Below are 71,410 nucleotides of genomic sequence, written 5' to 3' on the forward strand. Positions count from 1 at the left end.
GGTGCAGCGTCCGGTGCACCTTTTCCAGCAATTCTTCAACATACCTTCGCGCTACCTGTTCCCAATCAAGTCCCAACTTGAATAAGATCCAAATAAACACCAATTGGGACTGATGTGAGTGACCTCTCTCAAACCCTCATATTTTTCAAAATATTTTGCCTTAGGCTATAATTCTTTTTAAGAAAATAGGCAACAAGAGGGCAAATGGAACAAAATGACAAAACAACATTCATGCATATGTAATACTTGTAAGTGAATCTAGTTGCTTGTCAAGTTTGATCCAAGGTTAAGCTTCTTCACACGCTTTTCGGCGGTTATCTTAACCATGTTAGACAAGCCCTATATGCATTGCCACAAATTAAACATGTTGTATTTTATAATGAATGCAAGGGACAACACAAGCTCAATTTTTTGTGAAGTTACTAAAATCAAGTACATTGAGCTCGTTCCGCAATCTACAAAATGTAGCTTCATCTAGCGGTTTAGTGAAGATATCCGCTAATTGATCTTCGGATCTTACACCTTCTAGTGATATATCATTTTTAGCTACATGATCTCTTAGAAAGTGATGGCGGATATCTATATGCTTGGTGCGAGAGTGTTGAACCGGATTATTTGCAAGTTTTACCGCACTTTCATTGTCGCACAAAAGAGGTACTTTCTTTAGAACTACTCCATAGTCTAGTAAAGTTTGTTTCATGTATAATATTTGTGCACAACAAGCACCCGCGGCAATGTATTCCGCTTCGGCGGTGGACAAAGCCACACTATTTTGTTTCTTGGAGGACCAAGACACAAGTGATCTACCAAGCAAATGGCACCCTCCGGATGTGCTCTTTCTATCAACTTTGCATCCGGCGTAGTCCGAATCGGAATAGCCAAGTAATTCAAATAAAGCTCCTTTGGGATACCAAAGGCCAATGCTTGGTGTGTGCTTAAGATACCTAAGGATTCTTTTTACGGCAATTAAATGTGTTTCCTTAGGACTAGCTTGAAATCTAGCACACATACACACACTAAACATGATGTCGGGCCTAGATGCGGTTAAATATAACAAGCTACCAATCATAGAACGGTAGAGAGTTTGATCAACCGAGTTACCTCCCTCATCTAGGTCGAGATGTCCATTGGTAGGCATTGGGGTCTTGATTGGCTTACATTCATCCATCTTGAATCTCTTGAGAAGATCTTTTGTGTATTTCTCTTGAGAGATAAAGATGCCTTCTTTCATTTGCTTGACTTGAAAACCAAGAAAGAATGTAAGCTCACCAATCATTGACATCTCGAACTCCTTAGACATCAATTCACCAAATTCTTTGCATGAGTCTTCATTTGATGATCCAAAGATGATATCATCAACATATACTTGACAAATGAAGATATGCCCATCAAGCTTCTTGGTGAATAGTGTGGTGTCGACCTTCCCAATGGTGAAGCCCTTCTCAATAAGGAAATCCCGAAGGCGCTCATACCAAGCTCTTGGGGCTTGCTTAAGCCCATATAGTGCCTTGGACAACCTATAAACATGATTAGGATATCTAGGGTCTTCAAACCCGGGAGGTTGATCAACATAGACTAGTTCATTAATAAAGCCATTTAAGAATGCACTTTTCACATCCATTTGATATAGTTTCATTTCATGATGTGATGCATATGCAAGAAGGATACGGATGGCTTCTAATCTTGCAACCGGTGCAAAGGTTTCTCCAAAATCTAAACCTTCAACTTGAGAGAACCCTTTTGCCACTAGTCTTGCCTTGTTCCTCACAACAACACCTTGATCATCTTGCTTGTTGCGGAACACCCACTTTGTTCCAATGACTCTTGCATCTTTTGGTCGCTCTTCAAGATTCCAAACTTCATTGCGAGTGAAGTTGTTCAACTCTTCATGCATGGCATTGATCCAATCCGGATCTTTAAGAGCATCTTCTACCTTGGTAGGCTCATAGCAAGAGACAAAGGAGTGATGTGCAATAAATGAAGTAAGTTTTTGAGATCGAGTCATCACCCCCTTTGTTGGACTCCCTATGATGAGATCTTGTGGATGATCTTGTAGGAGAGGTGTATTTCTTCTATTGACCACTTGAGGAGGAGGTTGTGGAGCATCAACATCTTGTGCTTGTACCGCCATTTGTTCATGGGAGATATGAGTATCTTCATTTTCTACTCTCCCAACTTTTTCACCATCTTGTGGTACATTTGATGAAGAGGGTTGATTAATGACTTGTACATCATCTTCATCATCTTTTGGCTTGATGTCTCCCACCGGAATATTCTTCATAGCCTCCCTCAATGGTTCATCACCTACATCATCAAGATTCTCATGTGCTCCTTGGGAGCCGTTAGATTCATCAAATTCCACATCATATGTTTCTTCAACCAAGCCGGTGGCATGATTAAATACTCTATATGCTTTGGACTTTAATGAGTAACCAACAAGAAAACCTATATCACAACGCCTTTGAAACTTCCCTAGGTGTTGCCGCTTCTTGTAGATGTAGCACTTGCAACCAAACACCCTAAAGAAAGAGACGTCCGGCTTCTTCCCATTGAGCAACTCATATGGTGTCTTGACAAGGAACTTTTGAAGAAATAGGCGGTTGGATGCATAACATGCGGTGTTGATTGCTTCCGCCCATAGAGCTTCGGGAGTGTTGTACTCATCTAGCATTGTTCTTGCAAGAGTGATCAAAGTCCGGTTCTTCCTCTCAACTACACTATTTTGTTGAGGAGTATAGGTTGCGGAGACTTCATGTTTGATTCCAACTTCATCACAATAAGCTTCTATGTTTGTGTTGTCAAACTCTTTGCCATTGTCACTTCTTATCTTCTTGAGCTTCACTTCAAATTCATTTTGAGCTCTCTTGGCAAACTTCTTGAAACAAGATGCAACTTCGGATTTGTCATGAAGGAAGAACACCCATGTATATCTTGAATAGTCATCCACAATCACAAGACAATAGAGATTTCCTCCCAAACTCTTGTATGTTGTTGGTCCAAATAAATCCATGTGTAGGAGTTCTAGCACTCTTATGGTTGACATGAAAGCTTTGGTTGGATGAGTATTTGCAACTTGCTTGCCGGCTTGACATGCACTACAAAGCTTGTCCTTCTCAAACTTCACATCCTTCAACCCTCTCACCAAATCATTCTTCATAAGCTTCTTGAGTGAGCTCATCCCAACATGAGCAAGTCTTCTATGCCATAGCCACCCAAGTGTTGTTTTGGTGAATAGGCAAGTCTTCAAGTTTGCATCTTCGGAGGTGAAGTCAACTAGATATAAATTGTTGTATCTAAATCCATTAAATATCACTTGATTGTCATCTACCTTGGATACAACAACCTCCTTCTCGGTGAATAAGCATTGAAAGCCAAGATCACACAATTGCCCAACGGATAGCAAGTTGAAGCTCAATGGAGCAACATAGAGCACATTGGAGATGGAATGATCATTTGATATTGCCACTTTGCCCAATCCTTTTACCTTGCCCTTAGAATTATCTCCAAATGTTATTTTCTCTTGTCCATCTACCTCTTCATCTAGTGAGGTGAACATACGTGGATCACCGGTCATATGTTGAGTGCAACCACTATCAATAACCCAATGACTTCCACCGGTCTTGTAGTTCACCTACACACAAGAGATTCAAGCTTTAGGGATCCAAGCTTGTTGAGGGCCCTTCACCTTCTCAACAAGTGACTTAGCCACCCAAATTTTCTTAGGCCTACTCTTGTTGGGGGGACCTAAGAACATGACTTTCATCTTTCCACTCGAATCTTTTCTAAGCATGTAGTGAGCATTGAAAGCAAAGGGTCTAGCATGCTTGGGCAAGGGTTGTGGTGGTGGAGTTTGACACTCATGAGCAAAGTGGCCTTCTTGTCCACACTCAAAACATCTCTTTGGCTTTGGCTTTGGCTTTGATTGTTGGTGTTGAGCTTGAGCCTTCTTCTTCTCTACACTTGCCATGTATCCAATGCCACTTCTATCCATCTTCATGACGGTATTCATGAGTAGCTCACTTTGGAGATGCTTGCCTCTAGCAAACTTGCTCAATCCCACCTTGAGATGCTCTTTCTCCATCTTGAGCTTCTTGTTCTCTTCTTTGAGAATATCATTGTTCTTTTCCTCCTTGAGTTTCTTGATTTCTTCTTTTAGCTTCTCATTCTCAAGGATCACCTCTTTGTCATGATCAAGAGTTTCTAGCACAATGGTGTTGTGACTTTTTATTTCTTCAAGATCTTTCATGAGCTTCTCATTGTCACTCTTGAGCTTGACAAACTCATCATAGTCATTGCACTCAACCACTTGCTTGCCCTTGCTACTAGATCCATGCTCAATGCTTTCATCAATTAAATCATCACATGAGGTAGCTATATCAATCTTAACAACATGGTTAGTAGCATCATGTGGCTCATTTGGTAAGAATTCTTGTGCAATAATAAGGGTATCATAATTGATCTTTAGAGTTGTATATTCATCTTTTAGCTTATGGTGACTAGTGACAAGCTCATTGTGCACCCACTCAAGTTTATCATTTTTATCTTTAAGCTCTTTCTTAGAAGATTTGAGCTCCTTGAGTTTGGATGATATAGAATCATTTGTTTCTTTGAGCTCATCATTAGCCTTTTCTAATGTATCACACTTAGCTAAGAGTGAATCATTTTTAGCATCAAGTTTTTCATTTGTGGCTCTACTCTTTCTAATGATCTTAGTATATTTTTTTAGTATTTTGACAAGATCATCATATGTAGGTGAGTCATCATCATCGCTATCACTATCATCATCACTAGCATGTTCATCATCACTACTATCATCACTCTTAGTTACCTTGCGTTCACCTTTGGCCATAAGGCATAGGTGTGTAGAGGATGATGGCGATGGTGGCGGTGAAGATGCAAGATCAATAGCAATGGCGGCCACCTTTTCATCGTCACTCTCATCATCGGATGATCCACTTGATGAATCAATGTCCGTGAGCCAATCACCGACAATGTAGGCCTTGCCACTCTTCTTCTTCTTGTAGAAGTCCCTCTTTTTGCCATCTCTCTTCTTGTATGGCTTGTTCTTCTTTTCATCTTCATCACTTGAATCATCTTTCTTGCCCTTGTTCTTGAACTTGTCTTTCTTGGGCTTTGTGCATTGATGAGCTAGATGGCCAAGTTCGCCACAATTGTAGCAATCCATCTCGGAGATTGGCTTTCTTCTTGAGCTTGTGAAGAACTTCTTCTTCTTGCCATCAAACTTGATGCCACTCTTATTTAGCCTTTTTAGCATCTTGGTGGTCTTCTTCACCATGAGGGCAAGACTTTCTTCATCATCTTCATCACTTGAGCTCTCATACTCAAGTTTTGCTTTGCCCTTGTCTTGGCTAGCTTTGAATGCTAAGTCCTTCTCTTTCTTCTTTGTAGAGGATGAGCCATCTTGTGGTGTGATGTGCATGTACATCTCATGAGCATTGATCTTTCCCAAGATTTGTGTCGGTGTAGCGGTGGAAAGATCACCTTGATGTAGCACGGTCACAATGTGCCCATATTTATCAATGGGGAGGACACTCAAGATTTTTCTCACAACATCGGATGGTGACATTTGAGTAAGTCCAAGCCCATTGACTTCCTCTACAAGAACATTTAATCGAGAATACATCTCATTAGCACTTTCTTTGGGAAACATCTCAAAAGAATTTAGCTTTTTAATCACAAGATGATAGCGTTCCTCACGCTCACTCTTGGTTCCCTCATAGAGCGCACAAACGTCCGACCATAGAGCATGGGCGTCTTTGTGGTTCCTTACACGATTGAACACCTCTTTGCAAAGGCCTCTAAAAATGGTGTTGCGAGCCTTTGCATTCCATTTCTCATAATTTACTTCATCGCCTTGAAGTTGTGCGGCATTCCTAGGTGCGGGGAACCCTTGAGAGGCGGCTCTAAGAATTCCAACATCTAGAGCTTCTAAGTATGCCTCCATGCGGATTTTCCAATATGGAAAATCATCTCCCTCAAAGATAGGAGGAGGTCCATCCCCGTGAGACATCTTGCTCTAAGCGATTAAGCTTAAAAACGTGAGCACGAGGCTCTGATACCAATTGAAAGGATCAAGATGCCCAAGAGGGGGGGGGTGAATTGGGCTAATTCGAAATTCTCTTGCAAAAAACAAATCCTACGGATAGCTCAATTAACCCCTTGTGCCTAGAAAAGTGTTTCTATCAAACTAATGCACAACGAACTCACCACCTATGTTCCAACCTTACTCAAGCAAGCAATTCTATGGATGTAAAACAAGTATTGAATTGCTCAAAGTAAATACTCAAAGTAAGTGCTCAAAGTAAATAGGGAGAGAGAGGAACGCGGCGATGTTTTGCCGAGGTATCGAAGAGTCGCCACTCTCCACTAGTCCTCGTTGGAGCACCCGCGCAAGGGTGTAGCTCCCCCTTGATCCGCGCAAGGATCAAGTGCTCTTTACGGGTTGATTCTTCGACACTCCGTCGTGGCGAATCACCCAAAGCCGCTCACAACTTGAGTTGGGTCACCCACAAGCTCCGCCGGGTGAACACCAAACTCCCAATCACCACCAAGCTGTCTAGGTGATGGCGATCACCAAGAGTAACAAGCACGAACTCTCACTTGACCACGCGAAGCCTAATGAGAAGATGGATGCACACTTTGCTACTCTTGATTTGCTAGTGAGGCTACTCTCTTGGATTCTCAAATCACAAACACCTCACTAGGACCTTGCTCTTCTTGGCACTCACAAACGTGTTTCTCAGCTGTTGGAATGAGCAAAAGTTACTCTACTCACGAGTGGAGCTTCTATTTATAAGGCAGCCTGAAAAACTAACCGTTATGAGCTTCTGCGCGGTGACCGGACGCTCCGGTCGTGATGACCGGACGCTCCGGTCAGTTCAACCCGCGAACTAGTTTTCAAGTGATGACCGGACGCTGCCAGGGTCCGGTCAGTACCGACCGGACGCGTCCGGTCGCTCTTGGATGCTTACTGTAAACGACCGGACGCTGGATACACGGGGTCCGGTCACACTGACCGGACGCGTCCGGTCACTCTTTTCCAAGTCTGGACCCTTACTGGAGTCGACCGGACGCTAGCCCTCAGCGTCCGATCACACAACCTTCCAGCGTCCGGTCACAACAGACTTAACCACCTCAGTCAAACGAACTGACCGGACCCTGCGGCCAGCGTCCGGTCGCACCGGAGCCAGCGTCCGGTCAGTGTTTGACCCTCCATTCACTTCCAACTATCGAACATATGTGAATGAAGTTTGCTCCAAAGGATCTTAGGCATTCATAGGAGCTGCCTTGAGCTAGTTTCAACAAGTGTGCACCACACCTAACTCACTAGACTCAACTAAGTCAAGCTACCTGTTCATACCCCCCTTCATAGTATGGCCAAAGGAAAAACAAAGTCCTAAACTACTCTAAGTGTCTCTCCAACTCCAATTGACACTTAGAACTAGTTATCCTTAACCTTGTCGTGCATCCTTTGAAAACCGAAACGATATCCATCGTAGGGGCATGACAACCTCGATTGCCCAATCGATCTCTATTACAATGACCTAACTTAATTGCCTCTGCAAAACACACGTTAGTCATAGTAATCTTGTATTGACATTAATCACCGAAATCCAACTAGGGGCCTAGATGCTTTCAAAGAGGGGTGAAACTCGTATCGAAATGCGGTTATCAAAGTGCCACTAGATGCTCTAACTCATTGCATATGCATTTAGGATCTAGTGGAGTGCTAACACCTTTGAAAATATTTGTGAAAATATGCCAACACATGTGCACAAGGTGATATACTTGGTGGTGTTGGCACATCTACAAAGGAGGTGGTGTTTGCAGGGGTGAGATGGGTTTGGGTCCCTCTCTCCCTCCCACCTCGCAAGCTCGGCGAGATTCGGCGCTTTCAGAAAAATGGAATGCCTATTTTCTATTGCGCCGGATGCAAATTCTTATGGTTAGCACATTGGAGCAAGGGTGAAAAAGTTAGAAGTGAAAACGAGTTGATCGCAAAGATGCTGGCGTCGGTCAATTGACCAGACGCTGGGTCTAAAAACACCGGACGCTTGACTTGAGATGCATCAGACATTGGTTTCTGCGTCCGGTCAAACTGACATGGCGACACAGTGACTGGGGTTTTGCACCGGACGCTGGTCTGTGTCCGATCAAGGTGGACCGGACGCGTCCGATCGAAGAAAACCGGATTTGGACCCTTACTGTAAATGACCGGACGCTGGTGGTTCAGCATCCGGTTAGTTTTGTCAGAGCGTCTGGTCAGCAGACGACTATTGAAATCTGACAAACAGTATTTGAAGCAGAGGACACGCGATGTGAATCACGTGACCGGACGCTGAGGGCCAGCGTTCGGTCACCCCGCGCTGTGCCCTGTGAAGGGGTACAATGGCTCTATTTTGTGGGGGCTTCTATTTAAGCCCCATGGCCGGCTCAAGCTCACTCTCTTGACATTTTTCATTGATATAGCAACCTTGTGAGCTTAGCCAATGCCCTCCCACTCATTTCCATCATTGATTCATCATCTTAGTGAGATTGGGAGTGATCCAAGTGCATTGCTTGAGTGATTGCATCTAGAGGCACTTGATGTTCGTGTTTCGCTACGGATTTCGCTTGTTACTCTTGGTGATTGCCGCCACCTAGACGGCTTGGAGCAGCGAGGATCGTTGAGCGGAGGGTGGTGATTGTCTCCGGCTCTGATCGTGGTGATTGTGAGAGGTTCTTGACCTTTCCCCGGCGGAGCACCAAAAGGTACTCTAGTGGATTGCTCGTGGCTTATGTGATCCTCATCTTGTGTTGGTTGTGCGGCACCCTATTGAGGGTTTGGCGTGTGAAGCCAATTAGCGCGTGAACCTCCAAGTGAGTGAATCACCACAACGAGGACTAGCTTGCCGGCAAGCAAGTGAACCTCGGTAAAAATCATTGTGTTCATCATTGATACCGAGGTGATTGGTCATCATTGTTATTCATCTTCATGATTGATTGGTTCATTCATCTACACGGCGGTATAACCCTCTTGATCACTCTCTTTACTTTACCGCAAACTAGTTGACAAGCTCTTTAGTGTAGCTAGTTGTGAGAGCTTGTATGCTTGGTTGGTGTGACTCTTTAGTTAGCCTTTGAGAGCACACTAACATAGGGTAGTGTCATTGCTCTTGTGTGAATTGACACTATCTAAACTAGAATTGTGGTAGGTGGCTTGCATTCTGAGTAGGCTAGCGCAACACTTGCTTTGCCTCATAATTGTCTAACCATTTGGTTAAGTGTTGTTGTAGAAAATTTTATTAGGTTATTCACCCCCCTCTAGCCATTAGGACCTTTCAGCTGCTGCTCACCTCGCCAGCTGACGCGTTGCACCTTGGTCACCGGTCGTGCTCTGCCAGCGCCTTGCCCTACCCCGCTGTGGCCATTGTCGCACCGGGTCCCACGTTCGCATTGCCAGCGGCTACGCTCGGTACTGCGCCATTGATTTCCTTGGCTGCTTGTGCGCTGGACGTCCACCTGCACCACCATACCTCTGCGTCGCATCATTTTGCGTCAGTGTCGGGCGCTGACTGCAGCAATGGCGCCATACCATGTTTGTCGCATTGCTGTTGTGGCCATGCAGGCAGCCGTCTAGGGGTACGTCCCACCTGTCCCGTTGTCTATAGTGGTGATGTTGGCCCGAACATTGATGCCGTAGATGAGCCAAGCCAGGACCTCCCCTGTCTCTGCTGTCTCCTTGCCGCCATGATGATTTCTCCCAATTTGCCGTAGTGGTTGCACCACATTTCGATTGGCTTTGCTTGCAGCTCCGTTAGGCAGCCGATCGTCCAACCTACCCTACCGTGCTGCCGTTCTCACCTCACTATGCTCCAATTTTGAATTATCGTGCCACCGGGTCCATAAGGCCGAGCCGACGCCCTCCATTGGCAAGCCAGCCCCATAGTACACCTCGTGGCGATTCAGTGCACCCACAGTCTCGCCATGTCCTCCTGAGCATCCCACACCCCGTAGCCATAGCTTCGCAGCAGGCTAGCCCCACCGCCACGGTAGTGCCACCATCGGGCACCACCGCACCACCGCGAGCTCACGTGGCCAGCCTTGCTCAGACCGCATCCAACCAAACTGTCAGCGCCATGGTGTCGGTGAGTACTCCCTGGTGCTCACGCGCTCATGTGCTGGTCTCGCCTTCGCTGTTGCTCATGGGAACGCGGCCGCCTTTGCAGGTTAGGAGCCACCGCCGGGGAGGGAGTTCGTCACTGCGCCTCTGCTCGCCGTGTCACCTCTAGTAGCTTCGACTTGTCGTCAAGGTACCTATCGACCCCTTAGGTAGACCGTAGAGGTTCGGGTGTGGCCGGCGTAGTCGCCCAGTGCCCGCACCGTCGCGCGCCCTAGGGGGCTAGGGACTTTGCCGCGGTGAAGACATAGAAGTTGGAGGGTGCAGGTGTAAAACTACAGACTAGCGAAACAGTACCGTAGGTCTCGTAGCAAATACCGTGTACGTCGGGGGTGCCCGTGCATAATCGCCTTCGCGCGCAGGCCGTCCCCGTCGCGGGCCATTGGCCGGCTGGGCCGCGCCTCCGCATGGGCCACACGCTGGCCTACCATCACGCGCGGGCGGGGTGACGCGCTGGTCCGGGCCGCGCGTTGTGGGCCGGCGAAAGAGGTTTCGGTTTTCATTATTTCCTGGAATTAGAAATGCTTATTTATTTTTTCTGTTATGAATCCAACTTTGATAAATCGTATTAAATTGCATGGTTATCCAAAAATAGCGAAACTAAGTTTATTAGGTTCGCAAAAATGTCATCTACCTGTTAGTACAGTTAGTTCACCATTAGCTATTAGGATGGTAGGCTCATAAGATTTAAATCGAAAGCTTAGAATTATATCGATCAATAATTGCAAGAATTGTTGTGGCGAACCGACAATAGCTTTAGCTTCGAAATTGTTACAGTAGGGTCCTTAGACCTTTATGTACTTGCTGTAAAATTGGTAGCCGTAGAGCGAGTCGTTTAATGGCGTAGCTATTATCCTTGCTTTAGTGTATGTATCGTAAACTAGCATTAGGAGTAGGAATATCCGTAGTCACCGTAAGAATGTATGACACGTTCATACTTGTTAGTAGTGCTGGTACGTAGCTTAGACTTTAGTGGGTAGATATCACTTAGCAGTTTAATAGAGGTACTTTTGCATTGAGGATTTTTGTTGCCGTAGTGTTAATCATTGCATTGTCATTTCATGTAGATCACGAACAGGTAGACTTCGTACCTGTCGGTGAGCCAGAGTACGATGAGGTGATCGAGGAGTACGACGAGGAGCTCTTCACACAGGAGGGAGCCTAGGAGCCTATTGGTACTGACTTTGCTGACCCGACACCTACCCAAGGCAAGCCCCGGTGCATAACCCCTATTTTTAAATGATCACTGAATATATTTATATGATATGCATTTACGTTACAGGCATTTTATGGAAACTACATGCATAAATATATCCACTATGAGTCCTACTAGTATAGGTCGAGTAGCTGCTATGCTCAGGATGTCGGTAGCATGAGTAACCTGCCGTTACTCGTAAATAGATGATTAAACTATGATATCATGATGAAATAATGGAAAGGAAAATGGTGACCGGACAGGGATGTGGGTTTGGTACTGGTGGGTGTGAGGGGTTGTGTCCTGCGGCCAACAGGGCATAGCCTGGTTATACTTTTTCCCTATCTATGTCGATTAAGGACCGATCGTTGCATATGACTCTAGGCAAGTCACAGACTATTGTCCCGAGCACATACTTAGGTATGGGCGCAGAGAAGACTTGCTGCTCTCTTGTCATGGATCCGGCTCTTTCCGGACCGACTGATGGGAAGAGGAGGTGGTGGAGGTCCTTGCACCGCACTGAGTCCAGGACTCAGAGGCGGGGGCTTAGAGTCCAAGTTTGGACGGGGACTTGGACACCCGGGACAGGAGAGTGGTGGATTAGTCCTGCTTGTGCCTGGGGTACAAGCGGGGCATGTATCTTCGGGGCACCCAGTTGGACACATTGATCCACGAATCGCCGGGTTATCCGGTATGGCTTGTCTACGGTTTAGCACCGTAGTAAGAACTGTAAGTGGAAAAAGGAGAAGGAACAGTATCGATTGCTCAACTCTTACTTGAAAGTAGAACATGTGCTTATATAGATTGACTAGATGAAAACTTAATACGGCTGATGATAATAATGTATCAATAAGGACTCACTATTAGTATTGCTTTTTGCTAAAAGAGAACCAGCAAACCATAAAGCCTAGCATATTCCTTGGAGTCGGGAAAGTATTCCCATTGGTCGGATAAGTCTTATGAGTACATTGTGTACTCAGGGTTTATTTACCCTTGTTGCAGGTGATGCTTGAGGAGTACCTTGTGTGGAGGATTCTTCTGGTGGGCTTAGACGAAATTCTCGTTATCTTATCGCTAGATGTTATCTTTTAATATTCCGCTGTTTATCATTCCACACTCTGTATTTGGTATTGTAATAATGTACTTTATAAGAAACTCTAATGTATGAGATGGACTTGTGTTGTAACTCGTTTTCATTATTGGATCTTTGGGAAAAATGTGGATCTTTTGGGTTCTCCCTCGGGGTGTGCCCGACGGACATCGCTCGCTGTAGTTGCTTTCGGGGTGCTTAGTGTCTGGTGGAAGACAAGCGCCTCCGTAAGTATGCTATTCCGGGCGGTTCTACAACATAACATGTGTTTTGCAGAGGCAATTTGAGTTAGGTCATGGTAATGGCAATTGATTGGGCAATCATGGTTGTCACGCCCTTATTGATGAAAATCATTTCGGTTTTCAAAGGATGGACGATAAGTTAAGGATAGACTAGTTCTAAGTGTCGTTTGGTGTTGAAGAGACACTTAGAGTAGTTTATGACTTTGTTTTTCCTTTTGTCCGTACTATTAAGGGGGGTATGGACTAGTAGCTTGACCTAGGTGAGTTTAGTGGGTTAGGTGTGGTGCACACTTATCAAATCTAGCACTAGGTAGCTCAGGAGTAGCCCTAAGATCAATTGGAGTAAACTTCATTCACATGATTTCGAGTTGGAAGTGAATGGAGGGTCAAATGACTGACCGAACGCCGGTCTGGTTGTGACTGGACGCTGGAGGGTGAGTCCGGTTAGTTCATTTAATCAACTGAAGTCGTCTGGTTACGACCGAACGCTGAGTGAAAAGTGATCGGACGCTGGGTGCCTACGTCTAGTCAACTCCAGAGAGGGATTTTCTTGACCGGGCGCGTCCGGTCAGTGCTGACCGGACGCTGGTCAGGATCCAATAACTGACCGGACGCTGAACAGCGAAGTGACAGGACTCTAGGTGCCAGCGTTCGGTCAACATCAGTAAGGTTCCAGAGAGCGTTTTTCGTGACCAGACGCGTCCGATCAGTGTTGACCGGACGCAGGTCAGAGTTCGATCAGAACTTAACGGCTCTTTCTGACACAGTGACGGGGATAACTGACCGGAGCGTCCGGTCACCTTGACCGGAGCGTCCGGTCACCTCGCAGAGTGATGACTCAGCCTCCAAACGTTATGTTTTAAATGAGGGGATATAAGTACTTATTTCACTCATTCAAGGGAGGTCTCTTGCCCATTTATTCAGCTGAGAAACACTATTAAAAGTGCAAAGGAGAGCAAGAGCCTAGTGAGGTGATTGAGATTTGAGAATCTAAGATTAAGGTCCTCATTAGTGCAAGGACAGTAGCAAGTGTGCATCCACCCTTCTCATTAGGCTTGTCGTAGTCAAGTGAGAGTTTGTGCTTATTACTCTTGGTGATCGCTATCACCTAGACGGCTCGGTGGTGATTGATAGTTTGGTGATCAACCGACGGAGCTTGTGAATGACCCAACTCAAGTTGTGAGCGGTTGTGGGCGATTCGCCACGACGGAGTGTCGAAGAATCAGCCTATAGAGAGCACTTGATCCTTACGCAGATCAAGGGGGAGCTACACCCTTGCACGGGTGCTCTAACAAGGACTAGTGGGGAGTGACGACTCTTCGATACCTTGGTAAAACATCGACGCGTTCCTTTCCCTCTCTTTACTTTAAGCATTTATATTTGAGCAATTCATTTTATGTCTTTATATTTCTAGAATTGCCATGCTAGAGTAGGATTAGAACTTAGGGTGCAAAACTTTTGTGTGGTAGAACAATAGAATCACATTCTAGGCACAAGGGGTGAAGTGGGCTAAGTGTAGGACTTAATTATTACAAAAAATTTAGAATTAGTCCAATTCATCCGTCCTCTTAGGCATCTTGATCCTTTCAAGATGCACCGTGTACGTATTTCATAATTGCTGTGATTGGCAATCGAACAAAATCACGTCAATGTGACATATATACTCCCTCCACTCTAGATTGAAATATCTAAGTACGTAACAAAAACAATGTATGCAGATAAGCCAGAATAACTTACAATTTAACATCGAAGGAGTATATAATACTCGCCCCAGAGTGATATGTACCATCAAAATGTATTTTAATCGTTAATTTCTCTTACTATATATTGCCATTTACTAAACAGTTAATATGTCTTAAAGGCACTTTCAATACAAACCTGTGGCAAAAAAAAAACTTTCAATACAAACCTAAGGAGCAAGTTTTTTTTTTCTAAACTCATATATAATTTAAACAATCATTGGTCAAGATTTATAAATTTTGTTTTTTTTTTCTGTACAAAAAATGATGATGCTGAAGACAACGTAAAGTCTGAGTTTCTATTTCGAACGTGGTAAATTTTTCTATTCCTATGTTTTTTTTTTCTATAAAATTTGAACTGATTCTATGTATAATTCGTATAAAATTTCTGCGTTTCGAATATATATCCTGAGGTTTGATTTGCTTCTGGCAGGGTTACAACCATTCACAGCCCCAAACAACCCAAACCGATATCTGCTTCCCCACTTTTTGAGTTATTCTTGAAAGCACAAATATTCAAATTCATACAGTTTAGTCAGAAAAATCTGCTTGAAATATCTTCCTTATCGTCTCCATGCGCGCCTAGTCCCCTTCCCCCTCCCATCATCCCGAGGACCCAAAGCTCATGTCTACGATGGCAGTCACCTCCTCACCATTACCCTTCCTCTCCTCTTCTTCCTCCTTCACGTGCCATATCCGCCGAGCGGGCACCGCCACCACTACGGCAGCGTCATCTGCTTCCGAAGACTTCGACTACCCTCTTGCCGACCCCTCCGTTCGATGGCCCCACCTCCGCTTCCCGCAGCTCCCCGCGCCGCGCTTCCCCGCCACCGTCGCCGCGGCACCTCCGGTCCCCGCAAGACCACCCCAGGAAGCGGAGAACCCCGCGGCGACCTCCGCCTCCGCACCTTCACTCGTGGAGCCACTGGACGCGCGTGCTCATCGCGGGAGGGTGAAGAAGCTGAGCAAGCTCGCGCTGCGGCGAGCGCAGGACTGGCGCGCGCGCGTGGCCGGGCTCGCGGACGCCGTCCTCGCGCTGCCTACCGGGGCTCCCGTCGACGACGTGCTCGACGGTGCTCGGGCGACGCCAGACGAGGTCGCCTTCGTCGTGCGCGCCGTCGGGGAGAGCTCCTGGCGGCGCGCGCTGGATGCCTTCGAGTGGCTCGCCCGGAGCAGCGCCCCGGCTTCACGCGCCGTCGCAGTCGTTCTCGGCGTCCTCGGCCGCGCGCGCCAGGATTCGACCGCGGAGGAGGTCTTCCTCCGCTTCGCCGGAGAGGGCGCCAGTGTTCAGGTGTTCAACTCCATGATGGGCGTTTATGCGCGCTCTGGCCGATTCGATGACGCACGGCAGCTGCTTGACACAATGCACGACCGGGGGATCGATCCTGACCTCGTCAGCTTCAATACTCTAATCAATGCCAGGTCCAAGGCTGGGTGTTTGGCCGCCGGCGTCGCCCTTGACCTCCTATCTGAAGTCCGACAATCTGGGCTAAGGCCCGATGTTATCACTTATAACACGCTCATCAGTGCTTGCTCACAGAGTTCTAATCTGGAAGATGCTGTGACGGTGTTTGAGGAGATGATAGCTTCAGAGTGCCGACCGGATTTGTGGACATACAATGCAATGGTGTCGGTGCATGGCAGGTGTGGGAAGGCTGAGGAGGCTGAGCAGCTGTTTAGGGAGCTGGTGGAGAAGGGTTTTATGCCTGATGCGATCACTTACAATTCTCTTCTCTATGCTTTTGCAAAGGAAGGGAATGTTGACAAGGTGGAGCACACATGTGAGGAATTGGTTAAGGCTGGGTTCAAGAAGAATGAAATAACATACAACACCATGATTCATATGTATGGGAAAATGGGCAGGCTTGACTTAGCAGTGGGTCTGTATGATGAGATGAGGGCTGTGGGCTGTACTCCAGATGCTGTGACGTATACGGTCATGATTGATTCTTTGGGGAAGATGGATAGGATTGCTGAGGCGGGGAAGATGCTGGAGGACATGGCAGATGCGGGATTGAAGCCAACTTTAGTAGCTTTTAGTGCTCTGATTTGTGCATATGCCAAAGGTGGGAGGCGGGCTGACGCGGAGAAGACATTTGATTGCATGATTGCATCAGGTGTCAAACCTGATCGTTTAGCGTACTTGGTTATGCTGGATGTTTTTGCAAGGTCAGGTGAGACGAAAAAAATGTTGCGTCTGTATCGAACAATGATGAATGATAATTACAGACCAGATGATGACATGTACCGGGTCTTGCTTGTTGCACTTGCAAAGGAAGATAAGCATGAGGAGATTGAAGAAATTATCCAAGACATGGAATCACTTTGTCGAATGAATCTGGGAGTAATATCAACAATACTTATCAAGGCGAGGTGTGTTTCCCAGGGCGCTAAACTATTAAAAAAGGCATGTCTCCAGGGATACAAGCCTGATGCTAAGAGCTTATGGTCCATTATGAATGCATATGTAATGATAGAAAAGCATGAGGAAGGTCTCTCTTTGCTTGAATGCATCCGTGAGCATGTTTCCAGTTCCCAGGATTTGATATCAGAATGTTCCATCGTACTTCTATGCAGAAAACAGACGAGCATTTCTGCCTATGAACAGTACAGTCAAAGGTTAACGTTAAAATACCCTGGTCAAAACTGTAACTTGTATGAGTACTTGATTACATGCCTCGTGGAAGCTGAGTTATTTTCTGAAGCTTGTCAAGTGTTCTGCGACATGCAGTTTATTGGCTTAGAAGCTTCTAAAAATATTTACGAGAGTATAATTTCCACCTACTGTAAACTGGGATTCCCAGAAACAGCACATGGGTTGATGGATGATGCTTTGCAATCTGGTATTCCGTTAAACATTCTCTCTTGTAGGGTAATTATAATTGAAGCATATGGGAAGATAAAACTCTGGCAGCAAGCAGAAATCTTGGTGAAAGGGCTGAGGCAAGCATCAGGTATCGATAGAAGGATTTGGAATGCTTTGATACATGCATATGCAGAGAGTGGACTTTATGAGAAAGCAAGGGCAGTCTTTGATAATATGATTAAAACAGGTCCTCTGCCAACTGTTGATTCAGTTAATGGAATGATGAGGGCATTGATTGTTGATGGCAGATTGGATGAGTTGTATGTCGTTGTACAAGAGCTTCAAGATATGGACTTCAAGATCAGCAAAAGTACAGTGCTCCTTATGCTTGATGCTTTTGCAAAAGCTGGGGATGTATTCGAGGTAATGAAAATCTATAATGGAATGAAGGCTGCAGGATACTTGCCAAATATGCACCTCTACAGAAGTATGATTTCCTTGCTCTGCCATCACAACCGATTCAGGGATGTTGAGTTGATGATTGCAGAGATGGAGGGAGCAGGGTTCAAGCCAGATCTTGCCATACTTAATGCTCTTCTTAATATGTACACCGCCGCTGGGAACTTTGATAGGACAACACAAGTATATCAAAGTATTCTCGAAGCTGGCTTAGAGCCTGATGAAGATACATACAATACGTTGATAGTCATGTACTGTAAAAGCTTGAGGCCAGAAGAAGGTTTTACACTATTGAATGAAATGGGCAAACGAGGCCTGACACCAAAGTTGCAGTCCTACAAAAGCTTGCTTGCTGCATCTGCAAAAGCAGAGCTGAGGGAGCAAGCTGACCAGCTTTTTGAGGAAATGCGATCTAAGAGTTATCAATTGAATAGATCTATCTATCATATGATGATGAAAATTTACAGGAATGCTGGCAACCACTCCAAAGCTGAGAACTTGCTAGCAGTAATGAAAGAGGATGGCATAGAGCCAACAATTGCCACTATGCATATCCTCATGACTTCTTACGGGACTGCTGGGCAACCTCAAGAAGCTGAGAATGTACTGAAGAGCTTGAAATCTTCCAGTTTGGAAGTTAGCACATTACCATACAGTACTGTCTTTGATGCTTACCTGAAAAACGGTGACTATGATCTTGGAATCACAAAACTGCTGGAAATGAAAAGAGATGGTGTAGAACCAGATCATCAAGTTTGGACATGTTTCATTAGGGCAGCTAGTTTGTGTGAGCAAACTGCTGATGCTATTCTTCTTCTAAAGTCTCTACAGGATTGTGGATTTGACCTCCCCATTAGGTTAATACTTTACTTGATTATGTTAAAGAGATGGACATTTCACATGACATTTTTTTTTTCTTTGTTCATGTTTTGGTCTTTGGTTCTTGAATCTTTTGCAGGCTCCTGACTGAAAGGACACCATCACTGTTAAGTGAGATCGCCAATTATCTGGAAGAGCTTGAAGCATTAGAAGATTCTGCTGCTTTGAACTTTGTAAATGCAGTAGAAGATTTGTTGTGGGCATTTGAATGCCGAGCAACAGCTTCACGGATTTTCCAATTGGCAGTAGAGAGAAGCATATACCGCGATAATGTCTTTCGGTATCCATGGCAATCTCTATACCACAAAATTTCATTTGAAGTAGCGTACAATTTCTTGGGGTTGAAATATATGTATTTCATGTGCATATATAAAATTGCATCACCGGTTAGGCATTGCCTTTTCAAGTTACACATAGTAACTTTGGCTCAAACAATCAAAATATTTTTTGTAAAAACAAAGTGCTAAACTAATCACTGTTAAGGATGACTCTGTCAGTAGCACTATAAATATCTTTCGAATCTACATGACATGCCACATTCTGGTGATTTTTTTTTGAAGTAAATTCTGGTGATGTTTTAGAACTTTAATCTGATAGAAAGAGAGCCAATCAACAAATACCTATGTTCCTTAATTTGTTCTTCCTTCAGTTGCCTATGAAAGGCCATATGGTCCTAGGCTTCAGGTCAAGTCAAAGATCTATTTGTGTGTGATAAGAGTTAAGGTATTTGAGTAACAATATTTATCTATTTTTCTATTCATATCTGAAGATCATTATGACACACCATCTCGTCTTGGTGTTTTTTTCTTGTTGTAGTATGTTCTACTTCTGGTTATGATATCTGCAAAGTGTCAATATGGAATTAATCTACCATTTAACTTTTTATTGGTGAATGGCTCAGTGTGGCACAAAAGGACTGGGGCGCTGACTTCCGGAAGCTGTCTGCTGGGGCTGCACTTGTTGGTCTTACATTGTGGCTTGATCACATGCAAGTATGTGCTTAAATAATACCTTTTATATGATGTTGCATTCATAGACATACGAGTACTAAAGAAACATCTTTGCTTTGCTCTTCAACAAATAATTGTTTACCATCAGTTTTAGGCATAATGGGGTTGAAGTCATCGACTCTCGACCTGGGTACACGGGGTCATTTTCGACCCAGCCATGTAAAAACTGCTCACAAGTAGCGTACCACGTTCCTCGACCCCGTCAACCTGGGAACTTTGTGACTATGGTTTTAGGTTTATTGTCTTGTTCTCTGATATTTTGTCACAATTATTGACAGTAAAGTAACTGGAACACTGAGAATCTGACTACATGAATTTTCAGCTTTTGATTCAATGTTTTCACATCAGTTACATAGTAAGAAGAATGACGTGAATGAAGTTAAACTTAAAATGATGATGGACATATGCTATTTAAGAGGTCGTCTTCTTAATGCAAAGCCCGGGGGCTGTCTTACCCCCCGCAAGTCGAGTTTTTTTTGTTAGTTCCAATTACACTAGTACTGGTGATTTTCACCTTGCAATGATGTAATATTGCAAACTGCTGAAGGTAATAGGTCGGTAATTACTAGGAGATGTAGTGGGCAGTAGAGACTTTTCATTTGTTTGATAGTTTTCCATTTTGGTATACCTTTTCATTTTACGTGTCATTATAGGTTTTCTAGTCTATCAGCTTCTAACCCAAATATAATTGGTGACATCAGTTAATAACACCTAAAAAACTTTCTAAAGAATTTTGAAGAAAACATCTTTGAATGTTTGCAATAGGTTTATGAACTTATTGAGTTTTTCTTAGTCCTGCAATAGCCATTATTTTTTGTTTAAGTGGACTTGAGTTTCATTTTTTATTTAAATGACACCTGACCTACTCTGGTTTTAATTCAGGATGCTTCACTCCAAGGTTCACCAGAATCTCCCAAATCTGTTGTACTGGTCACAGGGGAGGGGGAATATAACATGGTATCCCTGCGTAAAACAATCAGAGCCTACCTTTTGGAAATGGGCTCCCCATTCTTGCCATGTAGAGCTCGGTCAGGTCGCTTTGTGGTAAAGGACTACTCTCTTAAGATGTGGCTGAAAGATTCTCCTTTCTGCATGGACCTTGAGTTAAAAGACGCTCCAGCACTTCCTAAATTAAACTCAATGAAGCTGATTGAAGGATATTTCATGAGAGCTGGTCTTGTATCAGCATTTAAAGATATACATGAGAGACTTGGGGAAGTATGGCCAAAAAAGTTTTCCAGGTTAGCTCTGTTGTCAGAAGAATGCAGGGACGAGGTTATGAAGGCTGATATACAAGGAAGGACAGAAAAACTGGAGAGAATGAAGAAGAAGGGTATTGTTACAGCAAGAAAATCTAAAACAAGAGCACGAAGAGAAAAATTTGTTAGGGAACAGGAACAAAACATGAAAGTAGTATTGGAGTAGTCGCGGCCTGTTATTATTTGCTTCAACATGGTATTTCCTCAAGCAGCACCTGGCATCTACATGGAAATTTTCTGATAGGGGGTGGGGGGAATAAAGAAGGAACTATGACATTGCTGCCATTTTAGCATTGGTTATGGTTGGTTCTGTAGTGGAACAAACGACGTGGTTCATGTTCTCCAAGATTTACTGAGCAGCGAGCACCGCTGAGTAACCAGCTCGTACTGGTAAAACTATTGTGCTATCATCTCTTCTTTGAAATTTATGACCTTCCCAATACATATCTTGTTTTTATCATTCATTACAGAGATGAACCAGCTTTGGATATTGTTCGGCAGGTGACACCTACGCAGTGTGCCTTGGGCTGCGCTCGAACGCTTTCATGGGGAGCGCACTGGTGCGGCAGTACGATCGGTGATTGCTGCAGCGTGGCCTTGCCATGGAAGCTGCGAGCTTCTTCAAACAAATGGTGAGGGGCGGTGAGAAGGAAAATGACCTCTGCTTCACTAATGTGCTCAGCATTCGGTGCCCTTGTGAGTCTCGAGCATGGCAAGATGGTTCAGTGTCGCCTCATGAAGTCTAGGTTTTGTTTTGAAATGATGTACTTCAAGTATGGCAGGCTGGCAGCTCAGTTAATACTCAAATTGTCTAGGACAGAATGATGGGAAAATAGGCATGTCTTCTATTGCACATGCACAATAAATTGTCATTTTCGTTTGAATTTGTATAAGACGAGTTTGCATCTCGATTTTTAGAACAAAAATCACATCTATGGATGCACTATGGGTGCGCATTGTTTTAATTTTTCTGAGTGACCAAAAATGCATATTTTGGAACGTGTTTCCTGTTTCCAAGCTTCCACCAAGAGATGTTTGTAATACCCCCTATGTCCCAAAATAAGTGCACATTGATTATCAAGGAGTCAAGCCTTTTTAAGTTTGACCAAACATATACACAAAAATACTAATATTCCTAAGTGTCATTGATATGCAACTCTAAGAGCTAAATAGCAGGTTCCATAAATATGTTACCTTGCTTAATATTTTTATTACTTTTCATCTTTTTTTCTTTGCTTCCTTTCATAATAATTCATTTTATCCTTTTGACATTGTGGGTTTGTGGCAGGTTTGATTAAGTTAATACAGAGCTACTTGTTTGCATGGCTGCTTAGGATCGGTGAATTCATTTGCTTCTTATGACAAGGAAAAACTTTGCAAAGTTTTATCCTCAAGATTTGACAAGTACAGATTTGGTCCAACTTTCTTCCCAACTTATTTTGTTTATTATTGTTGATATGCATGATGACACAAGGTTTCGACAAGTGAAGAATCTTAGTGAGATCTCTATCAAACTTGTTGAGACAAAGAAGCACGATCGCTTTAAACTTGTTTATTTATTGCTGAAATTAGTCTTGATCCTTCCTGTGGCTACTGCAAGTGTTGAGAGAGTATTTTCAGCAATGAACCATGTGAAGACCAAGCTGTGGAATAAGATGGATGATCAATACTTAAATGATTGTTTGGTCATGTTCATTAAGCATGACTTTTTCCGATGTGTAAGTGATGAATATATCATTAAACGCTTCCAAACCATGTCAGAACGGCGTTTGGAGCTTGTTTCTATTCTAACACTTTATAAGATTTAGGCAAACTTGTAATGGAAACATGTAACTAGTTGCATTCATATATTATCAATTAATTCATCATTTCGTGATCAAATTATATCGTTCAAATTTCGATGAACTAGTATATCGTTTGGTTCTTACTCTATGATTGAAATCCTTGATCCGGCACTATCCAGCGGTGCTGATTCGCCACAACACCCGTGACACAGACTCAACCCTGCCGCCGCAGCCTTATCTCCCCTTGCATAGCAAACATCGAGGCCGTACTGCGTGGATGTGTAAATTGAGTGGAATCAAGATGTAGAGGATGGAGAGGGAGAAAAGGAATCATGGTTCATTGAGTGGAGGATCCGAGGAAGGGCGAGCTTGTGGGTGGAGATGAGAAGAGTCGGAGAGGTGGACGACAACGAGCGAGGATGGAGCCTCACTTCTATCTTTTTTTTTTTAAATCATGCGCTGATGAGATGATATTTTTTTTTTCAGATGTAAATGCTAAATACCAGTCAGTGTTTCTAGGTCGAGCCTAGAAAATTTGTGAGCTGCTATTTTACACTGATTTTTGGACATAAAACCAGACTTCCATACAGGGCCTTCCGTGTTTGACTGTTTGGACATATGTGTGCGCGTGTGTTCTATTTTTGCTGCAGAACCGCCCTTCCTCTGCAGCCTAATGAACAAGGCATGCGTTGTTACTTCTTCAGAGCATAACCAAGAGTTCCAATAAAGCCTCCCAATTTAAGATTTTTGGCAATAAAAAAAACATCTCCAACAGTTCCCAATTCCACATTCCAATCTTTCGACCGATCGCGCGGATACCATCAACCAATCTAGAGGTGGAAGGATGTGGAAAATAATAAAAAGTAGAAAATGGTTCCTGATGCAAATGCACAAGAGAGAAACAATATATAAAAGTGGTTAGGATAATTTAAAAATAGTATATGATTCTTGATGTAAAATTGTCTTCTATATTTTAGGGGTGAATTATTGAAAACGGTTGGAGACGGTCTTATTTATTCTTCCCAATAATTTTTGACGAGTTGAAAAACTCTATGGTTTTGAAAAAAATTGTTGGCTTGGAGATGCTCTTTTATCTCTCGAATCTTAGCATGCCTGGTTCAAACTCAAGGTTTTTATTGTCAAAATTCTTGATTCATATAGAAATTGTAAGTTTTGTTTGTAGTTGTTGAATCAGATCGATAATGTATTAATGCTTTGACAAAAAACTTTGCATTTGTTGATGTACTTGTTTTTAGGATTTACTCAGCACCATTTAAACTCGTATTATGGAAACAAACTCTACCTGCAGGACAGGAAAATCTGAAATTCTTCTGTACAATTCACTTCTGATTGCTAATTGAACATTGTTAAGAGCTACATTCAGTAGGATATAGATACAAACTGAACCAAAAGGGAGAAATGGTTGACTCACAAAATCTGACTGGTCAACTAGCTGCCCTGCATGCCGTCTCACGAGATGCCGTACCCGTACGAGGGGTCGTTGCTTCCTCGCCGCAACGACCGCTCGCCGACGCTTGTGACCCGCTGCATCGACCCCTCTCGCACGTACGAGGCGTGCGAGCTTCTGCTAGCCGAGTCTGCCGACGGCGCACTCCCCTCGCTGCCGCTCTCATCTTGTTGCCTCTCCCTCACCGTGGCTAAAGCCGTCGCCGCCACCTCCTCCACCCTCGCCAAGGCCTCTTTCATCTCCGGCCGCTTCTCCAGGTCCGTCTCGACGCAGTCCACGGCCACCTGCATGAGCCGCGTCATGTCCGGCAGGGCGAACTTCCACGCCGCCATGAGGGCCGGGTCGAACAGGTCTCGCTCGTAGCCGTCGGCCATCGCCGACGTCGCCCACATGACGAGGTCCGTGCCGCCCTTGGCGTTCTGGAGGTACTGCGACGGGAACTTGCCGGTGAGGAGCTCGAGGAGGACGACGCCGAGGCAGTAGACGTCGGCCATTGCACTCACGGGGTGGCCGGCGACGCACTCGGGGGCGCGGTACGCAAACAAGGAGTTCGGGGACTGCATGTGGTTGATGAGGCCCGAGAACCCGAAGTCGACTAGGAGCGGCTCGAAGTCCGGCGCGAGCAGAATGTTGGCCGACTTGAGGTTGCCGTGGGGCGCCTCGTGGCCGGCAAGCGCCGTGTGGAGGAACGCCGTGGCTCGTGCGACGCCGACGGCCACCTTGAGCCGCGTCGGCCAGTCCAGCGCCGCGTAGTCCATGCCCCGGTCGCCGTGGAGGACGTACAGCAGGCTGCCCTTGGGGATGTACTCGTACACCAGGAGCTTCTCGTCCTTGCGGTAGTGGTAGGCCAGCGGCGGCAGCAGGTTGGCGTGGCGCATCGCGCCGAGCCGCTTCATCTCGGCTTCGAACGCGTCCTTGGTCGCCCGGTTCATGTCGCGGGAGCGCTTGACCACGACGGCCACGCCGTTGGCCATCACCGCCTTGTACGCTGACCCAAGCCCGCCGCCGCTCCCGATCACCTCGGCCGCCGCCTTCATCAGGTCGGTGAGCCCAAACACGCCCTTGCTTTCGTTCACCATGACCAGATCCCCGGCGGATTTGGTGCTCAGATCGTCCACCTTCGCGGCAGAAGCGGCCCGCCGGTGTCCAAGCCCGCCTAGCGACGACCCTGGCCTCTTCCCGAGCCACGAGGAGCTCCGCTTCTGCGGGGCCGACGACGCCTGCTTGACGGCCACGTACTCGGGTGGCTTCTCCTCGAGGCCCTCCATGTCGAGCTTGCGGGCACGGCTGCTGGGCAGGCTGCTGCACAAGCGCAGGGCGATGACCATCACGACGGCCGAGAGAAGCAGCGTGGCGAGCACCATGATAGCCCGCCTGGACGAGCTGGTCACAGCCTGCTCGCGCTTGCACTGCTTCACGCGGGTCGGCACGAAACAGAGGTACTCGTTGCCGGCGAACCTGGTGGCGTTGAACTTCCGGAAAGCCTCGGGGACGACGCCTTCAAGGTCATTGTCAGATACGTTGAGCGACTTGAGCGCCGGCGGTGGCACGGCGGGGAGCTCCCCCGTGAAGGCGTTGCGATCGAGGTGGAGCTCGAGGAGGGACGTGGCCTCTGAGATGGAAGCTGGAATGTAGCCGGAGAGCTGGTTGCCATTGAGCCAGAGCTTCTTGAGGTGGCTGAGGTTGGCGAAGAAGTCGTCGGGAATGCTGCCGGAGAACTGGTTGTCGGAGAGGTACATTGACTTGAGCGCCTTGATCTGGTGGAAGGCGGGGAGTGGGCCGGAGAAGTTGTTCCTGGCAAAGGAGATGGACCTGAGGCGCGGGAAGCTGGAGAGCGAGTTGACCTCGATGGTGCCGCCGAGCTCGAGGTCGTTGAGGCGGAGGCCGGTGACTACTCCGCCGGAGCACACCACGCCATGCCAGTGGTGCGAGCCCGGCGCGCAGGGGGATTTGCTGCCTTCCTTATCGGTAACGAGCCACGACGAGAGCGACGAGGAGTTGGCGAAGGACTTTTTGAGCTGCATCAGCGCCTCCACGTCGGTCATGGTGTTCTCCGCAGCGACGGCAGCTAGGAACGCTGCGGCAATGGTGGCGGCGACGGCGAGGAAGAGGAGGCGGTGGCGAGACGGGGCCATGGCGTGAGGGGGCCCGGAAAGGGGAGGCCGCCGTGTCGGGCGCGCGACACTAAGGTTGGGAGGATGGTTGCGCGGGTGGTTTTGCTTTCTCGAGGCTCAGTTTCTTCGGCTGCGGGCGAGGTTGCCCGGAATAGGCAGCCGAGGATGGTGGGAAGGCGCACGCGCTCGCGTGAGGACAACAAGAGCATCAGAGCCAGTTCACCAACAAAACATATCTAGCAGAGTCGTATTTGCGCTACCTATAATATCATTTCCAGGATACTTTGTCCCAACACACATGGCCCATCTGTCAGCTAGTAAGTTCAATTTTTTCATCCATTTCGTTACTTTCTAACCTCTCTATATCCTTGTGTACTAATAGGATTAGAGATTTTAGTAAAAAATGTTCTCCAGTAATTTTTTTAATTAGAGATCCAAATATTGTAATTCTATTTCTCGCTAATGAAAGATGAAGAGCAAATTTGGCTCTCTAAAGTGCATGTAGAGAAGCTGTTGAAGGATGAAAAGATATAAAGAACGATTTTTATTCAAAAGTCTCTCCAAATAAAAATTTAGAGAGTACGTTTAAGAAAGATTTTTGGAGACTCTCTCACACCGTATTTTCTCTCCCGCCACCACATGTCACCTGTTAGATACCTCCACCAACCCACTCACTCCTTCCTCATTTCCTTGCACAGATTTGCCGCCGCCCCATAACACATGGGATAGTTACCTCCGCTCCACACCGCCACAGCCTTTGCCCTCGCCTTTTTCGTTTGCTTGCTCATCTATCTCCGTCCTTCATCTCTCTTCACACCACTCATCCATCTCCTACTTGCTTATTCACCCTAGAGGCGTGTGTCAGCGACAGGAGGGGAGGAGTGTGGCAAGTGAGTGGGTGGGTTTTTGGCCAATCACATGCTACTATGGAAGTGTCCAATAAAATCACTCTATCCGAACGAACCCTAGTATTCAGCTTGTTCGCTTGCTCGTATCTGACTTATAATCCATGACTTATCAGCCAATGAACATTATTTTTCTCTCATACCAAACCAGTCAACAGTACTTTCAGCCATGACTTATAAGTCAAACCAGCCCATCGTTTCTCCTATTTGGTGCTACTTGGTTTGGACCTAGGCTGCAACCCCAGTCCAGGCTCTAGGTCCGCCCCTATTTGTCACTAAATTATTTGTTTTTTTTAAAAATATTGTTGCTATCTTGAGTGTCGACTTTAGTCTGCTGTAGCTGAATTTCTACCTCCAATTAACGACTTGCACTTTAAGGAGATTCTTGGAACATTTCTTATGGTAATAAAATGTATGAGGAACAGCTAACCTTAGTGTAAATTCTACTCGTTACTTTATACAATTACAAAAATCCCAATCCCTTTACCCCTCAAAAAATAAATCCCAATCCCTTTGGAATTGGAAACTACATAAATGTAGATGGATTGAGAGATCATACAAATCTGCAGAACAAAAACAGAGGCAAAACTAAGTTGTTAGGAGGAGCTAAGGATGCAGAAATATGGGTGCAAGTTTCTCGCTCAGTAGCTTGCTGACATGAGAGGTCAAAAATAGCCATGGGAGAATTCCAACCTGCACCAGCACAATGAGATATTACGCGGCAATAACTACAATTTTTCTGAAAAAAATCCCAGACTTATTATTGTTGCGAAAAATATGCTTAGCTTGTCACAGGATATATCATGTAACAAAAGTTGCGCTGGACACCGAGTGGCTCTTACACGACCAAGTCTGCATACAACATGTTGCACACAGGCGCCATAAAATTCCGTGGGCACAGACTCATTTGGAAGACCTGGGCGCCGCTCAGAGTAAAGATCTTCCTATGGCTGGCCTTCCGACGCAGACACTGGACTGGGGATCGTCGTTTGCGCCATGGACTGGACGCAAGGGAGCAATGCTATCTCTGTGACCAAGCTCGGGAAACGATTGACCATATCGTCGCATCATGTCCATATACCAGGGAGGTCTGGACAATCATCCTCCATGCCTTCGGTCGACTGCTCCCGCCGGCAACTCAATCCATCATGTCCTGGTGGCGACGGCTGCGCACAGACTGGAATGGTGTGCAACGTTCCGGTATTGACTCCCTCTTTGCGCTAGTATCATGGGAAGTATGGAAAGAACGGAATGCGCGCTGCTTCAGAGCGGCAGCTGTCGCACCTATCGACCTCTTTTCGGCCATTAGAGCAGAAGCGGGTCGCTGGGCAAAAGCCGGAGCTTCAGGATTTCACAGCTTGGCGATGCCAGGAGCAAGATAGAACGCGGCGACAAACCGTGTCCGCAGATAGTTCTTAACGCCTATGTAACCCCCCTTTAAGTTTCTGTTGTCGGGCCGGCGTAGGCCATTTGTAATTTAAACTCTCTTCCTTCTTAATACAAATGATACGCAATGCTCTTGCGTATTCGAGAAAAAAAATATCATGTAACAAAAAGATTCACAGGAATGACTCGATCACATGACTCTCACAATGAATGTAGTCGCTACTAGGGCTCATTAGACCGGAGCTTTAATTAAATTTGTTCACGATGGAATGTAATATTTAAAGCCAGTTTGGACTCTGTTCTATCTTCCTCTGTTTCCGACTTCGCTAGTTAAACAAAGATAGCTTCACAAACTCTGCTCTAGAAAAAAGGTGGAGTTAAGCAGTTGTTTTATGGAGCATCTAAAGAGATACTTCAGAATGCCCATTGACACCCAATTCTCTATCATGATTGAGGGAAAAAAGCACCATTTAGAACTTATTAGAACTTAGAAACTAGACATCACCATGTCTAATTTGGCAACCTTAACCGTTTATCTTGTACAGTAGTGAGTAGTGACTCCCAGTTTCAATCAGAATAGGCTGTATTTTTTTTACTGAAGAATAGGCGGTATTTTTAATAAGGGTAAAGCCAAGAACATTTTAACACATGGAGGTTCAGCGGTACTCACCACAACACGGCCTGTAGAAGCATCTACACCTCTCCAGGAAAACATCCATCCTGAAAATTCCCTCTAAATTATTACTTCCGGATGACTTATGATTGTATAGTATAATAATTAGTTTCAATAAACAATAAACAAAAAGGTGATATATATTTAATATCAGGTCAAATCTACAGCAGTATTCCCTCGGTCCAAGAATGATAAGCATATTCTGATCAGAGAAAAGTATAAAATAGACTTTGACCCTTAATTTCACTCACAAAATGTTATCGTTTGCTAAAGAACCAATATCAAACGCACTTTGAACACAAATCTCTGGATACAAGTTTTATGTCATAACCTTGTGTACAATTTAAATAATTCTTGGTCAAAATTTATAAAAGTGGACTCTCCCTATATAAAATATGCTTACCATTTCGGGATGGGGAGAGTAATACCTTTGGCCTACTACTCCAGACAAGAAATGTGAGTTGCATAACTCATTTTTTTATTGTCTGAAACGTCAGCATTTGTTATCCAGAGGGAGTACAATATAAGTATATAACAATATTCAGTCCTGCCCTAGCTCATTTTCATACTACAGGCTACAAAAAAAGGGGAACATGGTTTGTTTAGCAGATTCTTCTTCCACTGAAGGCATACAGTTACCTTTTGGGTTTATCTCGTGAACGTTACAAAAAAAAAAAATCCCAGTTTGATAAACAAACTAATACAATGAAATGTGCGAACACCAGGAAATTAACAAGGCTGCAGAACAAGTTGCTAGCTAGGTGAAGTGCATTAGCTTACCGAAGGGCTGGAGAAGGTGTTTAGGAACAGTAGTCACAGGAGTGCTCCAAAACCACAGAACGAGCACACCGTAGATTAGAACCTAGCATGCGGATTTGATGAGATTCCTCAAACTGTGTGTAGCCAATAGTTGAGAGCATAAACTACACGAATCATGATGCACCTTTGTGGCCAGCAGAGCTTTTCCATACTGTTCATATAAAGACTGCTTCCCTTTAATGTTCAGCTCTTGCACTATAAAATGGACAAAAGAAAGAGTTCAGCAAGCCGGATCGGCTCAAACAAGAACAGCAAGAACCCAAGCACTGTCTGAGGAATTCAACACTTACTTTTTGCCAACTCCTTCTCTTTAGCACCAGCCAACCGCTTCAGTTTTGCGGCTTGCGCAAACGTTGAGGGCCTGCAGCACAAAAAGGGTTTCAATAACAGCTGTGTATCTCAGAATCGCCAAATCATAAGAGAATAGTATCCAGATTCCTACGTTGACAAGGCACTAGCCTCCTTGAGAAGTTCCGTGATCTGTACACGCAGTTTGAGCTGTTCATCAGAAATTGATCCCCTCTACAACATCAACAGGTCAGGACAACATTAATGGAACAGAACGAGCTGAAAAAATGTCGGAATTGCAGTAGGAGGCAGATCCAATAATCGCGGAGGCGGAATTTTTCCCCATGAAGATTCATTCTTAACGACCCCAATTCATCCAAAATCAAATATTTCTCCCAAAAGAATAATCTTGAATGAACAAGAGAGAGAAAGGAAAGCGCAGAGTTTTCTTGGCAGTTGGCACCTACCCTCTTCACGAGATCGAGGATGCACTCCATCATATGCAGCGCAGAGACGAGGAGGAAGACGAAGATGGCAGAAGGGGACATTGTTGCCGGCGACGACCGACCTAGGGCGGCGCGGTGGTGAACTGGTGATGGATTGGTCCGGTCGGGGGCCGGGGGTTCTTTTCTGGTCTCCCTCGGCGTGGGCGTTGGTTCTGCTATACACCCTACCGGAACGAGACAGGTCATGTTCACACCTGGATAAATCTTGGCCGTTGGTTCTGCCGTCTCGTCACAGCTCAACGGCTTAGTGAAGCTAACTGGATAGTTATCAGACACCTCAGCTGAGCAGGAGGGACGCGGCGTTAAAAAAAAAAGGTTGACCGAGCTGTGAGTAGCGCCATCTATTTCCTACTGCCTGCTGGGGAGATTGCTAGGTTGCACCGCATCCCTTGTGCTGAAACCTGGCATTACTACCTAGGAGAACCTCTCACGGTCTGCAAACTTATCTGAGAAATGACACATCTGATTCTTTAAAAAACGATGCTCAGATCATCCATTCATTCAGGTATTTGAGGTGCACGATGGTGGACAAATCAAGATGACTGTCGTTGGTCCTGATCTGCGACAGGGCCAGAGACCACAGTACACAGTTCCTCCAAACATATGGTTTGGGGCCTTCTTGACCTGCGACATTGAATCCTTTACTGAAGATGGAAGTGTGTTTGTCAAGACTCTTGGAAGAGACCCTGAACTGCATTATTCGTTCGTTGGTGTAACCTGTGCTCCAGCGTTCCAGTTTGAGGACAATGAACTTGCAACACGTGAGGACATTAAAGCTTCGACTCCTAAGGCAGAAGCTTTCATCAATTACCTCGTACCGTCTTAGATTGCCCAGTTCAATTAGCTTGTTCTGTATGGAAGTTGATGCTCCTAAGCACGTATTTCATCTAGAGGAGAGTTCATGATGAACTTCAAGTGCCAATTTTCTCAAGTAGCTGTTGAAAATTGCTGTATGGTATCCAGACGACTTATACTCGCAAAATCAGTTCTGTATGGTGTTAGTTTGATCTCCGCCAATTGGCCCAACGGCCAATCGGACTCCTTGACCGCGTCCTGATCGGGGACGCTTAACTGACCACTGGTCGGCGGGCTCCTGTCACACAGCGCTATATAAAGAGAAAGGTGGGGGCCAGGGCAAGGACGACGAGGTTTTTACCGCCGCCATTGACCCACCGAAGTAACCCTAGAAGGCCCCTCCGATCGTGGGCAGCGCTGCAAGTGACGGGAAGCGCCGTCGACTGCCTCGCCGGAACCTGGACTACGTCGCCACAAGCACCGTGCCTGCACTGCTACTACAACTCCAGTGGCCATGTCACTGTGACGCCGTGGCCGTGGCTACGCATGGTGAAGTACATCACCAAGTCTCCCATTAAGTTAAGTTCTACTCACTGATCTACGCCTAGAAGTGTTTTCGATACTTTCAATGGTACCAGAGCCAGGTTGCTAGTTTGTAGATCTAGTTTGAGGTAGCAACAATTAGAAGGAGGTGAGAGATCCGATTCGGATGTCAGCAAAAGGGTTCGATGCGAACCCAAACCCTAATCGGGGTGAAGAAAAGAACAACAGAAAGGGGTCTCGATTTCGAGAACAACTCGAACCCTAACCCTAACACGCGAAGATAGATGGGGAAGATGAACAGTAGGGCTAACCCTAACCCTAACCCTAACCCTAAATCGGACCAGCTCCGAGAAGAAAAGAAAGAAGTTCAAATAGAGAAGATCAAGGGGAAAGGGGAAGGGCTAGGGAGGCGGCTTACCTCGCTGGCCTCCACTCATCGGATCACCCTGGGAAGAGCCTCCGTGCCGGTGCACTACGGCGTGCTAGGGCGCCGTGGCTAGGCCGCTCGACGACGGCGCGCTCACCCGCTGGGGAGCATGCGTGCCGGCGAGGGGGCCAGTGACGGCGCCACCATCCCTCCGCCGTGGGCTTGCTCTGGTGGCTCTCAGCAGCAGGCCGCCATAAGGGAAGCCTTGAGCCGGGCGGTCAAGGGCAACGACGCAAGGTCGCTCGACGACGGCGCGCTTAGCCTTGGGCGAGCGCGTTCACCGGTGAGGGGCTCCACGGCGGCGCCACCATCTCCGACCGCCGAGATTCTAGAGAGAGAAGGAGAGAGAGCCGACCGTCGCGGCGAAGAGAGAGAGGCAGGGGAAGAGAAATGAACCTAGGGTTCTGGGGGAGGCGACTGAGCGCCGTTTTTGATCCGCCGAGACATGCGTGTGTCCATCCAATCTGCATCAACGGCGCAGAGGCGACGGGCTGAAGGCTGGCCCAGGCGAGCGTAAGTGGGCGAGCCACTTTCCCGGCCTAGGCCCAGGTTGCGGCCTAGGAGGGAGCCACGCGCGCACAAGGCAGGCTGGGCCGATTTTGCTGTCGGGCCAAATGAACAGTGAACACATAATTTCTGTTTTTATTATTTTCAGGAGCAATTTTGATGAGTTTTGTCAAGTTTTGAATCTCTGTCAAAATTTGAACCAATAGAATAATTTTTTTAGAGAGTAGATGAGTAAAGTAAAATACTTCTGAAAAATAGATAAAGAATTTTTTCATGTTTCCGCTGTAAAGTTTAATGTTTATTATCTTCCAATTAAATTCGAACCAGCGGGAGAATTTAATTTGAAGAGTAGTTATATTTAGTAAATTATGATTATATTGATCCTCTAATTAAATTAGAACCAACAGAAAAATTTAATTAGAGGAGTAGTCTATTTTTTATTTAAGTAAGATTATGGTATTGTCATTTTCTGACCAACGTTGATGATGATAATATTATAATAAATTTAAGTTTGAAGTTTAAATCTTTGATAAATTTTGCACCAATGTGATCAATTTTTCAGAGAGTAGATAAGGACCAAGAAATGCTCCTGAACTAAAAGAATATATTTCATTATCAAGTTTCCGCTGTAATGATGTTGATTATCTTCCAACTAAATTCGAACCAACAGGAGAATTTAATTTTGAAGAGTAGTTATATGGATTTCATGTTAATTTATGAGTTTTATGCATTAATTCTATTTTCTGTCTAACGGTGATGTAGAATTAATGTAGAAGCATATTGTATGTTTTATTTTAACCGACGAGATCACTCGGCTACATGCCAACGGGCTGCAATGCTGGGGTATGTGAAAGAAAAGGCTTGAGTCAAGCCAGTTCAGGATAATTTTTTGTTAGTTTACTAATTTTCTGATTAAATTAGAAACAACGAAAAGAATTAATTGGAAAATGAAGTATAAGTGAATGTTTTAGTCGTTATGACTAAGTTTTCGTATGAATGTATCCCGCATGGGGAGAAGTTTTGGCATAGTACTTTATGCTAGTCAATTCTGCATGACGGGAGAAATTTTATGATGATTCACATGTTTTGTATCCCGCATAGCGAGAGAAGTTTGGGTAGCTCTTATGCTGTCCTAGTATTGACCTTGACACAATAGAAATACATCGTCATGGTCAATACTAACCAAAAGGATGAGAAAAGATGCAAGCGTCACTTGCAAATGTACTACTAATGAAAGACCTCGTTGAGTTCTTGAAGTGAAATAAGGAAAGTGTACTCCTAAATTGATCAAAAAATAACTTTATTTACATGACATAATCATGTGAATGAAGTAAGTTATAAGTGTCTCCTTGTTCACAGGCTTTATGAATAGCTCTCGAAATTATGGCAGTAAAGTTCATGCCATATTTCGAGAGGGAGAATATTAAGATCAATTAAGAAAGATACTATTCATTAAGAGTGAGATAAAAATCAATTAAGAAAGATACTCTTCATTAAGAGTGAGATAAAGATTAATTAAAATAAAACCGTTGGAGGAGTACAACATCGCAACAATGATACCCCTAAGCAGAGAAATAGCTAAATTCTTGGACCTTTTAAAGTTCCGACAGGAAGATAGCGTAGTCAGCCTTAAAGATGTTAAGGTGATGCTTAAAGCGCCATATGAAGTTTTTAACAGGTTAAACCCAAAATAAGATATTTAAAGATACACCATCTTTAGAAAAGATGGAAAGATCTAGAGGAGCATGGTATGTAGAGGTATATATAAGGCTGGATAACGAGCTGGCTCGGCTTGTTCTGGCTCGTTAAGATAACGAGCTAGCTCGGCTCGGCTCGTTATTATCCTAACGAGCCAGAAAGCCAGCTCGGCTCGGCTCATTAAAAGCTCGAGCTGGGTCGTTAAGCTCATGAGCTAGGTATAAAAAATACATAAAATATAATATTTACATTTATCTAAAGTTTGGGAATAATAATAATATACATCTAGACCAGTTACCAGTTTATTTATAGGGTCTAGACCAGTTACCAGTCAATTATAAAGTGCAAGACATGAAGTAATATAAAAACTAATATAAGTTTTGATATTTTTTTTCATGAAGCTTGACTCGTTTAGCTCGTGAGCTGGCTCGTTCTAGCTAACGAGCTAAAATCTTGGCTCGGCTCGGCTCGTTATCATAACGAGCCGAGCCGAGCCGAGCCGAGTCGAGCCAGCCATGAGCTGAGCGAGCTAACGAGCTTCGAGTTTTTCGTCCAACCTTAGGTATATAGAGACCTAAGACTTGAAGAGAAGAGGGACTGCGTGCCCACTCTAGTGACTCAGGAGCAACAAGTTTCTTAATATTTGTTGATGTTGTATGACTAATACAACACCTGTTGTTGGTTGTTCAAAGAAGATGAATAATGTAAACAAGGATCTTGTGATACAGGAGCCTGTAGAATCAATTGTTAAATGGCAATGAAGAGCAACAACAGCTCCATATGAAAGTGTCAGTAGATGAGGCTCCACAAGGTCTCAAAGAATTAATACACTAGTTTTTTCTGATGACTATGAAGTCTATATTAGTAAAGAAATCCAAATGTAGGGTGATCCAACCTTATTTGAAGATGCCATGAGAAGCGTTTACTCGTTTAAATGGCAAAAAAGCTATGGAATTTGAAATGAATTCAAAAAATACCAACGATGTTTGGGACTTAGAAGAAATTCCTAATAGAGCCAAAATAGTAGGCTGTAAAAGGGTCTACAAGACAAAATATGACTCCAAAGGGAATGTAGAAAGACATAAAGCACGACTTATAAGAAAAGGCTTTACACAAAGAGAATGAATAGATTACAATGAGAGTTTTCTCTCTAGTCTCATGCAAGAATTCTTTTGGAACCATAATGGTGTTCACGGCATATTATGATTTAGAGTTACATTAGATGATGTAAAGACGATATTCCTCAACAGGGATTTATATAAAAATATTTATGTGGCATAACCCAAAAGGTTTTGTCGTGGAAGAAAAAGAACGTATGGGATGCCGCCCCGTAGAAATCCATTTATGGGTTAAAAGTAAGTCTCTGGACAGTAGTATTTGAAGTTGATAAAAACAATAGAGAAAGTTTGGGTTTTAAAGAAAATGAGAAGGACAATAGCGTTATGCGAAGATAAGAATGGAAAATTCATTTTTCACGTCCTGTGAATAGATGACATTCTACTCACTAGTAGTGATGTTAATCTGTCATTGGAGAAGAAGTTTTGTCCTCAAGTTTTAATATGAATGATCTTGGTGAAGCGTCATTGATTCTAGGAATCAAAATTCATCGAGATAGAAGAAAATGGGGGTATTAGGACTATCGCAAAGACATACTTAGAAAAGATTCTAAAGAAATATAGTATGCATGCGAGTAAACCTACGCCTGCTCCTATACTCAAGGTAATAGATTTGGAAACTTTAAGTGTTTTAGGAACCGATATGAGATCGATCAAATGAACATGGTTTCATATGCTTCAGCTGTTAGAAGCTTGATGAGTATACAAGTACAGGTAAGAATTTACCCTGACGTAGTTTACGTATCCGAGATATTTTGGTAGAAGTCTAGTCTAGATATAGATCACTAGAATAGAGTTGAGAATGTCTTGCAATTTTGCAAAGTATCATAGGCCTCATGCTGAGTAAGAAAGAATAAGTACTCTTAAATAGTTGAGGGTACAAATGTTAAGTCTTGGCAAGATGTGTAGTGAAATCCACAGTAGTTACTAACACTCGCAATTAGAGTATTATTGTGGAAAAGCTCAAAAGAAACAGTTATGGTGTCATCAGTGATGCATACCATAGTATAGCTTGACATAAGGCTTAAAGAACAAGCAAAAGGTGGTTAAGGGAATCTGTACCCGAATTTAACAATGGTAGACAACAACAATAACCATTTAAAGTAAGTTAACTTCTAAGACAACAAGTCAAGTGTGCTGCCAAACACATTAACACTTAGTTATATGTTGTAAAAGAGAAAATCCAGAATCATTTTAAAACCATTGAGCACATAAGTATCGAGTAAGTACTTGTGGATCCGCTTACCAAAGGCTAACCACCCAGTGTGTTTAGAAAACACACAGTTAACATGGGTTTATGGGAAAGCCTACGATTTCTGGATACTAAGGGCCTAGTTGAGTATCTGTTTCAAAACAAAGAGGTGCATTGTAGCTGTTAAATCTAATGGCAACTGACCGTGACGATGAGGCACGCTCTATGCATTGATCTATGATGGAATGTGAACAAGAAAAAGTAAGTAAGTTAAGTTTAAGTCATAAGATGAGTTTGATCTCCACCAATTGGCCCAACGGCCAATCGGACCCCTTGACCGCGTCCTGATCGGGGACGCTTAACCGACCACTAGTCGGTGGGCCCCTGTCACACAGCGCTATATAAAGAGAAATGTGGGGGCTAGGGCAAGGATGAGGAGATTTTTACCACCACCACTGACCCACCAAAGTAACCCTAGAAGGCCCCTCTAATCGTGGGCAGCACTGCAAGTGACACGAAGCGCTGTTGACTGCCTTGCCGGCACCTAGACTACGCCACCACAAGCACCACACCTGCATTGCCACAAGCACCATGCCTGCACTGCTACTACGACTCTAGTGGCCACATAGCTGTGACGCCATGGCTGTGGCTACGCATGGTGAAGTACATCACCAAGTCTCCCATTAAGCTAAGTTCTACTCAATGATCTACGCATAGAAGTGTTTTCGATACTTTCATATGGAAGTTGATGTTTCTTATAGTTTGCCCTAAGGATTTCATTCGTTGGGATTCTGGTCAGGAGGATGAAACACCATGTTTAACCAACTACGCGTACTTCCCCGAGTTTTTATGTGTGGAGTTTTTCCAGTTTCTAAGCTCCCATTTTAGGGCAACAATATTGTGTGTTGCTTGTTGGTGTTGACACGAAAGCGAGCCGAACATGATGAGGCAATTGAGGTAGCATGTGTTGGGCGTGATGCAAATGACCAGAAATTTTGTGTTTTGAAGCTCGGAACTTCAAGCCTTCAACAATGTCAAATAAATCCATTGAACGCTTGCCGGAGGAATCCTATTGGGATCGGTAATGCTGGGAAGTGGCGTTCATCCACCCGCTCGGACGCTATGTTTATTGGGCGGGCCACAACACTAGCCCAAGTACCTCTCCTATCTGCTCGGGAGTTTCTTAAGAAAAAGAAATTAGTCTTCCTGCCTCGTGGCCCTCTTCCTTCCCTATCATGTCGCACCCCAGGCACAACTTGCACCACCTGCATGCCGCGCCACGCTATCGCCCGTAGCCCCGCTAGCCACTAGCATAACCACACCACATGCCCCCACCTCCTCGCTTCTCCAATCCAGCATCGTGCCACCCTCCCCGCCCACTTGTCACGCCACCCACGCCTTGGACCGCCGGACTGTCGAGGACCGCCAGACCATCGAGGACCGCCAGCTGCCCTTCTCCTAAGATCTGTCCGTCGCCTCCTTGAACTCGATGTGGGTGTTATCTTCTCTGCTCTTTGCCCAGATCCACTTGATGACCTAGCTCCGTTCCTTGCCCCAATATGCTGCCTCCGGCGAACTCCACATGTCGATGAGCCTCTATGCATTCTCCCAAGCAGCTTGGAGATGTTGCGCTGTCGCTGAAAGCGCATGTTGTAAGCATATGTTTCAAGTGTTTCGGATGTTTCAGAGGTATGTTACAATTTTTTCATTTGGATATTGCAAAAGTGGATCGGCGTGTTGCATATGTTGCAATGGTTGTACACGTATGTTGCAAGTATCTGTTCCCAATGTTTTATCTATTTTGTAGATGTATATTGCAAGTGTGTTTTATGTGGATATTGCATATGTTTCACATATGTTGCAAGTATTTTATCTGCTTGTTGCTTATATTTGCAATGGTTTTCAAGTGTTTTTAGGTGTTTTTGCAAGTGTTTCAAACGCATGTTTCATTTGTCTTCTTTTGTATGTTGCAAGTGTTGCATCTAGAAGTTTCAAAAATAGATAACGTGTTGCACATGGGATGCGTGTGAGGAGCGGAAGGGGGCACAAGTGGTCATCGTGTGGGCGACATCTGGGCTAGGTGGGCCCCCACATGGGCACGCGAAACATAGACACGAGCGGATGATGTTTGGGCAGCGCGGGCCTCGCGTGGTTGCGCGAAATGGGGTGCGGAAACGGATTGCAGCCACAGGCATCCGGACATCCGGACGCTAGCAGTATCGTATTGGGATTTGGGGCGAGCATAGCAGCAGACCAATAACAACTAAGGTGACCTCAAATGTTGTAGAGACATGAGAAGAACAACAATTGGGGTTGGAAGTAATGCAAAGGGATAAAAGGTAATATGCATAAAAGTAAATTGATTTAATTGGTTAGATGTTGATATTTTAATTTGTCATCGCCCTTCAATTTATTTCTATAGGGTGGGAAGTACTACTACAAAATTGTTTGTTAGCATTGTAAAAAATGATGTCTATAGATAGTTTTCGCAGCCGCATCTACCCAAGAGAAGTTGTCATTATCGACTGCCCTTGAAAATTAATTTCCATGAACAGTCAATATTATCGACCGCCATTGAGAATATTTTCAACCGCCATATGAGATGCATATTGAAGACTACTAGGATTATTCCATTTAACTATTGTAAGTGCAATCAAGTCTTAATGTAGGTTTTGATGATAATGACCACACAATTAGAGGACTAATAAGATTTATCGAGATGGCAAGCAGGTAAAATTAAAAGGAGGATAACATATATAATGGTGGGGCCCCCACTTACAATAGGATACGTCATTTGACTCAAAGGCGCTTATAATTCATTTTATTTTTTAAATTGAGTCTAGGAAAATCCGCACTACAAAGGGGGATGCAATGCACAAGCTTCAATGTGCAACTAAGTGCTAATTCTTCCACCAAATATCCTCAAATACCTAGCCTGGTTAGCACGTCTTTCGGTTTTCATTTTGGAGCTAACATGTCAGAGTAGCACTGCCGTGACTAATTTTCTAACCGTTGGAGAAGGGGATATTTCCTTCACCTCCCTTCTCTTCCAACGGGTACTCTCGCCCATTTGCATTTGAACTCGACCAGAGAAAGCTCTCTCCCTCTCTCTCACTCCATTGGAGCACCTCAAGCTTCTCCCATCGATTCTCCTCTCATTCTTCGAGAGATTAAGCCTCCAAATTGTGCTAGAGAGCTTCCCGACCTATTCTTCATCGCCAAAAGCACTTGGTTCGCATTCAAGCCGACATATTGCATTTGTTACTCTTGGAGCTTGCTCCTAGCTGGTTAGCACATCGTCCGTGGAGCTTGCCAACTTGTGTGATAGCCCCATAAGGTTTGTAATCATCTAGTGAAATCACTTCTCATCTCAAGAGTTCACTCTCTTGACTTGAGAACGAGGATACGGTTCCGTGAAACCCAAGCCTTAGTGGCTTCCTCAACAACGTGGACTTAGGCAAGCCTTAGTGACGAGCTGAACCATAGGATAAATCGGTGTCTCACTTGTGTTCTTATGATTTGCATTACTATACTTGTGTTTTGTGGTGATTTTAGGGTTTGATCCTGATCTACTTATGTGTGCACTTCTGATCTCTTCCAAGTGGTGAAATAGGTTCAATACAACCCCAGGAACATCATAAATTTACTTGATCTATTTTTTCATTGCATAGTTTTTGATCTATAGTCTCGGGTGTTAGCTAGAGCAGCACTGCCACTCATAGAGCAGCTTTGAGCGGTAGTACTATAGGGTAGCAGTGCCACTCCCAGAGCAGCACTACTGCGTAGAGTTCTCACATCTGTTTGAGCTAAATTTTTATAGGCCTATTCACCCCCTCTAGGCTAACCAGTGATATTTTTTAAGCTGGGTCATCTAAGAGAATGATAAGCTAGTTTAAATGGGGTAATTGGGTGCGGTCCCTCAAAACATATATTATACCCTATCCTTTTCGCACAATCAAATTGCCATTTCAATGTGAACTCACCATCAAACATGTCCCTTGCATTTCATATGAGCTCACTAAAGCTAGGTAGCCTATGAAACAATTCCACCTCTTCCTTGATATTCTCAAACTCCCCTTTTTTTACCATTCCTCCATGAAACAAACACACTAAATGATCCATCGTCTACAAAATTCAAAGACAATACATCACAGATTCACTTCAAAACATACAAACAAATGAGGCCATGTTCTAACCTACCTACACTACAAAATTTAAAATATAACGCTAGTATAAACATATAAAGAACATGCAACTAATTTCACATGTCAACATTGCGAGCATAATTTATGTGCCACCGTGTCTATCTAAGCCTATTATCCAACTAATCATACTACAAGTGTTCACATTCCCAAATCATTGTCTAATAGCATCTCCACCAGATTCAGAATAAGTGACCCCTTTTCCCTGTAACCAGTGATAAAGGGGACCGAAGGCAAAAAAAAAAGCTCTAGCAGATCCCCTTTCCAAACCCTGTTCTCTTTTTTTTCTCATTTGAGAGAACTCCTCCCTCACTCCCTCAAAGAAAGGGGAGAACAAATCATTCCCCTTTCCCTCCACACTCTAGGCCACCACATAGGCTGTCGTCACCGCAGTTGTGCTGAGCCTTTGACCCCGAGGCGTCGCTAGGTGAGTGTAGGGTCGACATGGTGGACTAGAGGGGGATGAATAGACCTTTCTAAAATTAATCGTTTCAGCTAACCGAAACAAATACGGAATTAAAACTATCAGTCTAGCCAAGACTACACCCCTCTATCTAAGTTCTTAAGCACCTTAAAAAGATCCTAATTGGGCAACAAAGGTGCCGAGCTAGCTAGAGCTCACCTAACAATCCTAGCTTGCAACATCACACAAACCTATGCAACAAGTACTCAAGCAACCGGGGGAGCTCCTACACAACTAGTGAAGCAAAAGCACAAAGCCACCTAAGTTCACTAGCAATGCTCAATAACAAGGCCACACAAGCCAAATTATAGAGCGCAGATTACTTAGCTACACAAACTAAGCAATGTGACTAACAAGGTTACTAAAACCAAATTAGCCACGCAAGGGAGCTACTTCTATGCTACACAAGCAAGAAGGTAACTAGCAAGCTACACAAGCTAATTAATTACAAGAGCAACTACACAAGCATAATGTAAAGAATGTAAGAACAAGCTTGTGTTGGGGAATTGCAAACCAACAGGAATAACAATGTTGACATGATGAATTTTCTCCCGAGGTTCATGTATTTGCCAATACGCTAGTCCCTGTTGTGTTGACCGCTCACTTGGTGGTTCAGTGGCTAATTGGCATCATCCGCCAAACCTGCACGTCAGGCACCGCAAGAACCTACACCGAAAGTGAGGGTATCTCAATAACACGCTCTACTAGAGTTGCTCTTCATGGCTCCCGTGGGGTGAGCACAATCCCCTTCACAAATCCTCCATCAGAGCACCACACAATCTTCTCGCGTGCTTCAACGGAGTCACAAGCCACCAAGCCATCTAGGAGGTGGCAATCACCAAGAGTAACAAGCACCATTGGCTTGCAACACGATCACCTAGTGCCACTCGATGCAATCTCACAATGCAATCGCACTAGAATCGCTCACTCACTCGATCGGATGATCACTATCAAGCACATGTGAGTTAGAGGGCTCCCAAGCACACCTACACAAGCCAACAAGGCTTAAGGGTGCTCAACAACTAGCCCAAGGCCGGCTAAGGCTCCTATTTATAACCCCATAAACAAATAGAACCGTTACCCCTTCCCCATAGGAAACTTGGGGCGACCAAACGCACAACCACCAGCGTCTGGTCGCTGGATGCACGCCATGCGTCCTCGCTGTTCAACCACGCTCGTTGATCACCAACGGTCACTGACACCGCCTCAACGGTCAAGTAACGACCAGACTCACTAGGCCATGATCGGACGCACCCACGTTGTGTCAGGTCCCGTGCACGCGCTCGTCACCGAACCGATGACTGGACACACTACTGTCAGTGTCTGATCATTTCTAGAGAGCGCTCGAGGAGGCCAAAACATGACTGAATGCGTCAGGTTAGTCATGACCGGACTCAGCGCCCGAGTCTGATCCTTCTCCACTTGCCACACGTCATTGCCGCTCCTCGCACCAAGACGTCAGCGTACGTCATGAATGACCGGACGCGGCCACTGCGCGTCAAGTCACCTCTTCACCCAGCGTCCGATCACTCGATCAAGGCCGTGCCCTCTCAGGAACACATGATCAGAATCACCAGCCAGCGTCCGGTCGCTACGCTACGCAGAGTCTGGTCACTTCTAGTGACCTTTTTTTGCCTCCTTTTCATCACTAAGTTGATCCACATCAACTCCAGCTTCTTCTTCTTTGCAAATGTGACAACACCACCAAGTGTACACCTCCATGTGTATGTGTGTTAGCATTTTCACAATCATTTTTAAGGAGTTAATCACTCAATTCACCACGCCACTCAATCCTAACATGTATGCAAAGTTAGATCGCTCAAGTGGCACTAGATGACCGATATGCAAACAAGTTTGCCCCTCTTGATAGTATGACCATCTATCCTAAACCCGGTCATAAACTTCTCTACTCACATATGACCGGCGAAATGAAATACCCTACAAATATATCTTTGCCTTGCGCATTCTATTTCATCTCCTCCAATATTGATGCAACATATGCACCAACCAATCACAAATGATATGATCCACTTCATATCATCACATGACCGTATTGGTTCATCGATCTTGACTTCACTTGCTCTTCACCGTTGCCTTGGTCTATCGACACCAAGTCATCACTCAACTTGCCCTTCACACTTGCAACCGGTCCATCAAGCCAAGCTTTGTCTTGATCTTCTCCACCTTGGTCACATGACTCAATGTCATGTCTCATATGCAATGAGCTCCTTCATCACATGTGTGAGCTTCGCAACATTTTTGAGCCATTTTAACCTCCATGCCATATGTTGCGCACACATATACCTATGGACTAATCACCTGTGTATGACACTTATACACAAATTAGTCCTCCTAAGGTTGTCACTCAATTACTAAAACCAAACAAGGACCTTTCAATCTCTCCATTTTTGGTAATTGATGACAACTCTACAAAGATATGGAAATTAAGCTCTTTTGGATTCATATTGCTTCCCCAAGCAATTTTACCATGTGTAAATAATTTTGGACAAGTGCCACAAACCCGAATTGGTAGTATTAGCTCCCCCTATGTATGTGCTAGAGTGTTTGGTTTGAAGCCCGCACATATGCATAGATTGAAATTGTGGGAGAGTAATCACTACCAATGATGCTAAGGTGTAAAGAATTAACCTTTGATGCATGATACCAATCAGAGTTGCACTTTTAACACCATCCTTAGCACCATGAGTAGCTAGACAACAAATACACTAGAAACCCCAGGAGATCAACATTATAAGCAAGGTTCTAGTGCCATGTGTAGAAATACAAGTCCAGCTACCATCCTATGCATGCTAGTTTTCATTTCATCAATCAAATTCTACAACTAGCATACACCACATAAGCATGCATATTAAATTGAAAAACTTATACAATGCAAGCAAGCACATGAATATGCACATATCAAATGCAACCAATCAAGTTCATTAGCTTGCTCCCTCTACTTGTGTGCTTCTCTTGTCCAAGAATTTTGATCCTTCTCAATTCCTCAATGTTGCTCCCTCTTGTCCAATATCCATGTCCAAATCCAACTTCCCATGATATCTTTGTACTAATCTCTCCCCCTTTGTCATCAATTTCCATAAAAGGTGTGGATTTCTTGATACAAAAAGTTGCTTTAGGGATAGATGGTTGACACTTGAATGTTGCATTTTTTATGGACACCACCATACATGTTGGAATGAGACCACTTGTAGGATCTTTGACCTTGATACCAATTGGTGGGGCACCTCCCCCTATGTGATAGCATGGGTCATCCACTAATCTTGAGCTCTTGAATGTGAGGGAATCATTCTTCACTTGATGATCACTTAAAGTTGAGGATCACTTGTGGAACCATCGTCTTGCATGATTGATACCACATGTAGAAATGTGATACCATGTGTATGATTGATTTGTCAATAAAAACCATTTCTTGAACATTTGTTATCTTTATGAGTACCACTTGTAAGATATCACTTGTAAGTTGATCTAGACACTACTTGTGAATTCTTGATGAAATACTTGAGTCTAGATGCCACTTGAAATAATCAAACTAGATATCCATTTGCGTTGTTGTCTTGTGCTTGTACTCTTGTTGCCATCATGAGCTTCTATTATGACTTGAACTAAATTGATTTGCCTAAGTTTCTAAGTCCGGTTTGAACCCTCTCTAGCTTCTTCACACTCAATTAGAGGTTATCTTATCGAGGTTGTACTTGTCACTTGTTGGCAATCTAAATTAAATCAAGTACTTGGGTTCACTAGCTCATGAACAAACTCATACGCTACCACTAGATTCAACTAATCATTCAAGCAATAGTGGTAGGCTTTGAATTTTGAATTTTCATTTATTATGCATGATCCTAATAAGCATGTACTATATGCACTAACCACATACTAGTATGGGATGAAATGTGATCATGCACATTACAATGATACCTTTGCTATCTTAGAGTAGAGAATAGTCATTTGATTCCAATTTATTTCTCCAATAGCAATGTGAAGTCCAATTATAAGCTTGGTGAAGACCAATCATCAATATTTGAATTACATTCTTCACCCATATGAAATGAGAACCACTAATCATCAAGTGCACTTTCTTGTTGTGGTTGGCTTGCTTCTTCATTTCATCTTTATTTGCATGAGAGCATCAATGTGAGAATACCACTTGAAATATCATGACTAGCTCTCTTTTGGTTGTTGCTTGCTTTTCTTGATCAATCCTTTTGATTGCTTCAACTAAGCATATCAAATGTTCCTCGGATCACTACTTCCATGTTAGCCTTCCAAGTACTACACTTGGTTTACCTACAAAAGGTGGCACGCTCCTACACTAGGGAGAAGTGACATCTCTCCAAAGAACCATTTTTTACACTCACTTGAAATATCTTGATTGATTGATCCAAGTGATGGACTTAACTTTATGATTAATCTTGATTCCTTCTTTAAGTCCTTTTCTTTCTACTTATTTAAGTCCTTTTCTTTATACCAAATGATTTCCAACTGTCACTAGAACTTAAACTACATCTTCATCTTGAGTTTGATCTTGATCTCTATTTTGAGTACCAAATGTGTGCCAAGTATACTCCACAATCAAATGGCCTTGTACTCTTTGCTTGTCATGCTTTTAGGTCAATCCAAAACCAAATTTAGGTACCACAAACACTTATAAATATATTTCCAACCTGAGGACCTTTCAATCAAAGTGACTCCAAATCGATCCAATAATTGTCACTTTTTTGGCAGATTCTGTACCCTTCAATGAAAAATCCATATCTCCCAATGTACAAATCCAAACACCACAAAATTTGGTGGAGATGTGATTAACTAAGTTATCTAGTAGCTGTAAAAATTTGAACTTCATTTGACTTCTAGATTGCTACTAGATTTCAATTCTTCCACCACTGCTATATGCTGAAAACTGTTGCACTATAGCTGACAAGATCTACTCCAAAACAGAAGCATCTCTTATCCAATTCTCACGAAATTTATACAGAACTTAATACCATAAGTCTAGAGCATGAATACCAAATTTCAAGCCAATAGAAATAGATTTGTCACTCAAACTCAGACTTAATCACAACTAGCTCAGATTTTGCAATATAGGACATATTTCAATCACTTGAGCTATACTTCATCAAATGTGAATCAAACTTAAAACTAACTTGTTTGAATACTTTCACAAGACATATATCCATTCAATCAACTTAATAAAGATCATCTCATGAACTTATCTAACTCAAATCAACTCAAATTTGATTACTAAACATTTAATCCATTCAAATATCTCATAGCAAGCAACATATGCATATATATCCAATTCAATCAACTCTTATGCACCCAAATGAATGAAATCAACTTAGAGATATACCTTGGTTAGCTCATGATCATCCAATTAGCAAGCTTCGACTCAATCATTTGCAAGCCACCAAATAATCCAATGAATCATTCACAACTTGAATATGACACTTGTATGTTGTAGCACATTTGGACTTCACTAATTCTTGGCTTGACATTGGTATAGAATAGCACTAAGCTTCAATACTTGACTCAACATATGATGAACAATAAAATCTCCATTGTATCAAGCCTCCAATGTCATGGTACCTATACATTCATCCACTTTTTGATGGTACCCAAACAAGTTTGGGTTTTCTCAAGTTAGGTGCAACATACTTAGGCATAGCCTTAGTATGAGTAGCGGGATGTTTTATAATTGCAACCAATGAGGTACCATTGCCATCCTTCCCAAACATAGTATTTGCATCAATTGAAATAGGCTTAGGAGTGTTACCTAGGGGATATGAATGTGCCATGTGTCCCCTTTCTCGGCATGAGTAACACTTCCTCTTCGTTAGAGCCTTCTCTTCCTTGCTCTTGTATTGCTTCTCATTGCCTTGGCTCTCATGAGTTGTTTGAGCCTTCTTCTCAAGCTTGGTAGGACACTTCAAGGCAAAGTATCTCATATCTCCACACTTGAAGCACTTGATGTGAGCATATACCTTCTTCTCATCTTGAGTCTTGCTCATAATCTTGGATCTTGATCTAGCATTGGATGCCTTGCTCTTCCACCCCTTCTTGTTTTCTTCTTCTTCATCATCAAGTTACCACCATCTTCATGGTTGATATTGATTTGCTCTTGGGGTGTTTCTTCTTGCTCAACTTGTGGATTTGGTTGAGGATCTTCTTGTTGCTTCACCACTTGCTTGGTTGGGCACATAGAGGTGAGATGACCCCATGTGCGGCACTTGAAGCACTTGACATGCTTGAGCCTCTCTTCTTCTTTCTTCAACTTGAGCTTCTCAAGGTTGGGGCAACCCTTTTCAAGATGTCCCATTTTATGGCATTTGTAGCACATGGAATGAGAGAGCTTCTTTTGTAGTAGCTTCTTCATCCTTCTTTCTCTTTCTTTCTCCCCCTTGGTCATGCTCTTGTTGAAGCCGATGCCACACTTGTCACCATATCTTCTTTGAATCTTCAACATGTGCTCAAAAGTAAAAGGTGACTATTGAGTTGTAGCACCTCTCTAGCTTGTTGCTTAAATTCTTCACTTTATTTTTGAGCTCATTGTTCTCCTTCAAAAGGTTAGTCTCACAAGACATAGAAGTAGAACAAGCATCTATATGTGAAGAACATGGCATATCTAACAAATCATCACAAGAGGTGGATACATGCTTCTTCTCTACATCACAAGAGTTAGTCACATGTTGCAATTGATCACTTGACTTATGTGATGAGCTCTCATTCTTTTTAAGTTTCTTTGAAAATACTTTAATGAGAGAAGCATGTTGTTCCAATAATTCTTCATGAGATGCAAGTAATTTCTCATGAGTCAATTTTAGCTCACCATGTGAAGATTTAAGAATATCAAGTAAGTGCTTATATTCTTCACATGAGTTCTTTAGAAATGAGTTTTCATTTTCTAATTTCATTGTTTTAGCTTTCTCATTTTCTAAAGACATGGTCATGCTAGAAAGTCTATTCACAAGCTCATCATATGAATCAACATTATCAACCACATTAGCATTAGATACCTTAGTGTTACCTTGTGACATGAAGCCTTGTGGTGATGTTGTTGGAGAGCTTGTAGTAGCAATGTCATCCAGGCATGATCCATCATCATCACCATTAAGTGTGCATGAGGTAGCATCATCATTTGCATCACTTGAGGCATCATCATCAACCTTGTCAAGTGAACTTGTGGTAGAATGATCATCATCATCACTTGACCATGAGGTGGAGCAATCTTCCACATTCACCAAATTGTGGTCATGCTCGACATACTCATGCACTTCCTCCTTGGGCTCCTCCTTGAGCTTGCCATCATCCCAAGTGGAGGAATCACCGAAGGTGTGCTTGATTGATTCCCATATTTCACGAGCGATTCCCACATAGTTTATCCTTTTCATCAAATCAAAGCTCAAAGCATTCATTAGATAACAACAAGCACGTGCATCAAGTTCAAAGAGAACCCTTTGAGCTTTGGTTAGATTTCTATGGTCCAAGACATGAGTGAGACCACTAGTGACAATCCACTAAAACTTAGGTCCCTTTGCACGAAAATGATCAAGCATGTGATTTTCCCAAAGTGCAAAGTTTGTGTCATAAAAAATGTATGTCTCACAATCATCTAGCCCACTAGTCACCATCCTCTCGGGTCAGTGAAGACAAAAAATGAGAGACCTAGCTTTGATACCACGTGTAGGGTCAAGATGGTAGACTAGAGGGGGGTTGAATAGTCCTTTCTAAAATTAATCGCTCTAGCTAATTGAAACAAATACAAAATTAAAACTATCAGTCTAGCTAAGACTACACCCCTCTTTCTAAGTTCTCAAGAACCTTAAAAAGATCCTAATTGGGCAACAAAGGTGCCGAGCTAGCTAGAGCTCACCTAACAATCCTAGCTTGCAAGGTCACACAAACCTATGCAACTAGTACTCAAGCAACCAGGGGAGTTCCTACACAACTAGTGAAGAAAAAGCACAAAGCCACCTAAGCTCACTAGCAATGCTCAATAACAAGCCACACAAGCCAAATTATAGAGCGCAAATTACTTAGCTACACTATCGGTGCGAAAAGTGACCAACACATAAATATTTATAGTTTTGCCGTACGTTGTGGTCGGATATGGCCTAGCACTCAATGACACAGGATTTATACTGGTTCAGGCAATGTGCCCTACATCTAGTTTGAGTCAGTCGATGACTTTATTCCTAAGCCCAGGTGCTCGAAGTTTGTTGTGGGGTTACAAACGAGTGGGAATAAGATGGGAGGTGTTAGAGGCCCGGTCGAACTCTGGACTGAAGGGCCGAGAGTGATGGGGGCCCCTATGTGTGCTAAGTATTGGAACATATGCTATGTGTAGTTTTAGAGTTCTAGAGTCATGAAGCTATTCGAGTGCTCAGAATGTCTAAAGCTAGCAGAGTGAGAGTCAGAATGAACCATCTTTTAGGAGAGAGCGCATCCCCTTTTATAGGTGAAGGGGATGTCCTTACAAGTGAGAGAAAGAGAGTGTGTGTGTGTGCTACCTAGTCTGGTTGCCCACGCCATCGGGTACAAGATGGTTTGTCGGTGCCCACAATACTATTGATGCCTAGATGCATGTGGTAGGCTCCATCGTGTTCTTCTGATATGGCAAATGTCGGTGCCTACCATACTGTAGGACAAATGTCAGCGCCCACAACATTGTTCATGTTCTGACATGTCTAGAAGGTTGCAAAGCATCCTTACGACATGGCCTGACAGTACTGTCCTATGGGTGTGCAGGGTACAGTCCTCGGTATTGCGGTTGACTTGAGTGCCTTGCCTTATCTGCTCTACCTGATTCTTGGGTCCTTACCGAGCGAGCATCCCCATTCGGTCATTTCCTAGTCAGCTCCAACCACACCGATCGGAGAAGAGCTATAAGCAGAGGTTCGGTGTACTTCCGATTGGAGAAGCAGGTTGGAGTCAGAAGCGAGCATCATCCCCTCCTTGGCTAAGCCTTCTGGTTGGAGAAGCGGGTTGGAGTCGGAAGCAAGTGTCGTCTCCTCCTTGGCCAAGCCTTTTGGTCGAAGAAGCGGGTCAGAGTCAGAAGTGAGCGTCGTCCCCTCCTTGGCTAGGCCTTCCGGTCGGAGACTGGATCGCTCTTCTGGCCTATCGTTAGGTATCTAGGCCAGCCCAGGAGTTACGTGTCATTCGTAACGTCGTCTGCCGGGTCGAGCTTTTGCTAGGAAGCGGGCCCATTAGGGACCCTAGGTTTATGAAACTGATAGGAGCCCCCGAGCCCCCTAGCGATTCAGGTAGAATCATTTAGGGCATTTTTTTCATTTTGCCAGCGGGTGCGCATGAGCGCACTCGGTGGGTGTAGCCCCCGAGCCCATGGGTGATTTTCAGTAGAATTGTCTAGGGGATTTTTTTGACTTGCCAGCGGGTGCGCGTGAGCGCACCTGGTGGGTGTAGGCCCCAAGCCTACGTCTGACTGGTGAGTCAGTTGGAGGTTGGGTATCTTGGTACCCTTTCCTAGGGACATAGACTCCTGTGTTTCTACCATTCGAGGTGTTCCCCCATGTTTGTCCCGCCCACGGCCTACACAGTCAGTTGATTTCCCAAGTCGGCATCGGGTGACCTGAGCCCCTAAGCCTCATGGGGTTCGGTAGGGGTTGGTCTAGTTTTGTGCATTACCCTGTCAGTGGTTTCCACAACCAAAGGGGCTGAGCTAATATCGGTTGCCTCGATGGCTCGAGTGACACACTCGGTGAGCTCACTAACGGGCATGTTCGAGCAGAATCTAGGTCCAGCATTCATAATGAGGTCGGCATAGCCCTCATGTGATATTCCACTACTCCTTAACCCGCCTCCCGGTAGATGCTCGGGTCATCCAAAGACCGACTCAGGTGGCCCGCTAGCCTCCCCTCGATGGAGATTCTATGAGCATGGCTCGAGGTTAGGATTGAATGAGAAGGTCGAGATGACCCTATCTGCTTCTGAGCAGGTCAGGTGAGGGCCACTAGGGCTCATCTATGTTTTCTCCCCTAGCTCTATTTGACACGAGGTGGCTTCGATCCCATCATGGGTCGACCTTCAAACCCTAGTTGGTCATTGCTCTTGTTGAATGAGGCAGCTACTGCTTCGTGATGCAACACGAAGCATTGTGATGCATTAATTTGCATATGCAATGCTTTGGATGTATGGGATGAATGAATGATTGTATGAATGAATGTGTGAATGCATGCATAAGAAAGGATGAATGAATGATCATGCATCAGAAAATAAAGGAAGATGGTTTGGTAAAGTTACCTTGATGACTCAAGTGACGGGTTTGAGGAGCTCTTATCGGATATGTCCGAATGGGATCCATGTCTGTCATTCATGATGGAGTCAGCATAGCCTGCATGAGGCATCCCTCTACTCCTTACCTGTCTCTTGGCATTCGCCTAAGCCATCCAATCGACTTAGGAAGCCCGTTGGTCTCTCCTTCGATGGAGATCCCATTGTTGGGCCCTTGCAAGTCCTGCCTAGGAAGGCGGAGGGTCATTTGCGTGTGGTTGTGCCTTGTTTCCTACACCCAGCATGTGCTAGTGGTGGGCCATGCCCAGGCCATGCCCTATTTAACCAGGCGTTGTTTCATTGGGCAGGGCACGTCCCATCAGTCAGGACATGTCCGACCACATGCCTATCCACATTAAATAGGGAAAGGGAGAGGGTTTTTTACCCCAATCCTTCGCCTTCCTCCAACTATTGTGTCTCCTCTTTAAATAGGGAAAGGGAGAGGGTTTTCATCTCATTCCTTCACCTATTCTCCAACCGTTGCCTCTCCTCCTTCTTCCTTTTTGCCAAGCCCATTCACGTGCTACGATGGTTCCTTGGAGAAAGAGGGTAAAGCAAGGGAGAGGAGAACTCACAGATCCGTTTGTGAATCTGGAGTGTAATGTCGAACTGGAGGCCATCCAATGTAGATGAGGTAGTGTTGGCCGCCTTCGTCGAGAAGGGGCTACTTCCGCTGAAGGAGGTGGCGCACTAGAGGGCTCCTGCGCTGGGGGAGGCTATTTCATGACCTCGGGCTGACAAGGTTGTCTCTGTCCTCGCCTTCCACGAGCGTGGGTTAGGATATCTTGTGCACTGGTTCTTGCGCGGGCTCCTCAATGAGTGGGGCCTGAAGCTGTAGCACCTTAATCCGACTAGGGTGCTGCATGTTGCTAGTTTTGTGACTATCTATGAGGCCTTCCTTGGGATGGAGCCACACATGGACTTCTTCCAATGGATCTTCACCGGGCGAGCCTTATCGGAGGGGAAGCTGCCTAGGATTGCACCGGTTTGGGGCTTTGCGTTGCAGAAGAAGCCGAGGCCACCAGGCTCCTACCCTGCATACTCCCCCTGTGACTCCAGTTGGGGATGGCATGGGGAGTGGTTCTACATCAGGAACCCAGCGGAGGTGCCATTCCCACCGTTCATCGGAAAAGGCCAGAGAGGCGGGAGAGCTGGTCGTGGGGTCCCTCCAGTCAGCAGAACAAGCTAGAGGTCATCAAGGTAGAGCTCTAGAAGCTGGTGTAGCATGGCCTTGATGGACTACGGGAGTTCCACACCTTCTTTCACCATCGGGTCACCCCGCTGGCGGAGAGGAGGCGACCAATGTGGATGTACTCTGGCCCGATAAATCCTGACCACGCGTCATCGGAGGAGTTGGCAAAGGACGAAGTCTAGAGTCGACTCGATCGGGTGCTGCAACTAAGGGCCCAAGAGTCCCTCGAAGGAAAGCCCGGACCCCTCCACGCCGAGAAGCTATCCAATCTGGTATGTTCCCCTCTTCTCATTCCATGTCTTTTTTCCTTTTTGCTCTCCTGTATTTTAACTTCGAGTCATCCGTTTCATAGGGACTCGCCGGTTACAAATCCTAGCCACATCTTTCAAGGGGGCCAGAGGCCGTAGCTCGGCATGCCACTATGAAAGAGGTAGCGGTTGCCAAGAAGAAGGAGAGAGTTGAGAAGGCCTAGAGGAGGCACGAGAAGGAGAAGGAGATCAGCTAGCGGGTGTGGGCCAGTGAAAACCAGAGTGACGTGGCGGTGGAGCTTGAGTCATAGGAGCCCACGAAGATGGGTGGCGACGCGAGCACCTCCAAGGATGATGGAGACAGGGGTGTCATCGTGACCTTGGTGGAGCATCGTGCACCTATGGCCACATCTGCTAGCGGTGGGCTAGATACGGAGAGGCACGGCGATGTTCCTTCATCAAGGAAGCGCACCATGATCTCGGACATCACTGTCGAGCTAGAGGCGAAGCGAGCGTGGTCGCCACGCCCTTCAGAGGCATTACTGGCTTTGCCCCCCTACTCCAAGTGTGGTAGGACACGCCGATCGGTCGGAGGAGTGTGCCCATACCCCTGCATCTTTAGGGTTGGTGTGTGCTCACGACCCACAATGGGGAGATGCCCTGTTGGTTGCCTCAGTGGGTGCGCCACGAGCCGGCGATCACAGCGACTAATGGGCCACTCGGGAATCGGCCAGGTCGGCACATCCCTCAGTCATTGTGAGGGGTCACGGGTCACAACCCATGGGCAGTCCTCATCCGATGGGCTCGTTGCCAGCGGGTCGGGGCTTTAGGGCCCTGCTGCTTTTGTCCAAGTATGTATCTATGTTCCTTTCTTGATCTCATAGTTGAGTTTTTTGAGCGCGACTGGCCTATAACTTTTTGACAGTGGCCAAGGATTGATGGGATAGAGCATCGCCCCACCTACTGTGCAGGAGGAGTGGAGACCTAGCCTGCAGTGAGTTGCGATGAGTGATGGGGAAAGCAGGCTGGTGGCGGTGTGACCTTCCCTTCTGGGGGTTGCGCCCTCCTGGACGGTCGTGAGCACGACGGTAGCGGCAGCGGCAGCGACAGTGATGTCCACAATCCCTATGGTGATGGTGGAGGCTGGGTTAGAGGTGACCCTTGCAATCCCTCCTGCACCAGCTGCGGTGGAAGAAAGGAGGGAGACTGGGCTCCCTGCCTCACCCGATGGAGGGACGCACGGCTCGTCCTCTTGGTCGGAGCTGGAGGTGTTAGGAGGTGATGTGGTCAGGCCAAAGGCAGAACAACTATTGGTGGGCCATGGGGTCAAGGTAGTGGAGATCCCCTGCTTCGATGAGGCAGGTGCTAGGGTGGAGCCACCGGCCATTCCACCATCGTAGGAGCTAGCGGTGGTCCGGTCGTCGCATGATGTTGCAGTGGCTGGATCTTCTAGTGGGTTGTGGGCGACCCACGAGCTAGTGTGGCCTTGCCCCAGTGACTCGAGGAAGGCTCGGTTCGTCTTGTGCGACAGGGTGGAGGTGGTGCTCTGGCACTTCCTAGAGGAGAGAGGACTGTTGATGGAGTACGATCTTGCCCAGACCAAGGCGAAGCTCAAGGAGGCCTTAGAGTGGGTTGAGCTTGTCCATCAGGTAGTCTCAATCAACCTACCACATGTCACTGAGGTAAGCCTTCCGTGTTTTTAGTGTTTTCCCTCAACTCCTTGGTCTTCTGCTGGTTGTGTCATCGTGCTCGCTTCTCGCTTTACAAGAGTTAGGGGTGATGTCGATCCGCAAATCCCATTTCCTTTAGGAGGAGCATGGTCGGATGGAGTGGGAAGCCACGATGTCATGGCGGGTCGATGAGCTCAAGCGCCTACTAGAGTTCACCTACCAAGAGTCCCAAGATCGGGCGGACGAGGCGATGGGAGCATGGGTGGCAGAACTTCTTGCGGTGGAACGAGCGACTGCCGCCGAGTAGGGACTCAACACGACGAAGGTCCACCTAGCGATATCGAGGCGGTGCTCTAAAAATCCTTGGAGGCACTGGAAACAGAGTGGAAGGCCCAGTCAAAGGCCGATCGAGAAGTGCTCGCACTCCGGGGGCAGGTGCTTGGGGTAGAGGTGCCGAACGCTCGACTGCTCGAGAAGGTCACCTAGCAAGGGGAAGGGTTCTCCATCCTTGAAGGCACCTACCTCGGTATGTATCTATTCCACCTTTGGTTGATGTCTTTGTTTTTCCTTTCCCTTGCTTCTGAGCTTGTCATCCTTTTTCTAGAACTGGGTGAAAAAATTGGTTCTCTGGAGCGGGAGCTAGAGACAGCCAAGGTGACGATCGGTCGAAGCACAGAGGCACTAGACAAGTCCCTTGAAGGGCGATGTGCTCTCGATGGGGAGCTCGACTAGATCCATAATGTCGCCCAGGTGGTTGTCTTGGAGGTGTTCAAGTTGGCGCCGAGCACCAGCACACCCGCCATCCAGCTGGCAGTGGTCCTACACAAGGTTCGACGCTCATCTCTAATGGGATGTTCTATGGGATGTCGGGGGTGCTGACCTTAGTGGAGACACACCACCCGGACCTAGACTTCACTGCCATCTACAAAGGGTATGCCGACGACTGGAGCGCGGATACCATCCATGAGCTCGGGGAGAGCTTGGTACCACACACACAGATGGTGGCTGACCAAGTCTCCATGCAGTGGGTGATGGAGGCTCACCATGCGAGCATGGCTGAAGACGTGCACCAAGAAGACATCATCCAGCCTATGGATGGAGTGGAGGCTAGGTCAGAAGCGAGCGTCGTCCCGCCTCCGACCGAGCCTAATGTCCTCCTATTGGAAGGCAAGCAGCCCTTATCCTTGTCGACCGAGCCGTCAGCCGATGCCACCGGGCGACCATAGTAGAATTTAGAGTAGAAGTAGTTAGCATATGTAAAAGTTAAGTTCATGGGGAATTCCCCATGTGAACAGTTTGTATTCATGAATACATCGATTTCATTTTGTGATGGAATCACTTCGTAAGGGGAAGCTTGTCCATTCCGTTCTTTGTTTTTACCCAAGCATAGCTCTATTTTTTATCCTTTCTTTTTTGCACCTGCTTGTTTGAACCATAGACTGCAACCTTAAGAACCTGGGCGTCGCCCGTGAGGCTCAGCTGCTCGTAACCATAGGTCGTGACGGGGTGCGATCGGTCAGGATTTTTAAGACAAAGTTACGTAGGGTAATTAAAGGAATGGACTACCCTTTTGTTTGGGTAAAAAGTATTTACTATATGATAGTAAAAAAGAGAGGTGGTATCGCACCCTCATGGAGCCCCTGAGCAACCTGGGCCGAGAGTGTTTGGGTCGGGGTGCTTGTAGGTGCAAACATTGAATGAAAGAAAGCGGTAAGACCGAATTTTTAGGGGAAGAAACAATGTAACTGTTCGATGTTCCAAGTGTTGGTGAGAACGTTGCCATTGTCATCCTTCATTTAGTAGGTGCCCGGTCAGATCACCTTGGTCACCGTATAGGGACCCTCCCATGGTGGAGAGAGTTTATGTTTCTCCTTGGTTGATTGGGTTCTCCGGGGCACGATATCACCGACCTCGAGGATCCTCCCTCTAATTTTTCTTTCATGGTACCAAAAAGAGTTTGTTGGTAGTGAGCAGAGCAGATGACAGTCATCTCGTGAGCCTCCTCGAGCAGGTCAACCACGTCCTACTGAGCCCCCGTGGCTTGGTCATGGTCGAAGGCCTTCACTCTTGGGGCACTGTGGTCGAGGTCAGAGGGTAGCCATTCTTTAGCTCTATAGGCTAGGAAGAAGGGTGTGAACCCTATGGATCGGTTTGGGGTCATTCTCAGGCTCTAGAGGACCACTGGGACCTCTACAACCCATCGCCCAGCGTACTTATTGAGTCGGTCAAAGATGCATGGCTTGAGTCCTTGGAGGACTATGCCATTGGCCCGCTCGACCTAACCGTTAGTATGTGGATGTCCGATTGAGGCCCAGTCGATCCTATTGCCGTATCCATCACAGAAGTTTAGGAACTTCTTCTCGGTGAAGTTAGTTCTGTGGTCAGTTGTGATACAGTTAGGAACACCAAAATGGTAGATGATGTTGAGGAAGAACTTGACCGCCTCTTCCGAGTGAATGCTGGTGATGGGCTTTGCCTCTATCCACTTGGTGAATTTGTCCACCGCTACAAGTAGGTGAGTGAAGCTGCCTAGGCCCTTTTTGAGGGGTTCTACCATGTCGAGGCCCCAAACCACAAATGGCCAGGTGATGGGGATAGCTTGGAGCTCCTGTGCCGACAAATGAGTTTGTCGAGCGAAGAACTGGCATCCCTCACACCTGCGGACAACCTCCTCTACCTCTCGCAGTGTAGTGGACTAGTAAAAACTTTGCTAAAAGGTTTTTTCGACCAGCGACCTTGGGACCACGTGATGTTCATAGATTCTGGCATGGACCTCGAGGAGGAGCTGTTTCCCTTGGTCGATAGGGGTGCACTTCATGAGTATTCTTGACAGACTTCGCTTGTAAAGTTCATTACCAAATGTGATGAATGTCTTGGCACATCGTGCGATCCATCGTGCTTTAGTCCTTTTAGGTGAGAGAATCTCCTTGAGGAGGTAGGCGAGTAGCGGTGCTCGCCAGTTGACTTGATCGAGTGCTACCACGGCGACATCGGCATAGAGGCACTGAGGTCAGAGCCCCTGAGTGCTAGGTTGGCATCAGGGTGTGTCTGGATTAGACCTTCTAGGATGCGGGCAGATGGCTCATGAAGGTCATTGATGAAGACCCCATCTGGAGATGGAACCTACCTGGTAGCCAATTTTGTGAGAAAATCGGTGGCATCATTGTCCTTTTAGGGGACATGATGTAGTTCGATCTCCTAGAATTTGTCCTTGAGCTTACGCCCCTCCTAGCAGTATGCTACCATGAGGGGGCTTTTGCAAGAGGACTCCTTCATGACTTGATTGATGACCAACTCTGAGTCACCGCAGACGTACAGTCGTGTAGTGCCAAGCTCGATGGCGATGCATAGTCTGTTGATGAGGGCCTCGTATTCCGTGGCATTGTTTGAGGTTGAAAAATGGATGTAGATCGTGTAGTGGAGCTTGCTCCCATCTAGGGAGATCAGAACCACTCCAGCCCCTAAGCCGGGCACAATCACCAACCCATCAAAGTACATCGTCTAGTACTCATGGATGACGTCTGGGGTTGGGAGCTGAACCTTCGTCCATTCAGCGACAAAGTCCTCGAGAGCCTAAGACTTAATAGTGGTGTAGGGGATATACCTGATGTCATGGCCCATTAGTTCGAGTGCCCACTTGGAGATCCGTCCTATGGTGTTGTGGTTGTGGACGATGTCTCCCAGCAGGAATGAAGAGACAACCATGACTTTGTGCTTGGTGAAGTAGTGTAGGAGCTTCTAGGTTGCCATCAGCATGGTGTATAGAAGTTTCTGCACCTAGGGGTATCGTACCTTGGTGTTGGTGAGTACCTCACCGATGAAGTATACGGGTCGCTGGACCTTTAGGTGGTGTCTCGGCTCCTCCCTTTCGACGACTAGGGCGGCACTCACCACGTGGTTGCTTGCCGCAACATAGAGGAGGACGGGTTCTCCCTATTTGGGAGCGATGAGGATTGGGGCCAATGTTAGTGACGCTTTGAGGCTCTCCAAAGCTAGCTGTGCTTCCTCAGTCTAGATGAACGTGTCTGTCTTTTTGAGAAGCTTGTAGAGAGCATCCCCCGTTCACCAAGCCAGGAGATGAATCGGCTTAGGGTAGCCAAAAAGTTGGTGAGCCTTTGTACGCCCTTGATGTTGCGTATAGGGCCCATGTTGGAGATGGCCATGATTTTTTTGGGGTTGGCCTCGATACCACGTTCGAACATGATATATCCAAGCAGCTTCCCCTTCGAAACCCCGAAAATACATTTTTTTGGGATTCAATTTGATGTTGAACCTTCGAAGGTTCGTGAACGTTGTGGCCAAGTTCATGATCAGGTCGCAAGCTTGGGCCATTTTGACCACTATATCATCAACATAGACGGTGATTGTTCATTTTGGCTGCTCGACTTGGTCAAGCTGGTCGAGCAGGTCAATTTGATCGGCGAAGTATTGTTGCATGCACCATTGATAGGTGGCGCCAGCGTTCTTTAGACCAAAAGGAATGGTTATGTAGCAGTACAAACCATACAGGGTGATGAATGAGGTTGCGAGCTGGTCAGACTCTTTCATCATGATATGGTGATAGCCAGAGTAGGCATCTAGAAAGGAGAGGATTTCGCATCCTGAGGTGGAGTTGACTATCTAGTCTATGCGTGGGAAAGGAAAATGGTCCTTCGGACACGCCTTGTTGAGGCCAGTATAATCAACACACATTCTCCATTTCCTGGTTTTCTTTTTAACAAGAATAGGATTGGCAAGCCAGTTGGAGTGGTATACCTCCTTGATGAATCCAGCTGCTTGGAGTTTGAGTTTGGCGACCTCCTCACCTATGGCCCTATGCCTCTCATCGTCAAAGCGATGTAGGCGTTGCTTGGCGGGCTTTGAGCCTAGGATGAGGCATAATACGTGCTCAGTGACCTCCCATGGTATGCCTAGCATGTTAGAAGGTTTCCATGCGAACACATCACGATTGGTGCATAGAAAGTTGGTGAGCTTGCATTCCTATTTGGCCAGGAGCTAGGTCCCGATCTGCACCATCTTGGTTGGGTCGGTGGGGTCAATTCCCACCGCCTTAGTTTCCTTGAGTGGGTGGATGGTAGTTGAGGAGGTTGGCTTGTTGCAGTCCGAGACTGCTGGGGTCGACGTTTCTCTGAGCTGAGGGAGCTCAGCTGAGTTGATGATGGTGGTGGCGAGCTTGTAATGCTCGTGGTCGCACATGTAGGCATGCGAGAAGGTGCTACCCACAGTGATGATGTCATTCGGTCCTAGCATCTTCAACTTTAGGTAGGTGTAGTTGGGGATCACCATGAACTTGGCATAGCAATTCGCCCCAAGATGGCATGGTATGACCCTACAAAGTCCACCACCTCGAAGGTGAGGACCTCCGAGTGGAAGTTGGCTCGGTCACCAAATGTGATGGATAGGTCAATCTACCTGAGTGGGTACGCCTGTGTTCCTAGGATCATGCCGTAGAAGGGAGAGCTCACTAGGCGGAGCTCCAACCGAGGGATGCGCATGGCGTCGAGGGTGTCGACGTAGAGGATGTTGAGGCCGCTGCCTCCATCCATCAGCACCTTGGTGAGGCGCTTCTTGCAGATAATGGGGTCGACAATGAGCAGGTAGCGACCTGGTCTGGCGATGTGGGAAGGATGGTCCCTCTGATCAAAAGTGATCAGAGATTCTGACTAGCTAAGGAAGGAGGGGACGGCTGTTTCGGCGATGCATGCCTCTCTGTAGCACACTTTGTGCTGGCACCTGGAGTAGATGGCATTGGATCCCCCAAAGATCATGAGGCATTCCTTGGGATCAGGAAAGCCATCCTAATCCTTGCTCACCATACCTCCTTTCTTGGCCACTGCCTCCTTGCCCTTTCCTTCTATCGGCCCACCACCTGTCATAGAAAGCGCTTAAGGAGTTCGTAGTCCTTGTAGAGGTGCTTGATGGGGTAGGCGTGGTTAGTGCATGGACTCTCCATGAGCTTGTTGAAGTGGTCGGGATGGCCCTATTGGGTCTGTTGCCCGCGCGATCGGCTGTGGCGACCAAAGTGGAGTTGGCCGGTCGGCACCGATCCTTCTTGTTCTTTTTGCCCCTTTGCATGGAGGGGCCCTCATCCTGGTCCTCATGCTTGGCCTTGCCCTTGTCCTAGCCTCCACTAAAGACTGCTCCAACCACCTCCTCATCGGAGGTGGGGTTCGTGGCGACATCGAGCAGGTCGCGGGTGGTACGGGGCTTTCGATAGCTGAGCTTATGGATTAAGGACTCATAGGTTGTCTCGGAGAGGAACGCATTGATGACGCCACGTCAACGACATTAGGAAGTGAGTTGCATCATTTTGAGAACCTATAGATGTAATCCCACAGTGGCTCATTGGGCTCCTGCTGACAGCTCTTGAGGTCCCAGGAATTCCTAGGATGGACATATGTCCCCTCAAAATTCCCGATGAAGATCCTCTTGAGATCTGCCCAGTCATAGATGCTGTCAGGTGGGAGGAATTCGAGCCATGCTCGAACATATTACCCCATGTAGATGGGGAGGTATTGAATGATGAAGTGGTCATCATCCACTCCTCTGGCTCAGCAGGTGAGCCAAAAGTCTTTGAGCCATATACCAAGATTGGTTTCCTTGGTGTATTTGGCGATGTTGGTAGGTGGTCGGAAGCACTGTGGGAACGTCGCTCTCTGGATGTGATGGCCAAAGGCTCATGGTTTTGGGCCGTCCGAGCTAGGGCTTCGATCGTCTAGTCGGCGACCATGCCTAGGGTGCGTTTCCCTGCTCCCCTCGATGGTCGTCATCATTATGCCAGGCTTGATGCTGATTGTTGATGACGCTGCATGCATCTCGGTTCGGCCTGAGCCGTTCGCACATAGGTGATAGGTGTGGAGCGAGCACCAAGTCAGGCTGTGGTGCAGCTACGTCCTCCTGTTCCACGCGTGACAACTGTAGTTAATGGAGATGGGGATCCCGATCTACCATCAAGTGATGGTAACTATTGTTGTGGCAGAGAATGACACACCGATCCGGCTTCAGATCGAAAGATCAAACCCTACAATCTTAGCACCATAGCTCCTCTAGTTATCAACCAAGTTACAGACCAGGTTGACCTCACCAAGAAGGCTAATCCTTGCTTGCGCAATGAAGAACACAAGCAAGAACAAGAAAGAACACAACCAAATTGCAGATGAAAGATTATCCCATGAAGTTGGGGTCTCACAAACCGATGAACAGCGAAACTGTTCTTGACAGAATAATCTAAGCAAAACTCAAACCCTAATGATGGCGGCAGTGTATGATTATAAAGGTCTTAGGGTCATCGCCTACCCTAGATGCGCCCCCTAATGGGCCCAAACACGATACATGGTCCAACGGACCAAAAGAAGGTGTCGCAGCACCCTGGTAGATTCTGGACGCTGAATCGTTTTGACGATTTCTGTTGATTCCGAAGAGCTTTTGATGTAAAACCACTTGGATTGGCTTCCTTATCAAATTATCTTTCCATCCATATGTGGATCATCAAAAATGGAGTCCGGATGCATCCTGGGTGACCAGTTTAAGGCAGACTAGTCCTAGATTCTGAGGCAGACTCGAACTTGAGTTGCTTTGGGTCTCCACCTCGGGGACTCGAACCGAATTAGCCTCGGGCCTCCTTCTTGACTTGGACACCCTTGCTGGACTCCTTCCCCTCCATCCCATGTGGCAAACATGGTCATATGCATGGGTGTCATGTCCTCATCATCCTCCCCTTCTTGATGAAAAGCCATCCTCGGCGTCGATTGTGCTTGAAACTGATCCTGCACAACATAAAGGAGAACGGGGTTGCGAGGACAAAGAAAACTAAAATAATTGTGAGAAGGAATGTGACCATATTTCCAAGTTTCTAGCATGTCATCTCGCATAAAAATTTTAGCAAGCATGTAGACTCCATGATCCGAATACACATGATGTATGTCAACACTATCCTGTAAAAGATTAGAACTAACCAAAGATAATGCAGGAATAGATGGTCGAGTAGACATAGGTAGCAACCAACAATGCTCTCCTTCTTGGAAGTGAACTTGTTTCTTTAAGGAACATGAGAAAATGTTTGTATTATTATGGCTGCCCTCTAAACGATCATAATCTTGTACAACAAAAGGAGAATTCATATTATTACGAATGTATACTCGATGTATCATATATTGTCCCTTGTTGTTATATCTGCCAATAACATGATATGTGTGTTTAGAAAACCAAGGCAAATCAGCATATTTAAAAAGGCTCTCTTCCAAACAATCTAGGTTACACAAAACATTAAATTCAATGTAACCCAAAGTATGTAAAGAAGACAACAATTTGAACTCATCAATTTTAGTAGCAATATGAATAACATGTTTATTTTTAGCATAAGTCACTAGTTCCAAAACATGTAAAAAGGAAGCATCTTCAACCAATTCATCTTTGTCACAAGGAACATCAAGCAAATTATCATGGGACAAAGATAAATTAAGAGAGGGTTCCACTAACAATTGCTCTATGACAACATGGTTTGTGGAAAAAATTAGTACATTAATACAATTTTCACCTTCTGTGAGTGTAGGACCATGGGCATTACCTGTGTTCTCAGCAGGAGTAATAGGTGCATTGTGAAGTGATGGTTCTAAATTTGCATATGAGGTTGTGAGCTCCTCATTTTCTTCCACGTCATCCTCTCGCATATGTACATTGTTCTATAGAAGGGTAGTCATAGCAAGAGGAATAACAACAGACTCTTCCTCTAAATGGTGCACCTCAGCATATGAAGTCAAAACAGGAGGTGGATTAACAAAGATTTCTCGCATAAGAAGTTTCATATCATTCCAAGTTTGAGGTTTATCAGAAGGATCTAAAGACTCCCACCAAGATAAAGCAGAATGTCACAAAACACTAGCTGCATTTTTTACCTTCCTCCTTGGACACATAAAGCGAGTAGCAAATATGTTATCGATGGCAATTTCCCACTCCATGTACTCATCAGCGCCTATACCATCATAAGTCAGTGGATACGAACAACCTATCATTGTAAACACAAAAACAAGGAACAAACGGTGAAAGTTATCCCTACCAAATGACTACATGGTTGCAGTGGTGTCACTTTTCACAGCAAGTGGAAGCGTCTTACCAAGCTCTTACAAAGTTCTTATCAACGCAAGCAGTGAGCGGTACAACCGGTGGCTGGTTCGTGATACCTGTGAAGTAGTGGTACCGAGATTGCAAGGCCCTTTTTCTGTACTGATCTGAAGAATTTGTGGAGCTTGAAAGGCAAACAAAGAGTAATATGTATATTTGGCACACAAGTCAGTAACAGAAAGTAATGCTGAATTATAGTCCAAAGTACTTGTTCTTGTTGCTGGTCTAAAATGCTCCAAGTACCAGGTGTGTAACAAACAAGCAAGTATGGTGGATAGCAAGGTGACAGGTGTGTGAAAAATAAGTATAGTGGATGGAAACAGCAACACAAACAAGAAACCAGACAGCACATGCAAACACAGCTCACTTTGGTCTTCTCTATGTGCTCCTCTAGATATTGTTCCTCTTTTGCCTCTCTCTTTTTTTCTATTTTTTGGGTTGTCGTTATTTTTTTGGGAAATTTTGACTTTTTTATTTTATTTTATTGATATTTTTCCTTTACTTAGGAGCACAAAAGAAGTAACCACAAAAAATATGAGTGTAAACAAGTGAAAGACGTGGCCCGTGGAAATTTCAGAAAACTTGCTCAAAATCGACACAAACCTTGTGACCACGAAAAGATGATCTTGTGACCACTTTTTGACTAAATTAAAATTTTTGAACCCCGACAAGCTAGGGGATGGACGGATCCAAAAAAAATTTCTGCTCGATTTTGATATATAGAACGTCGAAATCAGAGTTCGTATGTGAAAACTAGACCAGTTTTAAAAATTGGCTTCGAATTAGAGGACAAAACAAGAACAATGTGCGCAAAACTGGTCACAACAGCAAAGATTTGATGGAAACGATGGGCGAAAACACACGAACTGTACTCTAACACGACCTAACCAGCAACAAGATCTCGACCAGGACACAAACTCAACATGACGGACTCTGAAACTAAAATATGCTAAGGCTATGGCGCGGAAGGTTCTAGGACAGGAAAAACGAGTATGGCACTAGACTATGGAAAGAATGCAAAACACTCAAAACTTAGGAATAAAAGTGAACCTGATGGTATACCTTAGCTCTGATACCACTTAATGGAGATAGGGATCCCGATCTTCCGTCAGGTGATGGTAACTATCGTTGTGGCAGAGAATGACACACCAATCCGGCTTCAGATCGAAAGATCGAACCCTGCAATCTTAGCACCACAGCTCCTCTGGTTATCAACTAAGTCATGGACCAGGTTGACCTCGCCAAGAAGGCTAATCCTTGCCTGCACAATGAAGAACACAAGCAAGAACAAGAAAGAACACAACCAAATTATAGATGAAAGATTATCTCACGAAGTTGGGGTCTCACAAATCGATAAATGGCGAAACTGTTCTTGACAGAATAATCTAAGCAAAACCCAAACCCTAATGACAGTGGTAGCATATGATTATAAAGGTCTTAGGGTCGTCGCCTACCCTGGACGCGCCCCCTAATGGGCTCAAACACGATACACGGTCCAACGGACCAAAAGAAGGTATCGCAACACCTTGGTAGATTCTGGATGCTTACTTGTTTTGACAATTCCTATTGATTCTGAAGATATTTTGATGTGAAACCACTTGTATTGGCTTCCTTATCAAATTATCTTTCCATCCATATGTGGATCATCGAAAACAGAGTCCAGATGCGTCCTGGGTGACCAGTTTAAGGCAGACTAGTCCTAGATTCCGATGCAGACTCGAACTTGAGTTGCTTTGGGCCTCCACCTCGGGACTTGAACCGAATTAGCCTCGGGCCTCCTTCTTGACTTGGACACCCTTGCTGGCCTCCTTACCCTCCATCCCATGCATCAAACATGGTCATATGCATGGGTGTCATGTCCTCATCAGTAGTGGTGAGCGGATGGAGTGGTTTGATTGGTGCGCCCCCATTCCCCCGATGGGGAGAGGCCATGAGTCAGTGTCGTGATGCGGAGCTCTCTGCCTGTTGAATAGCAGCAGTTTCCACCAGCTCCTGGAGGTTCCAATGGATCACCTACCATTGGGGGTCGACAGGCTTTGGAAGGCCGCGCAGAAGCATTGCCGCAGCAGCGATGTTCTAGCCGACCTGAGCGAACTGTGGGGGATCATTCCCCCCGTCCATGATGTTGCGCTAGACCTAGCAGGTGTGACCTCTAGCACCGCTCGCCAGGTCACACACATGTGGCGTAGTGTGCTACGCCGAGCGTGCCGACATAGGTGGCGGCTGGCTTTGCTACCTTTGTCGTAGCTCCTCGCTGTGCTCCTGCGCACGCATGAGGGTCTCCACACGAGGGTCCGGAGGGGTGTGAGTCTATAGAGACTTTGCTACCACTAGTGGCTATCCTGGAGTGTCCGCCATAGCGCACTCCTGGGATAGAGGGTGGCTAGGTGCCACGACGTCACCGATGCTGGAGCCATCACTTTCAACCTCATATTCCATGAGGTCGTAGAAAGAGGAGGGAGCATAGCCTGCCATCCCCACAAATTTGGATGTGAGAGGGGGCCGCGTCTGCATCTTTTAGAGCCCCCGTACATACACATCCACAGGGGACATGAGGCTGTAGGGGAACTGGTTGCATGGCAGTCGCGGTAGGGACAACGGGGTCCCTCTAGAGAGTCAACGAATGATATTAAATAGCGAGTAAAGAACAAAATGTACGTTATTCATAGTCGGGTTTGAGCCCTATGTGGGCTTGGAGCGAAGCGCAGGTGTCTCATCATTGTGGTCTCTGGGTGGCCCAGAGCCAGCAGAGGGCGCTCCTCCTCCGACGGGCACCGGGACAAGTGCCTCCTCGCGAAGGCGAAGCACATCGAGCTAGTCGGCAACGAAGTCTAGACTTTCGAAGAGGAAGGTCTGGGTTGGCTCCAAGACAGGAGGAACCCACATCCCAATAGGTGGAAGTGTAGAAAACACCAGCGAGCCAAAGCGAGTCATATCGCTTGAGCCCATCATGACGAAGATGGCGGAAAGGTGGGCCATCCGATGATCAAAAGCGTGAACGTACGGTGTCTTCCCCATGGATGACGCCAACTATCGGTGTGAAAAGTGACCAACATGTAAATATTTGTAGTTTTGCTATACGTTGTGATCGGATATGGCCTAGCACTTAATGACACAGGGTTTATACTAGTTCAGGCAACATGTCCTATGTCCAGTTTGAGTCGGTTGGTGACTTTATTCCTGAGCCCAGGTGCTCGAAGTTTGCTGTGGGGTTACAAACGAGTGGGAATAAGATGAGAGGTGTTAGAGGCCTAGTCGGACTCTAGATTGAAGGGCCGAGGGTGATGGGACCTCCTACATATGCTAAGTATTGGAACGTATGCTCTGTGTAGTTTTAGAGTTCTAGAGCGTGAAGTTGTTCGAGTGCTCAGAATGTCTAAAGCTAGCAGAGTAAGAGTCGGAATGAACTGTTTTTTAGGAGAGAGCGCATCCCCTTTTATAGGTGAAGGGGATGGCCTTACAAGTGAGAGAAAGAGAGTGTGTGTGCTACCTAGTCTTGTTGCCTATGCCATCGAGTACAAGACGGTTTGTCGGCGCCCACAATACTGTTGATGCTCAGATGCATGTGGTAGGCTCCATTGTGTTCTTCTGGTATGGCAAATGTCGGCGCCTATCATACTGTAGGACAAATGTCAGCGCCCACAACATTGTTCATGTTCTGATATGTCTAGAAGGTTGCAAAGCATCTTTCTAACATGGCCTGATAGTACTATCCTGTAGGTGTGCAGGGTTTGGTCCTCGATATTGCGGTTGACTTGGGTGCCTTGTCTTATCTGCTCCTCCTGATTCTTGGGTCCTTACCGAGTAGGCGTCCCCATTTGGTCATTTCCCAATCAGCTCTAACTGCGCCAGTCAGAGAAGAGCTATAAGTAGAGGTTCGGTGTACTCCTGGTCAGAGAAGCAGGTCGGAGTCAGAAGTGTGTGTCGTCCCCTCCTTGGCCAGGCCTTCCGGTCAGAGAAGCGGGTTGGAGTCAGAAGCGAGTGTCGTCCCCTCCTTGGCCAGGCCTTCCGGTCGGAGACTGGATCGCTCTTCCGACCTGTCGTTAGGTATCTGGGCCAGCCTTGGAGTTGCGTGTCGTTCGTAACGCCGTCTACTGGGCCATGTTTTTGCTAGGAAGCGGGCCCATTAGGGACCCCGGGTTTATGAACCCGACATACACAAACTAAGAAATGTGACTAACAAGGTAACTAAAACCAAATTAGCCACGCAAGGGAGCTACTTCTATGCTACACAAGCAAGAAGGTAACTAGCAAGCTACACAAGCTAACTAATTACAAGAGTAACTACACAAGTACAATGTAGAGAATGTAAGAACAAGCTTGTGTTGGGGAATTACAAACCAACACGAAGAACAATATTGACACAATGATTTTTATCCTGAGGTTCATGTATTTCTTAATACGCTAGTCCCCATTGTGTCGACCGCTCACTTGGTGGTTCGGTGGCTAATTGGCGTCACCCGCCAAGCCCGCAGATCGAGCACCGTAAGAACCTACCCCAGAAGTAAGGGTAGCTCAATGACACACTCTACTAGAGTTGCTCTTCGCGGCTCCCGTGGGGTGAGCACAATCCCCCTCACAAATCCTCCATTGGAGCACCGCACAATCTTCTCGCATGCTTTAATGGAGTCACAAGCCACCAAGCCATCTAGGAGGTGGCAACCTCCAAAAGTAACAAGCACCACCGGCTTGCAACACGATCACCTAGTGCCACTCGATGCAATCTCACAATGCAACCGCACTAGAATCGCTCACTCACTCGATCGAATGATCACTATCAAGCACAAGTGAGTTAGAGGGCTCCCAAGCATACCTACACAAGCCACTAAGGCTCAAGGGTGCTCGGCAACCAGCCCAAGGCCGGCTAAGGCTCCTATTTATAACCCTACAAACAAATAGAGCTATTACCCCTTTCCTCTAGGAAACTCGGGGTGACCAAACACGCATGTCCACACGACCAGATGCACAACCACCAGCGTCCGGTCGCTGGATGCGTGCCATGTGTCCTCACCGTTCAACCGCACCCATCGATCACCAACGATCACTAACACCGCCTCAACGGTCAAGTAACGACCGGACTCACTAGGCCATGACTGGACGCACCCACATTACGTTAGATCCCGCGCACATGCTCGCCATCGAACTAATGACCGGATGCGCCACTACCAGCATCCGATCATTTCTAGAGAGTTCCCGAGGTGGCCAAAACATGACCGGACACGTCAGGTTAGTCATGACTAGACTCAGCGCTCGAGTCCGGTCTTTCTCCGCCTACCACGCGTCACTGCCGCTCCTTGCGCTAAGACGTCAATGAAAGTCACGGCTAACTAGACGTGGCAACTGCGCGTCAAGTCACCTCTTCACCCAACGTCCGGTCACTCGACCGAGATCACGCCCTCTTAGGAACACATGACCAGACTCGCCAGCCAGCGTCTGGTCGCTACACTGCAGAAAGTCCGGTCACTTCTAGTGACCTTTTTCGCCTCCTTTTCATCACCGAGTTGATCCACATCAACTCCAACTTCTTCTCTACAAATGTGCGAACACCACCAAATCTACACCTCCATGTGTATGTGTATTCGCATTTTCACAATCATTGTAAGGAGTTAATCACTCAATTCACCGTGCCACTCGATCCTAACACATATGTAAAGTTAGATCGCTCAAGTGACACTAGATGACCGATATGCAAACAAGTTTGCCCCTCTTGATAGTACGGCCATCTATCCTAAACCCGGTCATAAACTTCTCTACTCACCTACCGGTGAAATGAAATGCCCTACAAATATACCTTTGCCTTGCACATTTCATTTCATCTCCTCTAATATTGATGCAACACATGCACCAACCAATCACAAATGATATGATCCACTTCATATCATCACATGACCGTATTGGTTCATTCGATCTTACTTCACTTGCTCTTCACTGTTGCCTCAGTCCATCGACGCCAAGTCATCACTCAACTTGCCCTCCACACTTGCAACCGATCCATCAAGCCAAGCCTTGTCTTGATCTTCTCCACCTTGGTCATATGACTCAATGTCATGTCTAAAAGGTCCTTGTGTGGTTTTAGTAATTGAGTGACAACCTAGGTGGACTAATTGTGTTTATGTGAGATACACAGGTGATTAGTCCATAGGTACATATGTGTGAGCAACATATGCCATGAAGGTGAAAATGGCTTGGAGATGTTTCAAAGCTCACACATGTGACGATGAAGGAGCTCATTACACATGAGACATGACATTGAGTCATGTGATCAAGGTGGAGAAGATCAAGACAAGACTTGGCTTGATGGACCAGGTTGCAAGCGTGAAGGGCAAGTCGGAGGCTTTGGAGCGATGGACCGCGTGGTGGTGAAGCTTGAGCAAGACTTGGCGCCGATGAATGAAGGCAACGGTGAAAAGCAAGTGAAGTCAAGATCGATGAACTAATATGATCATGTGATGATATGAAGTGGATCATATCATTGTTGATCGTGTTGGTGCATGTGTTGCATCGACATTGGAGGAGATGGAATGGAATGCGCAAGGCAAAGGTATAACCTAGGGCATTTCATTTCACCAGTCATAGGTGTGTAGAGAAGTTTGTGACCAGGTTTAGGATAGATGGCCGTACTATCAAGAGGGGCAAACTTGTTTGCATATCGGTCATCTAGTGCCACTCGAGTGATCTAACTTTGGATCATCGCTAGGACTTGAGTGGCAGTGGCAAGTTGAGTGGCTAATCCTTTGAAAAATAATTGTGAAAATGCTAACACACATACACATGGTGGTGTACACTTGGTGGTGTTGGCACATTTACAAAGGAGATGAAGTTAGTTGATATGGATCAACTCGGCGATGGAATGGAGGTGAGAAGGGTTCTGAACTCCACCAGCGAAGTGTCCACCCGTAGAGTGCGGACAGTCCGATGGTGCCACCGGTGCCCTGTTCCGAAAAGATAGGGTCTCACAGAGTGGACCAGACACTGGTCACGTAGTGACCGGACGCTGGGTTCCAGCGTCCGGTCAGAAGTGGTAGTCAGCGGGCAGGCGTCGGTCTTCGACCGGACGCTGGCGCTAGAAGTGATCGGGCGCTGGAAGTGACCGGACGCTGACAGGGTGTGTCCGGTCAAGGTGATGTGTGA

The 71,410-nt window shown here is 45.7% G+C and overlaps 3 protein-coding genes across 6 annotated transcripts; 1 reads left to right on the plus strand and 2 right to left on the minus strand.

The window, feature by feature from the left end:
* The first annotated feature begins 15,022 nt into the window (after window positions 1-15,022).
* LOC136521781 (pentatricopeptide repeat-containing protein At3g18110, chloroplastic) lies at window positions 15,023-21,884 on the plus strand. 3 transcript variants are annotated; one of them, XR_010775668.1, is made up of 5 exons: window positions 15,023-18,568; window positions 18,670-18,870; window positions 19,492-19,582; window positions 20,483-21,249; window positions 21,330-21,884. XR_010775668.1 is itself a non-coding variant. In XM_066515551.1 (4 exons), the coding sequence occupies exons 1-4, from the start codon at window positions 15,072-15,074 to the stop codon at window positions 21,023-21,025; spliced, it is 4,332 nt and encodes a 1,443-aa protein (XP_066371648.1). In that variant the 5' UTR covers window positions 15,023-15,071; the 3' UTR covers window positions 21,026-21,323. The 3 variants fall into 3 exon arrangements, 1 of the variants encoding a protein (XP_066371648.1); XR_010775667.1 differs by having other exon boundaries at window positions 21,361-21,883; XM_066515551.1 differs by lacking the exon at window positions 21,330-21,884 and having other exon boundaries at window positions 20,483-21,323.
* A 2,138-nt stretch (window positions 21,885-24,022) lies between these two features.
* LOC136521541 (pollen receptor-like kinase 3) lies at window positions 24,023-26,499 on the minus strand. 2 transcript variants are annotated; one of them, XM_066515287.1, is made up of 2 exons: window positions 25,570-26,499; window positions 24,023-25,413 (listed from the first exon to the last, which is right to left on the minus strand). In XM_066515287.1, exons 1-2 carry the CDS (start codon window positions 26,244-26,246, stop codon window positions 24,114-24,116), a joined length of 1,977 nt encoding a protein of 658 aa, XP_066371384.1. In that variant the 5' UTR covers window positions 26,247-26,499; the 3' UTR covers window positions 24,023-24,113. The 2 variants fall into 2 exon arrangements, with proteins under 2 accessions (XP_066371384.1, XP_066371383.1); XM_066515286.1 differs by having other exon boundaries at window positions 24,023-26,499.
* Window positions 26,500-27,516: 1,017 nt separating this feature from the next.
* Window positions 27,517-31,079, minus strand: LOC136521542 (protein GET1-like). The gene is made up of 7 exons (XM_066515288.1): window positions 30,764-31,079; window positions 30,451-30,530; window positions 30,299-30,369; window positions 30,133-30,203; window positions 29,970-30,051; window positions 29,187-29,236; window positions 27,517-27,823 (listed from the first exon to the last, which is right to left on the minus strand). The coding sequence occupies exons 1-7, from the start codon at window positions 30,986-30,988 to the stop codon at window positions 27,737-27,739; spliced, it is 666 nt and encodes a 221-aa protein (XP_066371385.1). The 5' UTR covers window positions 30,989-31,079; the 3' UTR covers window positions 27,517-27,736.
* Between the last annotated feature and the right edge of the window lie 40,331 nt (window positions 31,080-71,410).

The sequence above is a fragment of the Miscanthus floridulus genome, chromosome 18 (assembly GCF_019320115.1).
Source record: "Miscanthus floridulus cultivar M001 chromosome 18, ASM1932011v1, whole genome shotgun sequence".
NCBI lineage: Eukaryota > Viridiplantae > Streptophyta > Magnoliopsida > Poales > Poaceae > Miscanthus > Miscanthus floridulus.

What these genes read in the sequence shown, in the direction of transcription:
- LOC136521781 (XM_066515551.1), top strand. Translation starts at nt 15,072, where the DNA reads ATGTCTACGATGGCAGTCACCTCCTCACCATTACCCTTCCTCTCCTCT. An exon ending in TACCGCGATAATGTCTTTCG is followed by an intron (nt 18,871 to 19,491) that starts GTATCCATGGCA and finishes TGAATGGCTCAG; the next exon opens with TGTGGCACAAAAGGACTGGG. An exon ending in TGTGGCTTGATCACATGCAA is followed by an intron (nt 19,583 to 20,482) that starts GTATGTGCTTAA and finishes GTTTTAATTCAG; the next exon opens with GATGCTTCACTCCAAGGTTC.
- LOC136521542 (XM_066515288.1), bottom strand. Translation starts at nt 30,988, where the DNA reads ATGACCTGTCTCGTTCCGGTAGGGTGTATAGCAGAACCAACGCCCACG. An exon ending in GAGGCTAGTGCCTTGTCAAC is followed by an intron (nt 30,370 to 30,450) that starts GTAGGAATCTGG and finishes TTTGTGCTGCAG; the next exon opens with GCCCTCAACGTTTGCGCAAG. An exon ending in AAGCTCTGCTGGCCACAAAG is followed by an intron (nt 30,052 to 30,132) that starts GTGCATCATGAT and finishes TCCGCATGCTAG; the next exon opens with GTTCTAATCTACGGTGTGCT.
- LOC136521541 (XM_066515286.1), bottom strand. Translation starts at nt 26,246, where the DNA reads ATGGCCCCGTCTCGCCACCGCCTCCTCTTCCTCGCCGTCGCCGCCACC.